General features: G+C 38.2%; 3 protein-coding genes across 4 annotated transcripts in view; 1 reads left to right on the top strand and 2 right to left on the bottom strand.

Moving 5' to 3' along the window:
* Window positions 1–2,564: 2,564 nt before the first annotated feature.
* On the bottom strand, window positions 2,565–17,841 carry LOC139131823 (uncharacterized). Its single transcript, XM_070698107.1, has 4 exons — window positions 17,705–17,841; window positions 10,045–12,735; window positions 7,456–7,547; window positions 2,565–5,887 (listed from the first exon to the last, which is right to left on the bottom strand). The coding sequence occupies exons 2-4, from the start codon at window positions 12,496–12,498 to the stop codon at window positions 5,587–5,589; spliced, it is 2,847 nt and encodes a 948-aa protein (XP_070554208.1). The 5' UTR covers window positions 12,499–12,735; window positions 17,705–17,841; the 3' UTR covers window positions 2,565–5,586.
* Window positions 17,842–22,140: 4,299 nt separating this feature from the next.
* Window positions 22,141–52,902, top strand: LOC139131809 (organic cation transporter protein-like). Of its 2 annotated transcripts, none has more exons than XM_070698089.1 (11): window positions 22,141–22,225; window positions 37,741–38,078; window positions 38,761–38,991; window positions 39,605–39,801; window positions 41,442–41,584; window positions 45,527–45,782; window positions 46,435–46,569; window positions 51,306–51,391; window positions 51,794–51,902; window positions 52,304–52,376; window positions 52,626–52,902. In XM_070698089.1, the coding sequence occupies exons 2-11, from the start codon at window positions 37,752–37,754 to the stop codon at window positions 52,821–52,823; spliced, it is 1,755 nt and encodes a 584-aa protein (XP_070554190.1). In that variant the 5' UTR covers window positions 22,141–22,225; window positions 37,741–37,751; the 3' UTR covers window positions 52,824–52,902. The 2 variants fall into 2 exon arrangements, with proteins under 2 accessions (XP_070554190.1, XP_070554199.1); XM_070698098.1 differs by lacking the exon at window positions 22,141–22,225 and adding an exon at window positions 28,073–28,164.
* A 1,197-nt stretch (window positions 52,903–54,099) lies between these two features.
* The window catches only part of LOC139143244 (patched domain-containing protein 3-like), a 5,709-nt gene continuing 5,446 nt past the window's right edge, over window positions 54,100–54,362 (bottom strand). The window contains exon 3 of the mRNA XM_070713396.1: window positions 54,100–54,362. Within this exon, the coding sequence (XP_070569497.1) occupies window positions 54,100–54,362 (263 nt within the window).

Genomic DNA, 54,362 nt, shown 5'->3' with positions numbered 1-54,362 from the left:
ATATGGAATCGATAAAGCAGGCATGTGGAATCAGTTGCTGTATTATTATGTAAGGTTAAAAAATTGGAACTGTTTTACTTTGAAGTTTGATCTTTTCCAACCTTGTTCTAAATATGTAACAGAACCATACACTGGACGATACCACTAGAGAATTCAAAATACAAGCACAAGTTTAGTTAGGTGACAACCCCCTGCCGTGGAATTGAATAACCCTTTTGTGAGCATTGTACCAGATATGAATCATTGATGTGTGTACACGTACACAAAGCCAGCGATGACTTGCGTTCACATTCCACCGGAAGCTAATGCATTTACAAAGAAGTTTAATGTTTAAAAAAAACCATTTGTGAGGCGTATTCAACCTTAATCTACCAATTTATATCCGTTCACAATCATTGTAACAGCTGCTAAATCAGCCACAACATCATATTTGTGTTGCCAGTAAGATTGACAAGTCTATTCCAGAGTTTTTATGGCTTTAACATGTCAACCGCAATTGAAACAAGAATGTACATGACAAAATATCCCCTTTTTCTGTCATTTACAGTCCTCTAAAGCGAGAGAAAAAATATGATCAACGGGCCCAATTGTCAAAGACTTAGGGTCCAAAAATATATGTACAATGGGCCCAGTTGTACAAGATTTGATCCAAATAAATATCTTTTCAACAGACCCAGTTGTCCCAGATTTCACAAATTCTGTTTTTCCCCCAGTTCTTTAAACATAACATACTGCTCATGGTGAACACTGCATGAACACAAAAACTCATATATGCCACATATTCTTGTGGGAAAACCAAAACAAAAGGAGCCACATGTGAAAATCTATTTGTTACATGTCCCTACCCCCCCCCCCCCCCCCCCCCCCCCCCCCCCCCGGTACTCAATGTAAGGAAAAAAATTCAGTACAAAAGGCATTTTGCACGTTAACTTTAAAAAACAAAGAAAAAAATTATAAGAAAAAAATTAACAACCTTCCAACCTAAGTTTGAAACAATCTTGCCCACTGCACAGAATTTTTTTTCTTCTCTGAACCTGAAAATTTCTGAATTCTTTGAGACAGTTATGGTCAGGAATGACTTTGCATCAACTCTGTACCAGTAGATGTGTAAAATGTTTGTTGTATGAAAGAAACCTCACAAATTGGTGGCAAGTCAGTGTGTCCATGGCAAGTCAATGTAGCTTAGAACACACACACGTAGTTTGCACACCCATGTATACATGCTTGAAATCTTGTAATCCATGAAGACAAAAATTCTTTCACAAGAAGCTACACTGTAAAGTAATTGTTGTTAATGGACGTAATATTCTTCATCACTTTCAAGATAAGATAAAAGCTAATCTGAATCTGTGCACCCATCATCTATTCATAGCTCAGTAGACATTTGTTGTAGAGCATTTTTTTCTATCTTTCTGGAGGGTGCAGTATGTTAGCAGTGTGTTATTGGTATGTTTTGACAGATTCACTCAACCATTTTGGAAAAAAATGTTGCAACGATTTCATGAACTCCACAGATCTTTTGATGTCATAGTGAAAAAAAATAATTCAAATGTGAATGTGTATGCACTGTATAAGCCTCCGACTTCAACAGTTTGGTGAATCAACTGTGGTCAATAATATTGGGGCAGACCTTATTCAGCACATGGGCAATAACAATTTTTTAACCTTTGCTCCCACGGCTAGGAGCGCCCTCGTACAACACAGCTTGTAAGAGCACTGGGTGAAAATTTGAAAGCTAGATCAAAGTCTTTTGATAATTAATTGTTTCAGTTTTAATTGCTTTTGCAGATTTGTAAATTTGATGTTTTGTTTATATGTACATACTGACCTATAAATAATAAAATTGTCATCTGGTTTTTAACATCCACAAGCCTGTATCTTTGTGTGAGAAAATACATTTCTTTTCAGCTCCACACACTGTAATCTTGTTCTTTCAGTAAGCTTTTCACCACACCCGTAAGTCTGAGAACGGGAAGGTAATTTTTACCAGTATTCCATTTGTATGGTCAGTCACCTGAACTGTGCAACCAAATAGGAAAGAGAGGAAGTAACTTGCAAAAAAAAAGACGATGTATTCATTTTGAATACACAATCTACACTGCTTGGTGACCCTATAGGTTAACAGTAGGGTCAAAAGGTCCATGGTTCTATGATCATGGGAACAATAGTCGATGAAAAACAAGCCATTTAGTATATTGAACTGCAAGTCATGTACACACCACACATACATGTAGTGTTACAATACAGAATCCCACAGAATGTTGTATTTAACTGACTGAGACTCTGCCTGTATTTGTGATTTTTCTTCGCTTCTGCTATGGACCTTTCTGGAATGTAGGGGTCATGTATCGGTATCTGTGATTTTGCTAATAATGAATAGGCGAATTTGGTGTGTGGGGACTTCAAACAAACCAATGTCTGATTTATTCATTTCATTTTTTGGGGCACGCAGACCTCGAATCGATCGATTTTTCTCACTCCTGGGGGCAGGTGTCTGCTGCAGTGTTGATACCCAATCTTGATGGTCTTTGTAAGTTGGACATTGAAGCACAGCAACCATGGTATTTTAAACTCAATGTAGTCAGCCTTTTATTGAAATGTCAACACTGATACACTTTCAAATCAACTCTGTACAGCTGTATGCTAATTACATAATTCATAACTCGTAATTTTAAAATCAAGGTGGTATTGGTGAGATTTGCGCCATTCTGATCCTACTTCAATTCTTGAAATATTTTACATTTACAAAAATAACCATGGATCAAAAGTACTCTTAAAAGAACATGAATGTGTCAACATGAAAATTGGATGACTTGGGTTTTGGAAAATAACATTCTAAAATTCTATAATACTGCTGGGCACAGCTTGCCCCCACCCCAATTTATTTTAACATACATGCTATAAATCAAATTTCCAACAGTTCATGTACATAGATTGTATACTTGTAAGTATACACCTGTAACTGAAAGAAGTGCTTGATCTGATGCATATTAACCTTGAGACTGAAAACATTCTTGATCAAGCGACGGCTTGGGAAATATTTGTAGCTGAAAATCTTGGAATCGGTGGCTAATACATGTAGGTAAATTTATAGCAGGTCTTGCTGTTTTGAAGTATGGGGCTAACACTGTTATAGCTGTACGTGTAGGTATGGTCACACTGAAGTCATGGCATATACCGGTATGTTGAAGAATGACTATTTACAAAGCAAAAAGCTACTTCAAAAACCTTTGAATGAGTGTATGATATCGTCAGTGTAACTGTGAGTTTGTGTGACCTGTTCACCCGATTTCAGTGCAAACAGATCCACGCACACAATTGGTATACATGGGGCCCAGGCTAGACCATAGTTGTCAAAGGGTTAAGAATTTCTACTACATATTTTCGGCATCAGCGCTGCATACCAATTCACACAATGTGTAATCACTTTCTGTCAGCACAACAAACTTTCTCACGTCAGTCAGAACAAAGGTACTCAAATATACCTGAAATGTTACAGCTAATGATACACAATAAGGGATTTGTATGAAATCTAATTGGCTATCAAGTGTCCTCATGCACTAAAGTAGAAACTGAAAGACTTATGGCATGCTATAATTCTGACACACCCTGACTTAAAGGGACAAAGTCGCCCATTTTTCATGAATTTTGTTTGATACAAGATGCTACTTATATTGTTTGACATGTTGAAAGATACTGAATGAATGGGTGACCATGCATATATTCGACCCCAGCTTTAGACCCGATACATGAAACCATCGCGAAAATGAATGGTCATGACCATTTATTCATTTTCCCACTTGTTTCATTTCATTTGTCTAAAACCTGGGTCGAATATATGCATGGTCACCAATTCATCACCCTTTAACTCTAGATTGTTCTCATCATCTCAGCATTAGGGCTTGACCAAATTCCATTGTTTCCCTGTGCAGTCTTAGACTGCTATATACAAGAAAATGGGATGTAAGGATGAAAATATTTTCATCACAGAGAGAGAGAGCTAGTACAGGCTAAATGTAAACAGCTAATTTAAGAAAAATTATATACACACCATCTTTCTTGACAAAATGAAAATAAAATATTTAAGGTACCACAGTTGTTTACATGCTCATCTATCTAACAATCAGCAAATACAAGCTATCCCCTGTGGTATGTCTGAACAAAAATTAATTTGATGACAACACTTTGAGGAGCATTTACCGGTGAAATGTTTAAAGCACAATAGGGCATCTCAGTTTGCAAATACGTATGTTTATGGGAATTGGGTATACTGCCGGTATGCCAACAGTTACTCAAAAGACTTTGCAGTATATATACTTGTGGCAGGTGCAAGACGAGGGTTATACTTCCTCAATTTTGGTATCTGTGAGTATACAGGTAGGCATCCAACACTAGTGAAATTGTAAACAGACTGGCTGAAATTATGAAGATTCAAAGGAAAAGCTATTTTAAAATCCCATCTCATACAATCACCATGAATAAACTGCTTCCCAAAGAGCTAATACAGGGAGCTATTAACGTTTTGATGATTTTTCACTATACTGTTACTTTAAGGTTGTATGCGCCTCGAAAGTGAAAGACTTAAAACTTTAGCTCAAACTTTCCTCAAGGAATCTTGGAACAATTCTCTTTCAAAATCAAGAATAAAAATCAGGGGTCACAATGCAAACTTTGGTACTAGAGAAACAAATTACCCAAGATTTACAGGTTTTGAAATTCAAAATGGCTGCCACCCCTGTATTAACCCTATGGAAAAAAATAAAATTTTGGATTTACCAAGTACTAAGACAGAAAAAAAAATTCTTACAACAAGTGCTTTAAAATATACCCCACAGGTGGTAGATCTGAAAAGTATTGGAAAAGTGAAAGAGTCAAAATATCTGTCCCAGAGGCGCATTCTACCTTAAGTTCTATATCAATCGCAAGTTCTTGTCCTAGGGCCCAAAGAATGTTGAAACAACTACCGTATTTAGCTCATCAACACAACATCTGCATGTACAAAATGCAAGGTTATCGTTGTTTGACCAGAATTCACCTGTAAACAATATTAATGCAGTCTACACATGTACAGACACAGATGAACACTGCATATCTCAACATGTAGTGTACCGGTAGAACAAGAAACTGTCATTAATATGACTATTAACAACAAAATCAGTGAAAAAAGTCATTAAACGTGTTTGAGCTTTTCACACAACTGGTTTACCTGTTGCCACGTCATAACTACCACACAGTGCTAATGATGTCATTATAAATGCTGTCACAAGTATCCCTACGCTAATGATGCCATCAGTGACACCGTAGAAAGTACATGTACCCATTGTATTAGTGATGTCATCAGTGATGCTGTCACAAGTACCCCATCTTAATGATGTCATCAGTGACATTGTCTCAAATACCAGTATACTAGTGATGTCATCAATGATGCTGTTTCAAGTACCCCTACCCTAATGATGTCATCAGTGATGTTGTCACAAGTACCACTTACAGATGATGTCATTGATGATACTTGTTAAAAGTCACTTGTCTCAATATTAGCACACATGTACGCTTGATTTGTGTTTTTTCCCTATCCTTTCAAAGTTTCTAAATGAGAAATGACCGGGCATCATCATTGGCAGAAGTACAGCTGATATCGCTGTCCTTCACTCTTCTGATGTTGAAAGTAATTTCAACTATCGGCAGTGGAGCACCCAGCTTTGGTGCTGTGCTTCTGTTGGTCAGCCTCCGCAGGAGGCGATCCTCTTTGTCCATGTCACAAGGCCAATCCAGTATGCAGGTCTTCAGAAAGGAAGGCACGCAGGATGTATCACATCCTGGTGACAGTACCGGAATGAACCTCCCCCTCCGCAAGTGGAAGTCTGTCTCCATCTGACAGTAGAACCAACTGTGTGATGAGAAGAAAGATCATGATTGGCACGCTAAGTCAAGCAAATGTTTAAAAGAAAACTTGCCCGCCTTTCCTGTGTTATAACTATCCCACCGGTACATTCTACCTAAACCCTTTCACCCCCAGTTCCCTGTATACAGGTCCAACTTTACCATAGAAAACAATTGATTTGGGACAAACCATGGTGGTGAAAGGGTTAACTTTATCAATGAATTAATCCTTAGAGGGCCCATTTTTTAACTATAAGAAAGATCCTCTCAGAAAATGGTTTTTGCATGGTCAATTGAGCTTAAAGCAAATGTTCAAGACAAGATGGGCATATGAAGGCATCCTATTAAATATGGTGCCAGTACTGGTGTCAGGCGTCATTTCACACACACTGTTCCTGTAACATATACATGTACATTCTCTGGTGTTTGAATGGACAAAACACTGCAGAGTTGATGTATCTGACCATAAACATTCTTTCAGAGTATGACAGAGCTAAGTTCAATCTGTGAAGTAAACATTTAGAAACTTTTTAATGTAAAAAGTACAAGTTTTACATGACCTCAATTCAGGCTTGTGGTGACCAATGGTGTACTCACATTGCCATAAATATCAGACATGTGCAAACAAAAACAAAATCATATCAAATACAGTTTATTTGAACTTCTTTTGTTTGTGTTAGGTAAAGGGAGACTTTGCATCCACAAGTGCACTAAATCATTGGGTTTACGATATTCCTCATTTAATTCAATCTGTTCACAGCAACTCTCTGTGAACAGTTCAACACTCACCATTGAGACTATGGGTTTGTGTCAAAACTACGGTGGGAACAGGCCAGCAAATATCAAAATCCCCCGACTCTGATCTCACAAAAGTTCATACATAAATTTGACCCTACGCTGTAAAGCTACAATCAATCACAATATATCTGTCAAATTTTTGACATGAGCAATAAACACATACCAGCTTTGCAAGGCTAGAACAAAGAACTTTACTGAATTCACCTAGTTTTATGACTGAAAGTCTAATATCGGTATGTGCATTTTGTGGTATCTTTATGAAAACCTTTATAATAAATGTAAATCAATATGTTCTATAATATATATATATATATATATATATATATATATATATATATATATATATATATATATATATATATATATATATATATATATATATATATATATATATATATATATATATATATATATATAAGAGAATTTTTACCCCTTTTAAAGAGAAAATTACTACATATATACATGTGCAATTGGCAATGGCTGGTTTCATTTCAGTGGCTGTAAAACCTTCAACATTTCATATGTGCATGACGAATTCAAATGACCATTACAGTACCTTAAATTTCAATATATTACCTCAGCAATGAGTTATGTTGAAGGTAAAGTTAAAATATAATGTTTGCTTCAGATTTTTTTTGCACTTCCAAACTCTGATTAAGGGGCTGGGGTTGGTCCAAGTCGAAATGCAATGGGTTTAATGTGCTATGCTCTCGTTTTATTATTCACCATCATCCCCCCTGAAAACCCCCCCCCCCAAAAAAAAAAGTGCTTTCCTACCTTGTGCTCAGACAAGTTGCTTCCAACTCATACTCTTTACACTGAGCTTCTTGGCAGTAGTCCCTTGAACACAGAACGATGATGTATGAACTCTGTATCAACGACAAAAAGTTATCGTGATTAGGACACAGCCTTTCAAGTTTACAGTGTTTTTCCACCACAGTCTCTTTACATGATGAGATAATTTATTTTTTAGCTCACAAGATCAAACTGTTGACACAATGGTAACACAAGAGGATGGTTAAAATGCAGAGGTGATACTGATGAGTGGCAAGAGGAGGTCACCTTTCAGAACTTTTCACATACATGTATGTAATCCTATAGATACATTGACATTGTTTGTCATACAGATACACTGACACTTCTGTCACACTAAGTTGGTACACTGTCAAGATTATTTCAGGAGGGTGTGAAGACCAAAAAAGGGTTGATCCATCTATCTGTTTGTTTGACGTTCCAAAATTCCAAGAAGTGCCATTGCAGAACAGTTTATTAAAGCTCTTGGTAAAAGAAACATTTTTACCACCTTACTTTTTCAAAAGTTGAAAATTTTATTTTTTCGCCATTGACTTAACACAGGGATAGCAGCCATTTTGAATTTCAAATAAATCTTGGGTAATTTATTTTCTCTGGTAGAAAAATTTGCACAGCGACCAATTTCTGTTGTTGATTTTGAAAGAGAATTGTTGAAAGATTCCTTGAGGAAAGTTTGAGCAAATTTAGTTTAAGTCTTTCACTTTCGAAGCACATAACACCTTAAATGCAGACAACACCACTAAAATAACCTGTTGATAGTCTACATTAAACAACTGCCTGTCGAACTAGAGAGAAATTAGTTGAGCAAAATTTCATTTGACGCTGTTTGCTCACTCATTTTACTCTCTTGTGCAGATAAATTTTTCATGAGTTTTTTTTTTCTAAAGGAATTTTCCATGTGTGGGAAAAATATCCGACGTGTTGAATATTTTGTACAATGGCACAAACAGAAAAAAATTGCTTGCACATGAAAGTAAAAAATGGCTGATATTATCACACCAGAAATATTATAACACTTCTACCGATACAATGTACCTACTGCCTAAATAGGAAGTGAAAGATATGTAATCAATGATGAAGGGGGTCATTTAATTATTTCTCCTCACATTCTCTGTGAACAGTCAACAATATCACCATTGATAACGATCTGTTTGGGCCAAACCATGGAAGTCAAAGGTTAAAAAAAATGTTGTGTGTTAGCAGAAGTCATCAGTTGGCACGTACCATGCAGGTTTTGTGTCTACAAAAAATATGATTGAACCTATTGACCATTAGCAGTTTCTACAGAGACTTGGGGTAATAATCAGTTTTGACAACTGGAACAGCAAAAGATCGTTTACTTTTGGTGAAATGTCAGACACACCATAAGAGAGTTTGTGTCTGAAGATAGAGAGATGATGGATGCATATATGCAAATTGAGATCTCTCATTCTTACTCAATGTTTTGATGTTTTCACTGTAAACTCAAAATTACCATAATGATTGACTTGGATTAAATTTTTCAGCTCTTTACTCTCCACAGTACTATAAAGAGATTATATGTTTGTAGAGGTTGGCCAGATTAAACAGTGAAGCTGCTTATTTGCATTGCAGAAAACATCTTTTTGAAATTTGAGTTCAACTTTTCTAAAACAAAATAATGATAATTGCTTATGAGGGATTCACATCATGAATGTGGAGAAGAAACAACCAACATCACATGCCCTTTAATCCTTTCCCTGCCAGACAGTATCACTTCCCCATCGGTCAACTCAGTGAAAAGCAGTATTGAGCCAAAACCATACGTACGGCATTTCCACCCATTTGGCTTGGTCTGTTCCCAAACAACTTTAGTCCATGAAAATCATGTTAATAGTATCTGGGATTTCTGGGGCGTTCAAATTTTTTGTTAAAATGCATCAAATGGGACAGACTGTGCTTCACTAGTTTTAATGAACTTGACCTGATGGTGAAATATGAACTTGGTAAGAAAAGGGTGAAGATAGTTCATGCCTGAGCGCCAATGTCATTTTTTGTCGCATTTATAAAATACACTCAATATTTCTCAAAGTTTTGCAAAAATTTTGATAGAAAACTGTAGCCAATAAAATATAATGTCCATTTGGTCAAAAATTATCAAAACATTTTATAAAATTTGTAAAAATTGGTAAAATGTGCCAGTAAAATTTTGGTGGGAAAAATTACAGCACTCAAAGGGTTAAACTTTTGCTCAAACTTTCCTAAAGCAAAATTTTAACTATTCTTTTTCAAAATCAGGAATAAAAATCAGGGGTCACCCTGCAAAACTTGGTATAAGAGAAACAAATTACCCAATATTTAACAACATCTTAAAATTAAAAATGGCCAACACCCCTTTGTTATTTCTATTGGGAAAAACACAATTCCTAATTTCACAAAACAAAGCCAATGAAAACTATCCAAAAATGAGCCCCAACAAGTGGTAGGTAAAAAAGAATATTATAAAAGTTGAAATAGTCTGAATATCACCGAGGTGCAATCTACCTTAAGACAATAGACTAACAGCATCATAGTTTTTTCTGAACTTGAACTTACCGAGTTATAAATACTGCTCCTCCATCCGTAATTGTCTTTGGTAAATTTATTAAACTCCTTCTCCTTATAGCAGTCTTTTGTGAGGTCAAGATTAACCTCAAAATTGTTCCTCCTCAGTATGTCTGCAAGCTGCCTGGCATATTCCTTCTGTGACAGTGCATATGTGATGAATATGCGGACAGGTTCAGATGAATTCTTCTGATACAGAATAGTCCTGCTTCTTGGCCTAGATCCAAATTCAGGAATTGATGAACTTACTCTTCTCTCCACAACCGGAAAGGGCACTGAAGAGTCCCGATCACACGCAACCACTACCTCAATACTCGGACACTTGCGGGCCATTTCACTGACACTAGAAGAAGCTGTAGACGCTGCATCCACTTTCCGTTTTCCTTTGTTTTGCTTGACTTTACTGTAGGCTTCACATTTGCTTCGTTTTCTTGGGAGAATCTTCTTAAACATATCACCCACTTTCTGCCATGGATGTTGTTTGTGCCCCTGCTGATGCGATTCAACTGAGCTTAGTCCTTGAATATTCAAGGAATTGTTGCCAAGGTAACAGGTTTGCCGTGCAGACTGTTGTGGCATTTTTTTTCTCGAAGTTGACCTGTGTGCATCTTGACCTGTTTGCACTACTTTTACTCCCTGATGTTCATCCATGAGAGGTCTCGTTGCCTCATGGTGTGGTGGACGTTCAATGTCACGCAAACTTTCAGCATCATCATCTGAAGATTGGCACCTTGAACTGTTATTGTAACTTGACTTGTCACTTGTTACGGATGAAGACTCCAAACCTGATGACCTACCAGTATGATACTCTTTGATCGAAGGTTCTGTGATTGGCGTCTGCTGCCCATGGCTTTGTTCTTCTGCAATAGCTGACCACTGACCTACTCTCATTGTTTCACCATACTGATCAACATTGTCAGACATCTTTGGGGTTTCATCTGAGATGGCCGGATGCGATTGAATCCCATGCAAACTGAGATTGTCTGTGGAACTGCCAGTATTCGAAGTTATTATAACTTGACAATATTGAGGGGGATGCAATGTAGAACATTGGGGATTGTAACTTTCACGTGGAATGCTGTTGTTCTCAAGAAAGAAAGACTCATTGTCCTGTGAATCGGTCAAACTAGGATTCACAAAGAATTCTTTCAGATCAGGATTCTGCGTATCATGGAAAAAAGTTTGCATTTCATGCCTTTCATCTTGCAGCCTCTGCTGAGGAAAGTCTTGCGGCAATTCTTCTTGTCTGTCACCGCTGGAGTGTCTCAGAGGCCCCATTTCAATGTCTGTGGAGCTGAATCCCAGAGATGAATCAGATGGTGACCTTTCAGAATCAGTCATACATGTAGCTTTGTCCAGCATATGAAACTGCTGATGGTGATGCTGTATTGCTTGTCCTGGCTGGGGATGGTGGTGGTGCTGTATATCTCCTTGTGATCTGTCAGCATGGTGTGGTTGATGTGGAGCATTTGGCATACTACCGGTACACTGAGAATTAAAAGTCCTATTATACAATGTCTCAGCTTGTCCATGTAAAGATGAGTCACTATGGGCATTGCAAAAATCATGTTGTCTACACTGTTCAAGTAAATATTGACTTTGTCCTGCAGCTGGAGTTGGACCTTGGCTCTCAGGTTTATCCTCCTTTGCTCCGTCTCGTCGATATTCTCTGTCCTGTTGCTGCTGGTAAAAGCGCCTTTGTTGTAGGCACACAAATTGATGGCCAGGTTGGCAAAAATTCAAACCTTGTGGCAACACTTCCTGTATTTCACTGCTGCAGTGTCCCAGAGGCAACATTTCAATGTCTGTGGAGCTTGATCTCAGAGATGGATCCAAGGGCGACTTTTCTGAATCAGTCATAACCCTGTTCAGCACATGAAACTGCTGATGATGCTGTCTTGCTTGTCCTGGGTGGGGATGGTGGTGGGACTGTTTATCGCCTTGTGATCTGTCAGCATGGTGTGGTTGATGTGGAGCATTTGGCATCCTATATTGAGAGTGAGATTGTCTATATGCGGCTGAGTCATTATTGGCCTTGTAAAAGTCACATTGTCTACGCTGTTCAAGTAAATAAGGAAGAAGAGACAGTTTTTTATCACAGAGCAAACTTTGACTTTGTCCTGGATTCACACCATGATATCGATCATCCCTTGGTCTTTCCAGTTGATTTTCTCCCGGATGTTGTCGCTGTTGAAATTGCCATTGAGGTGAACACACAGGTTGAAGGTGAGGTTGCCAACCATCAGCACCTGCTGGCATTTCAGCCATTTGGTCAGATTGTGGCATTGACATCCACTCTACAATATCGAAGGGCCGCGCACCATTTGAGTGGACATCATCTTCACAAGGTACTGCATGTGATGGCGCAGTGTGATAACCACTGCTCATAGTGCCTGTATTATTATCGGCAGCAGCACCTGGTATATTGCCATGTGCAAAATCCATCTGCTGGATTTCTTGGTGTGGTGCAGGCTCATGTAGTGGCCGCTATGATCTTGCACTCTGCCTGGACCATCTTCACTTCCCTCTGCCCCTTCTCTGTAATCATCTACCAATACAATTGCACTATCCCGACTGTGCACAGAAATTATATCTGGCGCAATGTCATAGTCGAAAGGACCCTTTCTCCAGCCATCTTACCTCTCTCGTTGCAAAGTAGATTCTTGTCTTGTATGTCTGAAACTGCAGAAAAAAACCACGCATTTTAGAACTTAAAACAAAAAATAAAATTCACTTTTCTCTTGTCAGGACATGACATTTCACATTTCCCCTAAACCCTGTCAAAGAAATACTACAGCCATAAGACCTGACGCATTCATTTGGCTGTGATGTACATGTATACTGTGCACATAACACTCTCTAACCCTCTACCGGTATAACCCTCTCTATACCCCTTGTTCCCAGTGCACCAGCCCCTTTCCACCAAACACCTCATCCTTTATCCTGTCAAGTTTGAATGTCACTCACTATCACTTCAATTTGGTTGAAACTGTGAATCACAAGATGTCCCATATGTTGCATTATCACAAAAAAAGCACGCATTTGAAGAGCCCTGAAAACAGAGATACAAGTATGGTTTCCATGTGAACTTGTGTAACAATATGATTTCCAAAAATCAAATGACTTCCAACCTGATCCAAAAATTCAAGATTGGTTCTGCACATACTGCTATGATACATGTATATACGGTACTGTCTACAAAAGAGAGCATACCATGTACCGGCATATGTATGCATCATACTTCATAAAGATACAAAAAGTTGATAAATTCCAAGCTGTTCATGATTTCAACAACGCTGTAACTACCAGCTGTTAATAGCACGTTTGGCTGTTTAGCCTAGAACTATCAAGTAGCTAGTAGTATAAGTATGTACATATTTAGCTATCTAGTACAACTACTAGCTGGTAGTATGTATATGTTTAGCTGTTTTGTACAACTACTAGCTGGTAGTATGTACATGTTTAGCTGTTGTGTACAACTACTAGCTGGTAGTATGTACATGTTTAGCTGTTTGAGTACAACTACTACCTGGTGGTATGTGCATGTTTGGCTGTTTTGTACAACTACTAGCTGGTAGTATGTACATGTTTAGCTGTTTTGTACAACTACTAGCTGGTAGTATGTACATGTTTAGCTGTTTTGTACAACTACTAGCTGGTGGTATGTACATGTTTGGCTGTTTAGTACAACTACTAGCTGGTGGTATGTACATGTTTGGCTGTTCAGTACAACTACTAAACTGATAGTATGTACATGTTTAGCTGTTTAGTACAACTACTTGCCAGTAGTATGTACATGTTTGGCTGTTCAGTACAACTACTGGTACTAGCTGGTGGTATGTACATGTTTGCTGTTTAGTACAACTACTAGCTGGTAGTATGTACATGTTTGGCTGTTTAGTACAACTACTAGCTGGTAGTATGTACATGTTTAGCTGTTTTGTACAACTACTAGCTGGTAGTATGTACATGTTTGGCTGTTCAGTACAACTACTAGCTGGTAGTATGTACATGTTTGGCTGTTCAGTACAACTACTAGCTGGTAGTATGTACATGTTTGGCTGTTCAGTACAACTACTAAACTGGTAGTATGTACATGTTTAGCTGTTTAGTACAACTACTCGCCAGTAGTATGTACATGTTTGGCTGTTCAGTACAACTACTGGTACTAGCTGGTGGTATGTACATGTTTGGCTGTTTAGTACAACTACTAGCTGGTAGTATGTACATGTTTGGCTGTTTAGTACAACTACTAGCTGGTAGTATGTACATGTTTGGCTGTTCAGTACAACTACTAGCTGGTAGTACATGTATGTACATGTTTGGCTGTTCAGTACAACTACTAGCTGGTAGTATGTACATGTTTAGCTGTTTTGTACAACTACTAGCTGGTAGTATGTACATGTTTAGCTGTTTTGTACAACTACTAGCCGGTAGTATGTACGGTACATGTTTGGCTGTTGCTATATCATAAAGGCAATAATCAATCACTTGACAACTTTATAATTTGCTACTAAATTTTGCTAAAAACAACATAGATCTCGCTCTGAGATATGTAAGCGGCAACACAAAAATATTTGTCACCCTATATTTGACAACTATATATGGAAATTCAATTGCCTTCATTTCACAAATTTAATTTAACCTGACCTCTTTTCTGGTGTTAACTCCAACAGTATACAAATGTAATGCTTTTACAAAAATACATCAGTGAACACCATTTTTCCAATAATTTTCACAAGGAAAGCACATCTTAGATCTTAACAACTAAATTTAAGAGTAGTAACACAAATATGGCCGTAGCAGAATGTACACATTAAGCGCCTGAATTTAATCAACCAAATCCATCACCAAGGATTTAAATAGTGACATTTTCAAAGACAACATGGCTTAGTATATATAATAACAGGAATCCAAAACATACAGTACCTTCAAAGATTGGAAGGTATTTATTTGGTAAGTAAAGTGCATAAAGATACAGCTTATGGGGCTTTAACATTGAAATTGCACTTTTTCATGATTTAACATGTCACATAAATACAATGTGTTCCTATTTGTCATGATTTAGTTTCAGTCTCTGGTTCAACATTGCAATGAATAATCAGAGAGCAATGCCAATAGTTTATCTCATATACCACAAAGGTGTGGTACTACAAAAACCCTTCAAGTGATCTGTATATGGGTCAAGGGTCGTTGTGAAAGGCAACCTATACAAAGTCAAAATGCAAACACTACACACAGAATCGGAAGAAGTGACCTTTCACCTGGTACAGTAAATTTTCTGTGCACCTAAAACTTTTCCATTGCTAGTCACCGGAAGACATTACTGTTAGGTAACAGACCTTTTATTCACAAATAGTCTGGAACTTTTGACAAAGTTGTGAGTGTACATGTATCTGTTTGATGAAGTAACTTGAATTTCAAGAAAAAATACATTATTAGTGACCTTGAACATTTCTTATGCATTTAGCCTATCAGGACTGCCAGAATATTATTTTTGACATGTGTACCATTTTTGACAGATAATCTTTGTGTTTCTATGCCATTCATCAACACTGTCAATAGACGGGTGATGCCATTCCTAAATTGACAAGCCCTGACCTTTGACCCTTGAATGACACAATATCCTGTTATTCTTATGTTAATATTAAAGAGTCTCTTTGTGTGTAATTTTGATACTATTGTTACACTGATCAATCAATCAAACAAATTGATGAAAAACATTTAAAACACACTAAAATCAACAAGCCATGTTTAATTTTCTCAGAGGCATGGTTGAGTTGGTGTATGGTACATGGGCAAATAAATGGGTCTTTTAATTTCTGCACAGATCTGTTCACGCTGGATGCTCGTTGAATATCAAATGGTTTAAAAATACAGGAATTCAAAAGTTGTGGAACCACAAATGAGAGAGCTCTGATGAGGGCACTGTTTAAAATGTGGTCATGAAAACATTGCCTTTATAACTTTGATATTGTCATCACTCCAAAATGCCAATGGACCATTGGGTTGACCACCTCCTTCCAAAATCTAATGGTCACATTTGTAACATTACACTATTGTGTAGGTTTCTTTTTCATTTAGATTCCTTGTAAACCACAGTCCCAGGGGGACCTCAGAGGGGTCCTGTGTAAAACTACATTTAAAATAATTACTGTGTTGACATTCAATTTGCTGCCAAAGCTACCAGTACATCTGTCCAGTACAGAGAGTGTGAGATCTCAACAGGCCAGTAATTTCACCCCATTGATAAATTTTCTACTTTATTGTTTTTTAAGGTAGTATGTACCTCGAAAGTGAAAGACTTAAACTTTTGCTCAAACTTTACTTAATGAATCTTTCAACCATTCTTTTTCAAAATAAAAAATAAAAATCGGGCGTCAGTGTGCAAATTTGGTACTAGAGAATCAAATAACCAAAGATTTATGGATATTTAAAATTCAAAATGGCCGCATTTCCTATGTTAACTCGTATGGAGAAAAATAAAATTTTCTAATTTCCAAAAGCTAAGCTAGTGAAAGTTTTCTTACACCAAGAGCTTTCAAATGAAGCCCAACAAGTAGTATTTCAGAAGACAAATGTAAAAATTTGAGAGTCTGAATATCATATGTGTCCCCGAGGAACGTTCTACCTGTCAGCTCACTACTTTCATATTCCACTCCCGCAAAGCACGTTGAGGGACACAGTATTCAGCCTCTACACTGCTTTGTTATTATTGACAAGTGAGTACTGGTCCACACTCAAATTCAAATGTGAACAATGACAATGCATTTTACACGAACAAACACTGTCTTGACAAGCTAAATAGTTGGTGCAGGTGTATCAGTATGCCTTGACGAGTAGAACATGAAATCGCAACTGACATACAAAACAAATCCGCACAGAGATCATAATAGGTGACAGCTAATGGCCCTTTAACTTTGTATGTGCCTCAAAACGGCAACGTTAAACGTTTGCTCAAACTTTTATCGAGAAAACTTAAATAATTGCCTTTTAAATCAAGAATTAAAACCAGGAGTCATCATGAAAATCGCAGAGTCGACCACAAGTGCTTACGCCTTACGGGCTGGGTAGTCAGTCAGCTCCCATGGTCAGCTTGAACAATCGATCGCGCACTCGGTGCTCTGCAGTCTCATAATAGAACGTAGGTGTCCGGTTTTAGAGAGCTAAATGCAGAGCAGGGCACCGGGATCGATTGATCGAGCAGACGATCGATCGATCAGCTAGACTCTGCCTAACCCACGAGCGCCTGTGCCGTCGACACCCTTTCAATATCAACCTCATTAACTCAAATCACCACACACGTCTTCTTTTTACAAACACCTGCTTTACGCGAAGCGTAGAAAGTACTGTTGTTATGCTGACAATGTTATTTGGATGGTAATATAACACAGTAACTTTTAATGTGGTAATGAAACCGCAGTTACATGGCTGTCATCGACACTGACGCATTGTGGTTTAAAACTGCGCAGCAATACATGCACAGGTACAATGTATGTGTACATTGCGAACGAAGGGTTAGCCCTACCTCAGTATCTCACACTTCTCAGTAAGTGTTAATCAAATGTCAAAAGGGACAACGACTACTTGTTGCATATATATATAATGAGTATGGGATACGATTCTAATCGATCTCGGGCTCCGTACTTACCGAATGCTGTGGAAATATATCAATTAACTGATCAGTGAAGAATTGGTGCAAAAACACGAAAAACTCCCGTATTTTCCATCATGGCGTCGGAGCAGAACGGTGCGTCCAGGCTGGTAATTTATTCACGCTGTGCTGGGCTGGTTAACGTTGGTCTGGATATTCGGGGATTCCCCTGTCACGCCCTCATCGGTGAAAAAAATAGTGGAGTGCATACTTGTTCGCTAACGTATGCAAGGGTATGTCCCTCAACACAGTGTACAATATAGCTGTCCAAGCTGATACGTGTTTCTCAAATAGTTTATGTAAGTTGTTTTGAAAAGTACCGTAGCCAGCTGTATTAGCCTCATTTTTAGTGCTATAAAGGGACTGGTCAGTTTCTTCATTCGGGCAGGGTGTGTGTGTGGATGGGGGGGGGGGGTGTGTCCCTGTTTTTGACTTTCGTGATATGGGGTGGGGTTATCATCATGTTTTTTGAAATGCTCGATTACGGGAGCCCGAGTGTCTTTGAACTACACACTTGCACCCTACAGGCCACGAATTACATTATTCAGTGCAATTTTCGACGCGGACTCAGATTTTACACTGGTTATTCTCCCGAAGGAGTTGTCTTAAGGAGCTGTGAATATATTACTAGAAACGCGGGTTCAAGTCCTACCTGGGTGATTTTTCTCATTGGTTTATACAGATAGATAGATAGATAGATAGATAGATAGATAGATAGATAGATAGATAGATAGATAGATAGATAGATAGATAGATAGATAGATAGATAGATAGATAGATAGATAGATAGATAGATAGATAGATAGATAGATAGATAGATAGGCTATAGGCCTATCAGAGATATCCGGATGTTTGCAAATTGAAAGTATATTTTGCAAAGCATCATACCAGCCACAAATTTCATCATTAACTTACAGTTTTCGGGGGGGGGGGGTCACCCTGTTTTCGAAAGTTGAAATAGTTGGGTCACCCACGTTTTGATGTCCGCAAGAAATTGTCCACCGCCCCCCTCCCTCCCACCAGGCCGAAGAAGAAACTGACCAGTCCCTTAGCTTATCTATTTGTAATCCTTTTCCCGTCGGTCGTATTACAACGATCATGAATTACCACTGGTGATCAGTAAATTCAAATTCCCATAACTTGCGGTCTATGAGGACATACGGCAACTGAATAATTTGAGTTTTAAATCATATGATGACCAAACAAATCTAAATCACATGAGTTTGCAAAATAAATATTTAAATAAGCAATCACTGCAAAATATAATTATAATTATAATTAAACTGCTGTGTACAAAATTAAGAATCAAAGAGAACAGTAGATTAGGAGTAAAACCGAAGCAGTCCAGTGTTATATTCCGTTTCATATCGCTTTGTTCTACACCTAGAATTCACTTTATAATCAAAGCATGTCGGGTATTGCTGAACTGAGGGACATTATATACACTATAGTGTTTTAGTCTGTGGCAAGACTTTTGAAGAGTAGTCTAGATTAGATGTAAATTTTTCATAAATTATAAGAAGCCTTATGTCAACTGTTTCAGTGTGTAGGGATGAAGATTCATTTTGTTTGCTTTGAATTTAGTTTCACTGGTATACGTAAAGTCAAAATCATTGTTTAAACAGCTGGCCATTCTTCGCTCACCGTAAAGCCATACTCACCTCTAGTCATGCAGGCCCATTTCAAAAATCAGATTAGCGGGAGACTAGAACTCCGTAAAGATCCATTATTAGTCCAACGTAACCATGCAGCTAATTTCAAATGCATCGACAGAAAATGAATGTTTGGAAGTCTACCAAAAAGTCGCGAGTCTGAGCATTTGGCTTCACTGGACATTTCATAAAGAAAGCAATGTGAATGAGGGCGACGGTAGAATCATCGATCACGAACTCCTTGCAGCTGCCGCCAATTGGTAAATTTCATCAATTTCGCAAAATCATCACAAAACACGTTTTGAAGGTTGATATGCCGATTTTACTTATATGGCCTAAAATTTAGAGGGGAAAGTAGAGCTGTTCGTAACTGCCCTCCCACTGGCATTCACAGAAAATGTGCCCTCCCATGGAATTTTGTTGCCCACCGTGACTTCCCTCCAATATCTATGGTCTGCCCGCTCCCCACTCCCCACAACAATTCTAGCTCCCCACTGCCCTCTCCCCACTACGGGGCAAAATGCCTTCTTATCACTCCTGAAATTCCCCACTGCTCACTAGCTGCCCACCAGGCAACCCAGATCAACGCAAAACCGTGCGAGCAGCTAGCAAGTATACCTTGGCACATTGTTCTCCTCTAAGTTAGGCGCTTAATCTCCCCTCAAGTTCTATCAACCACGGCTTTCCCTCCCTATACGTATTTTCCGGTACCCACTGTCAAAATTTTTCTCCCCACCCACTAAAAAAAGAAATCTCTTCCCCGCCCACAGTAAATATCGAATTTATTCTCCCCGCTCGCTTATTAGTTTTGAAATTTGCCCGCCCGATGAAAAACTGCGGACGAACACCTTTATGCACGGACAGCTTAGTTAAGTTGGCGGCACCTGTCCTTGGAATCAGTGGCATGAAATAGGTAAGAGGGGCTTACAATTCATTTAACATTTTGAACTCCTTTTCTCGTCTTTAACGAGGCTGTAATTATCCGTAATGATAAAGTAAGCTTACGAGCTTGCTTTCGCTCACTCCTACACGGGATGGGGGTAGCGAGAGAGGTAATGAATTTTCATGCCTTGAGTAACTACTCTTTTTATAATGGCTTACAATGCTTAATGAGCGCAGGTACGTAGCTAATAATTCGAAGGCAATTCAAGTGAATTACATGGTCGGTACTCTTTGAATTTTAGGATTATTGGATAGGTGTCTTTTTAGAATTGTTATCGTTGAGAACAATCTGTATGGTTATGTTATTGAAGAGCCAGGTACTGCGATAGTTGTGTGGTAATTTTTCTAAAAGTACGTGCCGGGCAGACAACCGCATTTCTTTGCCAATTTTTAATGATAAAGCACGCGATCTCATGGTTAAAACGTCATCCTTTTCTAATTGGACTACTAGTCAACACTCAACGATCTGTTCTGCAATCTTATTCGTTTGCGTTTGCGTTCATATGCACTTTTCCTCGTTTAACCCTAACAGCAAAATATTTTCATACGATGGTCCTAAATAATATTTCCCAAAACTGAATAACTGACCCCCCCCCGAACAAGATCGCTGAACTCTCTCTCTCTCTCTCTCTCTCTCTCTCTCTCTCTCTCTCTCTCTCTCTCTCTTCTCTCTCTCTCTCTCTCTCTCTCTCTCTCTCTCTCTCTCTCTCAAAGACGAAGAAGAAGAAGAATACACTGTTGATGGAATCACATAGATAAGAAATTGCACAGATTAGATTCATTTACAATGAATTTTGAATTTTTCTATGACAAATTTCGTGTTTTCTGATAATATTGACAGCAAAACACAGTTATTTCAACGGGTTCCTATTTTGCCGATACAACTTTGGCAAACTTCAAAAACTTGTATTTTTTCATTATATCTTTATACGCAAGTTTCACAAAACAGTGTCAGACAAAACAAATTAAAGGTCGTAATTTTAATTTTTTACCTTCTTCAGTTTTTGTATATATATATATATATATATATATATATATATATATATATATATATATATATATATATATATATATATATATATATATATATATATACAGTAAATCTTCGCTCTAACGACCATGCTTGGCGACAGAGAAAACGTTCGTTAAACTGAGGTGTTCGTTCAAATGAGGGAATTCGAATCCAGACTAGCCTTTTCGGGGGACACATTAATTGTACGTACGTTATAACCGATAATTCGTACTACTGGTAGTCGTTAGAGCGAGAGATTACTGTTATTTGAAGTAATATGATGAAGTTTAATTTCAACAATACATTGTCGGTCAGAGTTCATGATCAAACAACTGCACAGCCCAGAGCGATAATTTAGGGTTTATTACTGTGTAAAAACTGTTTATGTTATTGATAAGTTTATAATTATTAACATTGTTGATAAATATATGATATCTCTGTCATTATGCTGTGCACAGTCTCTCTAAAATAATTATTTACAGAAGGACTGCAAAGGCAATACTGTGATATCGCAAGTTACTGCGCAGTTATACAACTATGGGCCCTTGCTACAACCGCCCGGCCGTTGGCGATACTTAGTAAACGTAAGCATGGAATAATGACAGAAATATCATATTTTTATCAATGATTTACAAAACTTTAACTTTATTGATAACGTAAACAAATTCTACACATTTGTTAACTTTATTGATAACGTCAACAAATTCTACACATTTGTTATGAAAGTAATGCCTTCTGGCCCCGTGCAACTGCGTGTTTGATTCGTACGTTGTGAGCATTACTGCTCTGTCTTACTGTTAATTATTAACCCAAATCGATTTGATTTCTTATCAGCTCATGTCGTATTTCTAATGAGATGTTTTTGAACCTGTACTCGCCATGAAGGAAACCAAAAAATCCGGACTTTGAGGGGTAAGTTTCGATTTTTCACTTGATGTCCTAATCTCTTATTATATTCTGAATGAGTCGATTTGCACTTACACAGTCCGATCTTATATATATCAAATGCAACTTAACGCATCTTATATAGTTACTTAAGCACGTGCAGCAATGTCCCCGCGCGCTGGTAAACATAACAGACTAGTAAACAGACTTTCTCAGTGTTTCCCTCGTATTTGTCGTAGGGTCGGATGACTCGGCTCGGTTTTTGGCTAGAATTGCAAATGAACTAAATACATTCCAAAATGGCATTCATTCACTACTCTGCGCTACAGTCCATGCATGCATTGTGTTTTTGTATCTGTGGCTAGTCCGATACACATGCACCATGCATATCAAACCAATCATGCATCATATCTTAATTCGTTTAAAGTTAGAGGTCATACTATTCCGTGTGTGAGGCTTTTGTGACGGGGACAACGCAGTGTGCAAATTAATCAATTTTAAAATAAGCAGCTTCGATCTGAGAGGATAGGGACGTACAGGTAAGAAATTTAACGAGGGCCTGTTTTTCAAGCTCAACTTTTTTGCACTCGGATGCATCACTATTTACAGTCCCCTGTGTTATTTACTGACGGGGTCGTAATGCAGACAACCTGTTGATGTAGTTCACATACTGCAGCTCGCGAGTAATTACTGCGTTACGCTCGGTAATTTCACATGGTGTAAAGGAGTTTTATTTCCGAAATTGATCCCGCAATTGTAGTTTGAAAAATCGTTATCGCCGAACATTTGTGGAACCGTACATTTGACATATATGAACTCTGAAAACCCACGTGTTGGAATCGAAGTCTGTGCCAGCAGCCAATCGGCTCTCAGGCTAAGAGATCAACACCGAACCGTAGACAGTGCATGTGCAGTCAACTTGAAAACATATGACTCATACCGCGAATTCAAGATGGTGTTCAAGTTTTTGTGTCTCGATAAGCCTGATGGAATTGTAAAGTGAAAAAGGAAGAATGGTGAGATGAGGTATGTGCAATCCATATCCAAGGGAAAGGCAACTGATCGATGTATATAGGTATTTCGGATAAAGGCAACCCAAGTGTCGACGTATAGCTGTAGTGTGGAAGCTGCAGTTACTAAACATGTTTGAATTCCACTAGACGAGCATATCTGTGTCACGTGACCGCCATCTGTCTGAGGCAATGAATTCAAGGTCAACAAACAAGATATCTGTCAGAGATTGTAATAGTCAGAAAAGTGAAAAAAAGGGAAATAATTCTAGACATAAACAGTGTTTAAGCAACCTTTGACAACTCAGTTTTCATATTAATTTGTGCACATCACTTAACTGTACTACCACTGTTTTGGCGCGAAAAGGAGCGTCGGCTAATGTATACAAAGTAAATAAATAACCAGAAGTGGGCCGAGTTGACGAGTATATTATTAGACCACAGTCCCACCACTGTGATTAGATACTGACTGAAAGTTCGTCGCTCTGGGTAGCGTAGCCTCCTCGAGCGACGGATCTTTAAGTCTATCAGACTGAGTGAACAATTTACTCGGCAGTACGATGCCACCACAGAGCTGTTCATTGGGTTTTAATCATATAAAAATACGACTTACTATTCGTCGCAGAGTAGTGACCACTTTGACCTGCTGTATATGGCGAATAGGCAATACATTGGTACGAAGGCTGCATTCACAAATTCTGATGGGGAATGGACTACGATTGAAAACTTTATTCGTTTTAGACCCTTCTTAAAATCTTCAAAAGCATTTCAAATGCCCCTAGGGCATATACATCATCACAATATTCAAATCCCGAATATTATATGGCCAAACGTTTAACTATTTTTGATCTTCGTATCAATCAAAGTGTCTTGTTGCAATTCCAAATATGTTGAAATATTCAACATTTTAAGTCAAGTGTTACGATAACACTGTTGCATTACTCTGATTGCGTCAACAAGCTTAAAACATTCAATATGATTCAAAAACAGTACAGGAAAATGATGTCGACACACAGAATATAATTGTTGACAAAAATAGCTACTGATCATTCGCATCTCAGTTACTCTCTATGGACAATTACATGTTCTTCCTGAAGAGCAATCTGCTCACAAACAATGCTGAAATGCCAATGTATTCACATTGTTGAATACAGCCTTAATAGATGTTTGTTTTCATCGGTAGTTTGTGAAAGGGATGGTAGCTGCAATTTTGTTGATATTTTCATATATTTTTGTGTCCTCAATGTTTTACTCCCTAAACCAAGTATTTGGATTGTCAACAGTTTGTATTATATACAGTCAGTACTAACCTGGCCTGCAATTCAATCGTAAAAATTACAATATACGGCTTAATTGTGTTGATATTGGAAGTAAAGTGGATTCTTGGTGTTTAATACATGCTACAGGGAATAGAACAAGAAACTCTGGTTTATACATTGAACAAAAGTATGTAAAATGTAAACAATTACAACACCTGTCTCCTGTTACAAAGTCTACGTGTTGTGTTTCCAATGGAAATTCCATTGCATTCATACTATTTAGATTTTTTCAGAATAAAAGTCATTTAAAGCTATAAAATGATTTCAGAATATGTTTAATCACTATCAATGTTTTTTTTTTTCATTGAGTTACCTAGCAATTTGTGGAATCTGAAAAAAATAGAATTCAAAAAACAGGGAAAAATATTTTCAGATCCCTATACCCAGTGCAAGCCTTTCAAACCCCCTCTACTTGGCCTAAAACTTTCAAATTCCCTCTGAATTTCTCAAGCCTTTCCCACCCCCAGTATTTGCGAATGCAACTTGAGCCTGTCCAATTACATTCAGTGTAACAGCCGGTGGAATGTAGAGATGACCTCGTAAGGACACTGCGTGGGCGGGAGAAGTTAACTGTTTTCTTGCAAGTTGGGACTCTCAATTCCGACTGAATATTTCATGAGAATGTCCTTCTGGACAAAGGTTTATGTCGTGGCTCGTTATTGCCTCCTTTAGGACAAATGTGGTTCCAACTTTTTTCCCACAGATTGCACATATTGTTTACGATCTAAGGTCAAAATGTCATCCAGTGGTCATGACGTGGACACAGTGGAATTATCAACATTTTCAATTTAGCTTGAGTCACAATAAATTGGACTAAGTTTTGTCGAAATTTTTGTCCGTTCAAAACTAATTACTTGCTATTTATACAAATGGCATATATCCCCATTGGATTAGAATACTTTAGATTTGTTTAAATTAAAACGTATTCTGAAGTTTGCATAACGTAACCTTTCTACTGACCTCTGTTTATTCGCAGTTAAAGAAATAGTTGAATACTATACCAGCAAAGGGGGTTCCGATTATCGTTTGTTTTCTCGATGCATCGAAAGCATTCGATCCAGTGAATCACTTCAAATTAATGCAGAAGCTTATTGATAGGAATGCCCCTCTTTAAATAGTAAGATTTCCTTCTTATTTGGTATAAAAACCCACTTGTTTTGTGTTCGATGGGGAAATTCAATGTCTGATTGGTTCTCTGTAAGTAATGGTGTAAGGCAAGGAGGGGTGCTCTCTCCATACCTTTTTAACATTTACATTGTTGATCTAATTCAGAAGCTTTGTGACACTAGCTAAGGGTTTACAGTATCTCCTCCATGAATGTGAAGATTACGGTAAAGAAAATGACATGATTCCCCCCAAAACGGAATGTATTGTTTTTAATGGAAGAAAAATGACCGTTTCTCGTACTCTTGTATATACTCAACGGTAACAGGGTAAAATTTGCCATTCAGCACTAACTAAGGGTTTACAGTATATCCTTCCATGTATGTGAAGATTACGCTAAAGAAAATGACATAATCTAGAATTCAAAGAAAAGCGAAATGAACAGTTTTTAATGGCAGAAAAATTACCCTTTATCGAACTCGTGTAATACAACATTAACAGGATAAAATTTGTTATTCAGCACACTCACTTGGGGCATATTATTACTAGTGATAAGGCTGATGATGTTGATATTGAACGACAAAGACGTACTTTCTGTGTTAGAGCCAATATGTTATTGAGACAATGAAAACACTGTTCTATTGATGTCAAGAAAGTGTTTTCTGCTTACTGTAGGAAAATTTATTGCTGCCATTTGTGGTTTAACTACAAATCAAAGGTTTTTGAACAAACTAAAAAGTTATGTACAACAATGTTTAGAGGAGGCTCCTAGGTGTATCTTCTGGTAGCAGTGCTTCAAATACGTTTGTGGCTAACAATATTGTGTCTCTCCGGGAAGTTATCTGACATAGCATTCACAATTGTAAATGCAGAATCGGTAGAAATTCAAACGCATTGATTTCTGCAATATGTAACTCAGACCGGAATTGCAATAGTAAGATTTTCCGTTTCTTGAGGAAGCAGCTGTACACAATTTAAATTTCGTTCGCAAATGATTGCGTAATCGGATCCAAAATGGCCGCATGACGCCGGTTTTGTTTTCTGTATTTGATGTCCATCCACAGGGGCTCCAGGATCAATCCAAAGGGGCTCATGGATCCTTTGATACAGATATCGCAGACATGTCTGAGCCAACTCTTTTCAAACTTGGTACAAGGATAATACACCATGACATTCATATGCACGTCCATTTAATTTGGTTTGGCATGCATAATTAGTGCTAATTTGCATAATTAGTGTTTAGAGCTCTGTTTCTGGTGCGCCTGGGCCAAGTTTAATGAAACTTTGTACAGGTGTTGGTCATACAGAGTTCGAGTAGCAAACAATGACATATGTCAGTATTGTGTTAATTGATTACTAATTTGCATGTTTTGATGATTTTTTTTTGTAATTAGGGTGATATGTCTCCCAATACTGCAACAAATTTAACATGGTACAAATCTTCAGCAAACAGTCCTACTATAGTGTACTATACAAATACATTTAGCAGTACCGTATTAATTAATTGCTAATTTGCATGTTAAATGAACTTTCCTACTGTACTAATACAGCATTAAATTTCATGAAACGTGGTACAGATGTTGATCTGTCAGTACTGTAATACTGTGTGAAGACATTACGAAGTATCATATCAATAAAATGCTAATTTGCATATTTGATGAAATTTCATAATTAGTGTGATATGCCTAAAATGCTGCATCAAATTTGATAAAACTTTGTAAAGATGTTAATCTTCCAGTAATGTAATGGCGTGCAAAGATATGAAGCAGTAGCATGTCAATTAAATGCTGATTTGCATATTTCACGAATTTTCGTAATTAGTCTATATCAAGAAATGGCTCATCAAATTTCATTAAAATCGGTAGAAATATTGAGCTTACATTGCGTTAACAATGAATAAAGATTTTATCAGCGTCATTTTAACAAATTTTCATTTTATATATTTAAGTGGCGTTCCAAATTAGCGTGATATGTCCAGAAATACTGCATCAAATTTGATGAAACTTGGTACATAATTTGATCCCACTCAGCTGTAATACAATTCAGTGACACTTAGCGTTATTAAATTAATTGCTAATGCGAATACATATTGAAGTTTTATTTTTAGGGTGAATGTCCAAAAGCACTGCATCAAATTATATGAAATGTGGTACAGGTGATAATTTGTCAGTGTAATAATAAGATGAAAACATGTGTGGCAACATCCTGTCGATTAATTACAACTGGACTTATTTAATGAGCTTTTGTAATTAGGGTGGGGCCCACATTGGTTATACGTTTTCACCATTGAACTCATTCTCGGCCATAAAGTCCCATCTGTATTGCAGCCCTAATTAATGAACATGACACTATCCTCGCCCTCGGAGGACTTGTAATCAAAATACCAATCAACTAGGGGGGACTGTGTCATCAATTATGACTTGCTTTGTCGAGTGTCCGTAAAATTGGTCATCGTTTACACGAGACCGGATTGTTTAAAGCTTGCATCTACTCATAGCAGACATTTTCTGTTCGTTGACACCTTTTCGTCAAGGTAGGTTGGACAATTTCACACGGGAGTCATTTTGCACTTTTGCATTCAGAGGCCAGTACTGTGCATTCTATGCATTTTTCGACCATTTTATGGTGAACATCGGGCAGTGCATGGACCATTGTATACCGTGTTTTTTTTGTGGGTCGTTTTTCTTTCAAAACTAAATCGTCACCACGGAGTTTTGTTTGGTTTTGGTTTTCTTCGGTTGCATTGGTTATCAATAGCGGGGGTTTGAGGATGTTACTTGTAAGCGATTTTAAAAAATACTAGTTGGAAGAGCAACTGCAAGCGTACTTCGTCGCGTTCCGTTATGATGATCGTGAACGTCGTGTATTTTGATATCTATATCTAATTTTTAATGAGCCAAAATTTCTTCACTGAAACACCCAACTCCGCAGTTTTTGCGGAGTCTAACATGAGGAAGTTAATATTTGACAAGAAACGGTTCTCTCATGGAGAAGGAAAATGTTGAAAATACTTGAGACAGCACTACACTACCGATGGTTGTTTTTGTCGTAAAGCAGTTTTTCGAACATTATCCTCAAATAGATAAAAGGAGGGCAAGCCAACCCTGAGAAAGATCAAGCTCGTTCTCGAGATACAAATTTTAGATCAATGACTGAAACTCTTGACTGAATTATCATTAATTGCCGCGGCCAGTTCTCATTCTGGTCGTCGAAATGCACTCGTCGAATTGCTATAAAGACGGCGTACGCCATTATTTTAACAATATCTTACGAAAATCACATCAACTTTATGAATGCTTCGCCATCACGTCAGCCATTAGTTCAAAGGTTAATCAAATATTTTGATTATTGAATTGTCATAGATAAATTGATCTAAACCCAACTTTTTATCTCAGAATTCCAATGCCTGGATGATGCATCATCACCGCAAAACAATGGGTTTCTGCCAAAGTCTGCCCTCAGAGATTATTATAGACAGAAGGTCTCCGCAGGCGGTTGTTATCACAACTGGAAGTAGTGATATAGAGGTGGTTTCAAACCGGTGTTTGATGTCGTCCATTTCCGTAAACGACAAAAAGTCAAAAACTGCTGAACAGACTGCGTTGATATTTGATGCTGATACGTAGACTGGTTCAAGGTTCCAATTCGGAAAAATGGAGCCAAACGGAGCAGCGGTTATATAGTTTTTGGAAATTTCTAAACCCCCTTTTTTACTAATTGATTTTAGGGGTCTTTCATATATGTAGTTTGGAATGTACACCAATCCTGCATTGTGAACTGTTTTATGAGTTGTGGAACAGAAATGAGGTTTTGATGAATGTTAGAAATATGCAGGATGGCTGATTCGAAGTATAAGAGATTTCTATGCTCTTTTGGGCATCAAAAGCATTAAAAAAAAACATATTTCATAGTTTAGATTCTCACTTTTGAGATGACCCTAGGCATTTGTTAAGTAAACATCCTTGAGTCAATATACAGACTTTGACATTCCAGAGATTAAGTATCCACAACCTCACATGTTACAGTCTTTCACTACAATGGTACGGCCCAAACCCATTGTTATCAATGGAGAGTGTGGACCTGTCTACAGGAAATTGGGGTGAACAGGTTAGACAATGACGTTACAAGTTGTAGGTTAGTTATCAAGGTAGCACCAGCATAGAGTCCTGAGCATCTGTCCATGTGTTCTCACAGCAAATTACAGGGAAAAAAATTATTTGAGAAGTTTCTCTCCTTTCAATAGAAGTACATAACAATTTAAACCTGTCATGGATGGATTGCTCTCAAATGATCTGAAACACAGTTATTGCCCATTAGCAACAAATCTACAGCAAGATTTATGTAAAGTTCATGAACTTACACAAGGTATTAGACAAAAGATGACCATGACTTTGCTACTTTTCAACATTTATTTCAATCAGATTTACCCAGCTTAGTGTATAATTTTGTAATCTTAATTACTGTCAACTTAGCTTACTAACTTATTCTAACCTCATTATTCTTACACTAGTGTTATACCTTATAACCACAAAATTTCAAGAGATGCATATATGATTGTCACTTAACAAACAATTTACAAATATGTCTTCTGCTTTTTCTCCATATACATATACATGTCTCTTTTCTCATAAAAATGAGCTTAACATCGCAATGTGAAAAATAGTCTTTCACCTATATGTTGCTCATTGACTTCGTGGTCTGTCTAATTCACAGTGAGTGTGTACGGCGCGCCAAATGTTTCAAAAATATTATCGTCATAGAGTAAAAATAAACTGTCAAATTTTCTTTCTAAAAATTTAAGTCTTAAACGTGTATGAATAATAAAGAAAAAAGTTCTTTCGTCCATATCATTGCATTTTATTAATGTACCTTTTCATAAAAGAGCATTCATTTGAAAATACGTGTCATTAAATATTTGAATGTGCCTGTACAGATAAAGATGACGTGCAACCGTCTTTCTCGATTGAAATAAAAATTCGATGGAATTACGGAAGAAAATAAACGAGAAAAGTATTATTGCAAAAAAGGGCAGAATGTTATGTAATGCTTAATTGTAAAATATTCTTTAAACCGTAATGAGAAGATAAACTTTTCAAAAATTTGGAAATACCACACTCCCATACTTATTGATGTACACATACACGTGTATTTGATATAAAGGTGCAATGAATGCTGATTATAAGGGGAAAAAGAAAAAAAATCAAGCACACACACAAAAAATATTGAAATGATTAAAAACAAAACCACAAATAGTACTTGCACTACTACCAAAAAACAAAACGAACCACCATCAGGTCTGACTAAAAAAAGAAAGAGAATCACAATTGAAAAGTCGACCGAGATCGCGCCGGCGTTGAGGCTGTAAAGAAACCAAAACGAGGTCAGCTTGGGAAAAAAACCAAAGCGAGGTTACAAAAAAAAAGAGGTTACCAAAAAAAAAAAAAAAAAAAAAAAAACCTCAGTAGAAAAAAAAGAGGCCCGTTCGAGAAAAGAAAACAGAGTGGGACACCCCGCAGAAAAAGCCCAGCATGAAAATTGAATAATTGTCAACGTCATGATTGTTACAGTTTAATGCCAGAGGGTTTTGGATCATCACACTCGGATGTTGGACATGATATTTGGGGTATTTCTGCGGTAACTCTCAGCTTCTAGTCTTCAATATCATCTCATGGACGTCCAAGTTATCGACACGTCCCATTCTACTCGTGGTGGTTCGTCGGCTGCCAGCGGTCCCCTCGCTCCAATGTACACTCGAGGTGGTAAGCCAGCGGCCGGCGGTCCCGTCGTTAGTACAGTAGGCCTACACGCCGGCAACCAGCGATCCCCTCGCTGTAAAGTGAAGGGCCGCCTCTCCCAAACCATAGACAGTCTGTGCCCAAACCCCAACAAAACGATGGCTTGCCGCTAGCCCACGGTTACGTGTGGTTCGATACACAGCGGCCGCCGTGTGGGTATGCATAGTAAAATTGCATACCACGCAGCACTCTGCGGCCTATAGTTCTGCATGGCAGGGCTGTGTGTTACTGGCATGACACGGCCTCCCGTATAACGCCGGTAACACGTACACAGCCCTGCCATGCAAAGCCAGCAGCGGCCGCTATGTATCGAGCCACACACGTATCCCGTGGGTTTAGCCTCTATACGGAGTGTGGCAAAGGCAAAAATACTCGGGCTGAAACACTCCGTTTAAATTCGAGGCAACGTTTTCACTAGTAGTAGTAGTACCTGTAGAACGCGAACGCGCCCGACTTGACAAACACTGATCAAGCAGCCGCTATTTCTCTGTACACTGTAGCTCAACACAACCAGCAAAGGGAGTGGTAGGGCTACGGAACCGCAGCAAGGCCGGGCTGTGAGTTACCGGACACGGCCAGGCCGTATAACACCGGCGTTATACGGCCAGGACGTATAACGCCGGTAACTCACAGCCCTGCCCTGCCGCCCAGAGCTATGCATAGGCTACTGCACAAATATCGTAGCTCCATATATTGGACTGTGTGGATATAAAGATTTCTGCAATGGGGATCGACATGTCGTGTATGTGCCGGTCTAGCCCTGCGAGTATAGTGAGAGTGTCTGGCGTTGCGAAGGCGGTCACTCTCGCCATACTCGTAGTCGTAAGGTGTGTACAGTTGCGTCGCTCGTCTTCAACACGGAAAACGATGGACGTTCTCTCAACATGCGGCAGATTTCTTCAAAACTATTCATTTTATCATGATTTGGGTGATCTTTGAGGATAGACGAGGAATTAGCAAACAACGAGGTGGTTTATTATCATGGTATTTGAACCCGATGTATCGAACCATACTTATAAAACTGCGTAGAAATCATGTAGGCCAAACGGCGATGACAGTGCGGCTCGGTGGAAGGCCTGCAGTGTGCTCCCTGCCATACCGCGCCTAAGGCATCGATTTGTTCGCAGTGTTGCTATGAAGGGTCATGGGTGTACGTCTCGCTCGTGATCTGACCTGTGGACTGCCTGAAATTGGCTCAGTTAACTTGACTCTCTGGAACTATTCACTGTTAACTTGACGTTCTTTAGGTGATATTGCCCACTTCATTTCATCAAGCGTATGGTTTCAAGTAGAGCAGGGCCCAGCCAAACAGAGCTAGGTTTCAAGATGTCACGTTATCACTGAAATGCTCAATTAATATTTCGTCAAACATTGGAGTATGTGGTGATCGGATTCCCCGCTGTTGGGGATTCATCGATCGAAGGAAACGTGAACCATGAGTTTTTTGAATAAAATAATTGTAATTTCGGGCTTTTTTTTCTGTGGCGAGTGCTCGTTTTTTCTTCTTTTTTTCCTTTTTTTTTGCTGTGGCGAGTCCTCATTTATTTTTTCTTTCCACAGGTCCACGCGTTTTTTTTGTATCCCTGTTCATGGCATTTTTTATTTTTTTCGTTTTTATTTTATTTTATTTTATTTTTGTAGATGAGATCCACTTTTGTCTAGAGCCATCACTGCCGATTTTTTTCACCGATTTTCTCTCTTTACTGTCAAAGCAGCTGGTGATTCATATTATATTTTTGATTATCTATAATACGTTTATTATGAGACGTAGTGCTTTTAATTTTCTTAAGTACATAAATAATTTATGCATGCATGGCTTTTTTGTCTGATTCTTTTACAATTATTTTCTGTATGTGCTCACGTTTTTATTTTTGTACTATTTTTCCGAGTGGTAGTAGTGATTTTTAGTGATTTTCTTGTGAATTTTGTGGACGTATCACTGTATAACATATTTTTCTTTTTTCTTTTTGTAAAATCAGCACTCATTGCACCTTTTTCGCGAACTATTATAAGTGTATGTATTTCGATAAGTATGGATGTATGACTTTTTCAAATCGTTGAAAATTGTTTATCCCTAATTACGCTTAAAAGATTTTTTCTCAAGTTAAAATGAAGTATTAAATGACATTTCTGTCTTTTGTTTTTTAATTATACTTTTCTTACTTTTTCCTTCCTAATGAGACCGAATTTTTATTTCAATTGAGAAAGACAGTTTATTTTTGCACTGAATCGATAAATATTTTGTAACATTTGGCGCGCCGTAGAGTGTGGTTGTGATAAATGCCGATAATACTAGGCGGTCATTATGTCCAAGCGCCATTGGCGGTATTTTTAACATAATGACCATAGGTCATTATCACATCTGGAAGTTGTGATATAGGGTTAGCTTCAACCGGTGTTTGACAGTGTCCATTTTCCGTAAACGACAAAAAGTCAAAAACCGCTGAACAGACTGCATTGATATTTGGTACAGATATTCAGACTGGTTCCAAGGTTCCGATTCCGAAAAATGGAGCCAAACGGAGCAGCGGTTAGATAGGTTTGGGAAATTTCTAACCCCCCTTTAACTAATTGATTTTAGGGGTCTTTCATATATGTAGTTTTGGAATGTACACCAATCCTGCATTGTGGACTATTTAATGAGTTGTGGAACAGAAATGAGGTTTTGATGAATGTTAGAAATATGCAGGATGGCTGATTCAAAGTATCAGAGATTTCATGCGCTTTTGGTAATAAAATTGATAAAAAACAACATATTTAATGTTTTAGATTTCTCACATTTGTTAGGACCCTTAACATTACAGACTTGATGACATAACTAGCTGCTGGACCTGTTTACTGGCGCATTGATTTAAAGACAAAGATCGTTTTATTTTGTGATAAGGACGTGTGATTTCGTAAAACATAGTCTATTAGCCTGGAAATGTGATTTTTGCGAATATTGCTTACCCCACTGACAAACAGTGTGGTTTGAAAATGGCTGGAATTCGCTACTCGGGACTTTGTTTTGTGTGTGCATTTACTGACAAACTCCAAACCCGCAGCACCTACCCATTCAGTATTTCATGTACAGGTGTACCCAGAGATAGAGTAGTTTCACAATGTGCCAGTTGTGATCAAGTGCCATTGGCGCTATTTTATTCAAACAGGCAGTACAGACGAGGACAGAACGGACGATTCAACAGCATTTGTCCCCTCAGATGTCTGTCTGTGTGTCTCTCTGTCTATCTGACTGTTCATTAGATATCTCTGGAACGGCTGATGCCATCGAAATGTAGAACTCCTGTTGTCGGTGTTCTATTGATTGGAGTGGTCGAACCATGGCAAATTGTTCACTCAGTAATGAAAGCAATTTTCTGTAGGGCACCTAAAGTTGTGTTTTCCAGTTTAACATGTATCCTCATATTATATGATCACACGTGACCGTCCGATCTGTTGCATTTTTGCCATTATTTTAAATGTTACTCAAACATGTCACAGTCGATTTGTTTATGATATGATTCCCTGAACTGTACCAGTGTAACATTAGTGCCGTCTCAACGGAGGTTGCTGCTCCATAGAATGATGTGATCAGAGTTTAGAAAGTCAGCTTGGCGTATTATGAATAAGATTCTGTGATGTAATTTCAGATGGTTCTGTAAACTGTAAGTCACAGTATCGTTTTAGGGTTGGCGAATGCGTTTGAGCACTTCAATTGTATCACCAAAATTTATAATTAACGCCTTCTATCCTGACGAGAAACAGTTGAATTTGTGAAAGACATTTTATAAACTATGATAACTTCTAAGCATGGGTTACAGATTATACCGGTAGTTCAATATCAACTCAACATCAACAATGTATACTTCAAAATCACAGGAAAGAATTCAATTCTACATTGAAGAAATTATAATCTATAACTTCCAGAATATCCTGGCTGTTCACTGGAATGTCTATGGAGACAGAAAAAAAACATAAGACACGTTTATTTCCCGAATGCCATAGAGAGCGTTGCTTACTCGGAAAGTCAGGTTGTAATTGTGTGTTTTAAAAAGAAGAAATACTCCAGTCGACACAACAAAGTTCTGTAATCGTTAAAATAAGCATAGACACTCATTAAAAAATGATTTCAAGTTTCTGTATTATAATAAACGCGATGATCGTTGGCACACTCCATCATGTCAGTGACTACACCTTGCGCTGGAAAAATGGAACTCTAATCTTGGAAACGTTACCTTGAAGGAATACGTGAACAGTTCTAGAAATCATAAATGATATCGGTCTTGGAATAAAATGGCCTTGCACTATTTTGACCGGACAGAGCATGCACATTTTTCTGCTCCCCGTATTTTTCTCTATCAAATCAAGGGGTCTTTTTAGAATCTGCTGGTCTTTTGCACCTTCTCCCTGGGATCTAATTATGAGTCTGTAAAACTATGAGCAAGGATGTTTTCACCGGAGGGGAGCAGTGAAAATGGGGTAAACCACAGTTAAACGGCAGATGTACGTCAATGGAGGACAGCAGAAGTTAAGCATCAATACGAGCACGATATTTCGTGTCTACATTTGCGGGTTTTCTCTAAGGCTTGGGTTCTATATGTTGGCCCTATGTTTACGCGCAGTTACTCAAAATGCAATACTTTTATTGGTTTTTATTTTATTACAGGACTATATATATATTTAACTTATAAAGTCATGCAAGTTGTATATTGACCCCATTGACCTATATAATCAGTTCAACCTGCCGTTGACAAGCATTGACAGAAGACAAATTCTGCGAACCCTCAAAGCGTCAAATGCTTATAAGTAGAAAAATTAGGCCGTTGTGGATGAAGTCCACATTTCGCGTGTTTACCCAGGCTCCTTTTTTTAGTTAATAAGTAAGATCATGATCAAATCAAATAGATTTCTCTGATGCCCTATTTTTGGTAGATATTTTGTAATAGCGGCCAAAGTGTCTCCAAGTGTCTCTCTGCCTGTCTGTCTGTCTGCTCGTCTACTGGTCTGCGATCTGAAAAACATATGATTGTATCTGACAGACACATGTATTTTGAAATGATTATTTGGTTAGATTCGGTGTCTTTAATTGCATAATTATGAGGCCGTTGCCATGATAATGAAAAATTTTAGAAAAGATCTAATTTTGTATACCACCGTCTTTTCACAGCGTGTGTGTCTAATTCGCAGCTTAAAAAAACAACTCGCTATCTACTGATTCACTCAGGTCATTTCTTTAATTTCTGATGACTTTAGTTTTTTTCATTTACCAGAAATGATACCACCATGGTCGTTGCCTGTAACACGTGTACGAACATGGTGAAAGCAAACTTGAGTTGTGTTGGTTTATGTAACAGGCTTTGTTCATGAACAGTAGTATATAGTCAACGTTTCACGTGTTACAATTTAGGCAATTGTGTATCATCTCCCGGACCTTTATGGATGAAAGCAAACTTTGTACAACATAATGTACAAAGCGAAGCAAAGTTTGCTTGTTTACATTATTGCTATCATTTTATAGTTTGGCAATGCCAGGGAATTTTTAGATGTAGAAAACATCTGGGGCCACAATACTTGATAATCGGATAAATCATCAGTAATAATCTGGGGCATGCCGTCGCAAAATCTACTGGTATTGACAAAGCGGAAATACATTGTGCAGTGATTAGTTCCCGCGGACGCAGTCTGGCGGGACTTAAAAGATTGGGTCCAGTCCACCCGTCCGTCCGTCAGTAGCCGTTTCTCTGTCACCCCTGAGCCGATTTGGGTCCAGTCCACCCGTCTGTCCGCCGGCAGCCGTTTCCCTGTCATCCTTGAGCCGATTTTTTTTCCAAACTCTGTGCAAGGATAAAGTACTGTGGCATACATATGCACATCAATTTATTTGGCGATACGATCCAATATGGCCGCCAGGCCGCTCAACTATCCCTGAACCGATTTCATTCAATGTTGGCACACAGATAAACTACTATCATGGCATATATATGCATGCCAAGTTATTTCTTGATACGATCCAATATGGCCGCGACTTTTTCATATTTTCGAACCATAACTCAACTATCCCTCTGAACAGATTTCGTTCAAACTTGGCACACGGGCATTGTATTGTAGTGTGCATGTGCATGTCAATTAGTAGTGCGAGCGGGGACTGTTTCATCAGTGATGACTTGTATTCTGACGCAGAGAATAGCTCACAAAGCAGTATATCAATCTTGTTGTTGGGACTGTCATACAGCTGTAAAATTATAACTTTGTTAGATGGCTGCTTGTCAGCAAACTGATGAAAGTTTCTGAACTTGACTTTTGCGCCTTACTTTTGTACTTGTGCCATCATATAGGAATTACAACCATGGAGTTAGATGAAGCACTGGCTCTGCTCGGTGACTATGGTTTGTACCAGAACTTGATCTTCTGGCTCGTTTCCATTCCTGGAGCTTTCTTCGGTGCATGGCACATTATGGCCATCGTCTTCTTGGCTACCTGGCCTGACACTCACCACTGTGTCGTCCCCGAGGGATCCTACATCAACGAAACCATACCAGTGACTGACTGGGATGATAACGGCGAGCCGATCTACGATGACTGCTACATGTACGTAAACTCCTCCGTTGATAATACTACCACAGGCTGTACTGAGGGTTGGTACTACGAATCGTCGGAAACTATAGTTACCGAGGTCAGTGGTACAAGCTGATTAAAACCTTATATTGGTCTGTCATCAAGCAACCTATAGAAATCCGAAGACATTAGTAATAATCAATAGACAACTAGCAAAAATCGATATCAATACACATCTTGTGGCAAATTTTAGACAGGGCCGTAGGCTGACCACATTGCCAAGAGGGAAGATTCTAGCTTACCTAGTATTTGAGTAATTTACATAAATTTTAACAGTATGGAAAATTCGAGGGAGGAACCCCAACCGCTTTTAGGTTACGACTCTGTAAGACAACAACGTTGATAACTGCTGAGATATAATCAGGATAATATTTCATTTTTTCATATTTTTATCAAAATCAGGACAATATTTTATTTTTGCATAGTGTTATCCATGTTTTATCTACTTACAACTTGAATATCATAACCCATTCGTATGCCCCCCCCCTTCGCTTTAGGGTCATAACCCCTTTGTATTCCCCTTCCCCTTTCCCCTTTGTTTTAGGGTCACCCCTCTCCCCAAGTGAAAAAATAACGAAAATAGCAAAGTGAGTTTAGTTATTGAAGTAAACTTTTCGCTTGAAAATATAATGCTCTCTGAAAGATACATTGATAATTCTGCAAACTCGGAAAAGCTTTAAGTTATAAAGATGATAGATGCTTTTTGTAGGTCTGACATTTCACTTCATACTCTTCCTCAGTGGGACTTGGTGTGCGACCAAGCAGCCCTGTCACAGATTTCATCATCCATCTACATGATCGGTGTACTGGTAGGATCCTTCATAGCTGGTCACTTCGCGGACAATTTCGGCAGGAAAACGACCTTTCTGGCATGTATGTGGATACAAGGCGTTATTGGTATATTGGTGGCATTCAGTCAACACTTCGCTACGTTCTGCGTTCTGAGGTTCTTCGTCGGGTTCTTTCAGCAGGTAAGACATTGGATTCAATTTGTAGAATAACATACAAAAAGTCAGATAAAGAATTAAAGATTATATTCAAATCCGATTTCTGCCATGTTGGAATCGAATTCCCCATATATTAATGTAGTTTTTACTGAGGGATCTCATGGCACTTACACGATGCGCAATGCTTACCCAAAGCAAAGGCAATGAATGTTGAGTGTAGACGGAACATGTACATTTTTACCCGCGATTTTGTATTCTGTAGAATGAGATATAGATGATGTCCTTATCAAGATATACAAACAGTGTGACATTTATAGCCTACGCATTGCACGGGGTTCACCGTTTCTCAGCAGGGTCACAGGAAACAGCAAAGTACAGTTAAACAGTTTGACTATCATCAAGTGCCAGATTATTACTTATACTGTACCACTTTCCTATTAAATTGATTGTCGCAGTCGTACTCTTCTGAAACATATAAAATACATGTGCACACAACTAAAGTCACAGTGCACTGCATTTGATAGCTGGTGTGCAAGGAAGGAGATAGCGTGGCAAAACACACATAGCCATGACTCTTGAAAAATAGTTGAAATGTCGAGTTTAACAAAGTCTTGTCTCGGTTCATGTTTTTCTGCAGGGCGTTATGTTGTCACAGTTCATTCTAGCCACTGAGTTCTTCACGCCAAGCAAGCGAGTCTATGCAGGTTTTCTTAATTGCATGTGCTGGGCGTTGGGGATAATGATACTGTCGCCGATAGCGTATGTGTTCACGCACTGGCGTGCGTTCCAGATCGCCATTTCCGCCCCTGCACTTCTAACTTTTTACTACTACTGGTAAGTCTGGTGTTGGCTTGAGACTTGAGGTGTGCTGTGATTGGACGGCTCGTTGATTGCCATTTTTTGCTCACGTGAGCATATGTCGCAGCGATGTCTGTCTGTGTGTCTGTCTGTCTGTCTGTCTGTCTGTCTGTCTGTCTGTCTGTGGGGCTGTCTGTCTGTGGGCTCAATATCTCAAAAACGGCTCATCAGATCAGAATCAAATCTGGTACATAGATTCAGTTTGCAAATGGTAAGAACTGATTAGTTTTTGGTAGGTGTGCTTGCTTACTTTTTGCTCATTTGCATAATTAATGATTTTAGAAATAACGGATATACATTGAGAACGATTGCACGCAATTTGATGAGATTGCTACAAATGTGATCACATCAAGATATATCAGCTGTGAAGTTATTAAAGGGGTGATGTGAAAGATAATTACTAATTTGCATATTTAATGAAATTTCCTAATTAGGCGTATATATCTGAATTTACTTGATCAAAATTGACGAAACTTGGTATGCATATTGAGGATACTATGATTTAACATTATTGAAAGTCATTAAGAATGTTTACTTCATCCACATCCTAATTTGCATATTTAATGACCTTTTGAAAGTAAGGATATATATTTGAATTTACAAGACCAAAATTGATGAAACTTGCTATGTACATTAAAGATACTATGATAGAACATTATTAAATGTCATTAAGCATGTGAATTTGTTCAAATGAACACATCAGTGTCAAAAATGTGCAAATGAGGTAAGAAAAAGTGAAATCCTGCAAATGTGCAGGAGGCATGCCAGTGAGAAACAGGCAAACTCCACTGATCTTGACTCATTTCCTGTCATTGTTTATGAACTGTTACATATTAACAGACCAGCTGCAACCATAGACAGTAGATGGGGAAGACCGTTTATACTAAACTAAGAGGGGCTTGTTTCTGCTATGCATGTTGCTAAAGTTGACCTCCAGTACCTAAAGTTAGACCTTAATTACTTTTGTCATTCTTGTTTTTCTGGTTTAAATATTTCTTGTTGTTTTTCTGGTTGTACTGTGCAGAAATCATTGCCATAACATCAACGTAGAATTTTCCTCCACTGAACAGATAGAAACACCATTTATTGTTGATCATTGGTAACCCATACTCGTATATACCAATTCTGATCAAATTTGAGCGACACCGTATAATTGCGGTATTTTTTATTTTGTGTATGGTCTCACATTTTGACTGATGGGATCTGAGAGTTGCCGATGCTACACATGTGTAAATGACACAAGGCGTAGAGGTCGATTCAACGTGAAAATTAGAACCCACACTGGCGATCGGCTTCATTAAATGGGGAGTATATGTAATACAAACTGGATAAGCGTTTAGCAATTGATCGGGTCGGAGGAGTGAATTCAGATCGATGGGGTTACATTTGTCGACTAGATTGCATGATAGCCTCAAACTTGTTGCATTAATAATTGTTGAAAATTTGTCAAGCAAGCATCATTCTTGCTAACAGTAAGTAACACGACTAGATGGAATGAAATTGCAAGTACTGATATTTCTCTTGTCTTTTTATGAAACTTTAAAAAACACACATGCAATTATTACCTGAAAAGTGGAGATTATAATATTCCCCATCTTTTTCAAATTTTATGGCAGGGTGATACCTGAGTCGCTGCGTTGGTTGATCTCAAAGGGAAGAGTGAAAGATGCGGAAATTATTTTGTACAAAGCTGCAAAAGTCAACAAAGTTACACTACCCGATAATGTGTTGACAGTGGAAGCCAAGAGTGACGATGGTGGTGAGTAAAATAATTCTATACGTGAATGGTGACGTCACTCCTTCAGTGGGGTTTTGTGTCAAGAAATACGAACTCTCCTTGACATTTAGCACCAACTTAAGCACTATAACAAAGAGATAATACTAAATACCACACCACTGTGCAGCACACAAAGTCTTTTTGAGAGTAGAGTGCGCCCTAACGACAAATATTCGGACTCTCAAACTTTTACAATATTTTCTTTTGTTCCATCCCTTGTGGGGGCTCATCTTGGGATAACCCAGGGATGGCGGCCATTTTGAATTTCAAATATCGGTAAATATCGACTATTTTGATTTTCGAGTGCCAAATCTTGCTGGGTGACGCCTCGATTTTTATACCTTGGTTTTGAAAGAGAATAGCTGAAAGTTTTCTTTAGGAAAGTTTGAAAAATTTTAAGTCCTTTATTTTCGAGGCGCGATAATTACGCTAAGCGCTATTTTTATCTTTCTGTTCTCTGTTCTCCTGTTTGTGTAGTCCAAAGTATGTTTTGTCAATCGCTGTCTACGTATCTTCCATGAAGTCGACGATATATATTAACCCTTTGAGCGCTGTAATTTTTCCCGCCAAAAACTTTTGGTGCAACATTTTACCAATTTTATGAATTTTTTATGTAATTTTTTTCATAGTTTTGGACCGAATGGACATCACATTACACTGGCTACAGATTTTTAGCAAAATTGTAGCAAAAATTTGGAAAAAATTGACTGGTGTACATATGATAAATGCGTCAAAAGTTTACTTAAACATTGCGCTTTGAATTCACTGATACGTCCTACAGACGACCACGATGTTCCCTCTTTCATTGAAGTCTCAATATTTGTGACTTTTCATGCGATCTTTATCTATACATGTATATTGAATTTCTCAAAATACTGTTATACCACGTAGTTGTACTTATTGACACATAGGTGTTTACTGGTAATACACTTGTGAAAGTATATATCTGTCGCCTTAAACAGTATTATATAGGTAACACCTTTGGTGCACTCCAGAATATGGCCGCCTTTACAGCTTCATGTGAAGTCTGGACATCGTATGGCCAACTCAGTGAATTTATAAAAAGCTACTCAGTTGTAAAATTTGAATCATACATATTGGAACAATAAAAAGGTCCCTAAGGTATAGCTTATCGTGTGCACGAAATAGCTTAATCATCTCCATGAAACGGTTGCCCATGTGCATGTGGATTATTAATGAATAAATTAATGCAATATAGACACAGATACTAGGACTTTAATGAATAAATACATAGCGACACATATACTGGGGCTTTAAATGACGGGTGACAATACTTTGATGAAAGCGACTTGCATTTTACAGGCGAAAATAACCATAGTTATTTGTTTTTCATGTTGTATTTCGGCATTCCATCTTTTAAGCCAATCTTTATCATGTAGAATTCTTTGAACCAATAAATACCAGCATCACTATAACTCGATAGGTCAAAGTTTGTGTGACATATGTCACTCTTGTTTATCAACAAGCTGAATAGAAATCTCCATAATCAGTTTTGCAATCTCTACGTGCTGCATCCACTTGATGATATGGCCATTGTCAGTCAGCATACTATACTTTGCCGCTCCAAGCTGTTTACTGCTACAGTAATAAGTTCCTGGGACACCGCCTGCCGGGTTGATTGACGCGATCATAACGTTTGATCATGGCAGGTTACCGACGGTTACTCAAATCAGCAAAACTCTCCATCGTTCTGTTCATCACCTTTACATGACCTGGTCTGACTGGAAATGACCTAACCCTGGCGCGACCTTTCAGAACATCTATCGAAATTTGTTAGGGGCTACGTCAAAAGTTCAATGTAGGATAAAAAACTTAATTCCCATAGTTTCCCCCACCCACCCCCCCCCCCCTAGAAACTTAATTGACTTATATTGAACCTGTTGCCAGGCTCTTTCTATGTAAAGCAAAGCTAAGGATCAGTCAATTTAATGGTGAAATAAAGTAATGCATCGTTAAAGCCCCACTAGCTGTAACTCTTGAAATGTGTTGACCTCAAATTATCTACCTATTCTCTCCTTTCTGAAATCTACCCTCTGAAGAGATATGAACTTTTACTGCATTAGGAAACCATTCCTTTCAGAAACGTTTGACATGTAAATTAAAATTTTTAAGGTCATTTTGATTTCCCGCCATTTTCAAAAATTGGTAATATTAAAAAGGAATCAGAACATACAATGTCATAGTTGAAAACATTCAGCCCGCTATGCATTACAATTTTGACTACTCTGTGCAGTTTATATGAAGATTTCAGTGCAGATGTGCATAGTATCAAGGGTTTTAGCTTTTCTGCATGGGGCTGTGATTTAATGTTTGGGCGAACATTTAATCGCACTGTAATCTTTATCTTGTTCAAAATTGCATATATAGCCCCGGCAGGTAATTAATAATAAGTGTTTACACAGACCTAAATGACTACATTGTCACCAACTTATTTTAGTTTGAAAGTAAAATTATAATGCTAAAAGATACAGCTAGTGGGGCTTAAGATTGGGAACACACTTTGTGTTTCATCCAATGTAAATACGGTACAACATACTAACAACAAACTTGAAGTTTATCAATGAATGAACAAGAACAACAACAATAAGTCCAGGTTCTCCTACCAGAGGCATAAAAACTATCTCAACTGTCCTGGTGGTTGTAACAACTCAGTTCACACTGCTCCATTCAGGCGGACTACATGTGCACCAGAAATGTAGCAAAATACAATTATAAATTCCGAGTGCAACCATAGACAGTAGAGAAACTACCGTCTATGGTGCCACAGAAGACAACAGCCTGCATTGTTTACACTAACCAGGCCAGATGCAGCTCTGCACCGTGTTAAAACAACTCCCTCCGCTGGCTTCAACACGAAAGTGTGCATTTCTGCTCTATTTTTTCAAAATATTCATTCCCCTGGCAATTTTTACCTTAAATCGATTTGTAGGATAGAAACTTTTTTAGGTCAAACCCCCCCCACCCCCAAACTAAAAGAATTAAGTTTTTTATCCTTCATTGAACTTTTGACGTTGCCCCTTACATGGTTTGTTTAAGCATCAGAATCGGTGGATCATTTGAGTATGAGGTCAGTGAACCGTCCAACAGGCACTATCTAGATGTTTGTGTACAGGAAAGACCGTGCCAAATGATAAGGAGACCGCATTTACAAACAATGGTTTGGGGATGCAGGGGCGGAGCTGACAACTATTGAACATGAGAATTATTGACTTTTGAGAAGAGCTTGAAAAAATAGGCTTGATGTAGGAGAAAATGGGGCGACTTTCACATTTCATTTCCTTCGAATAACGAAACCATTTATAATTGATAATAATGATTATTAGATGGTCCAAATTCCTTAAGTTGTTGCTTAAAACCACAGATATATGGAGGTCCCCATTTAGTGAATATTTTCCTTTAGATTTTTGTTTCAAATATTTGTTGACTATTTTTTTCTGGCATGGAAGTAGTAATAAACGCCTGGTACAGCAGAACATTTGATCACGTCATTCCATGAGTTACTGATACTAAAAAAAATTAAAGAAATGTTCATCGTGAAAGTGTATTCATGGATTTCTTTAATCTTTGTTTCTATATGATTTTCACGTGTACCATGTCACAAGCTTGACCAAGATACTGGAGGGAATTTGACTGTCTCCTGAAGTTCAAGAGGAATTGGTGTAGATCTGAGTAAAATATTGATTAATTTAGTCCTTCCTTCCATGAAGCGTTGCTTATCTACCGGAAGTGATTTTGTGAACGTATTTATTTTTCTTAGGAATCTAACATTTGCTGATTTTTCCTGTGGAGTAAATATGTACGCCAATATTTTATCACATTTCATTTGCACGATTCATAACTGAAGGCCGAAAACAGTTATACTGGTTTCCAAAGCTAATTTACATATGCATGTCTTCCAATCAGAGCAGGATGACATACATCAGAACTCAAAGGAAAACGGCACGGTGCATTCTGACAGCGCCCTCAGGGACAATGCTGTCCCTTCGTCCCACGGCACACCCAACGACACACAGCACACTGACTTGAACAACGATGCAAGTGCAGAATCCACGGTCAAGGTCTTGTCAGTCGAGAATGAAGGGGACCCGTCGTACAACTACTTGGATTTACTGAAAACAGGACGAATGGCCCTATATACAACAGTCATGTCGTTTGCATGGTACGTTATTGTTTAAATTTTCCGAAAAGATGTAGCCCATTGAAATGCTGTCTGTTATTGGCTCGTCTCTTTGTTACTGTTCCATATCACCAATCAGTGAGCGCGCAAGCTCGATAATCTATAGAATGATCATTATAAACTTGGAATATGTGCATATATGTCGAGTCTCCTAATATCAGGTTTACTTTTAAGGAACAAGTTGAATATCATTCACTACTATATTGCTATGGTCCATTTGCCAACTACATACAGGCCCTTTTAAATGCCCTTCGTTATCGAGTATAATCCTGTTCATCCATTTACATCGCTGTCAGACTTTAAACAACATCTAATGCTAGCAGTGGCAGTCCGTTCTGCCCTACCCTTACATCACCATGGTTTGGTCCAAACCTATTGTTATCAGTGGCAAATGCGGACCTGTTCACATGGAATTGGTGTGAACAGGCTGAAGTAAGTTGCTTTAATTGGTAGTAATTCTTCAAGACACAGATGAAGGTAGGATGTCAGGGAACTATCAGTCCAGAGCAGACCAGAAATTATTATATCGCTTATCATGGTTCATGAATACCAAACTCCTGAAAACAGCTAGTTCATCACTTTCTAAGTGACATCACTATTAATTATTTTTGTCCCTTTTGAACAAATGCAATAGGTTTGTGAGTAGTTTGGTATATTATGGTCTATCTTACAACACAAGTAACTTCCAGGGAAGTGTACACGCTTTGTTTTTCCTGACTGGCTGCGTTGAAATCCCCGCCTACGCGTTGAGCATGCTGTTCATCGTCTGGTAGGTATAATAATTCTAACAGACTATAGCCAAGTGCCCCGTCACTTTTGAAATATTGATGACTAAAGGATGAATAAATGGGCAAATAACAGTAAAAGAACGATAATCTCCTCAAATAACGAGACTTTCTCAGCAACAGTATCCCGTTTTCACAGAACGCCATCCGTTTCAGACTTTTGCATGACATTCCCCGTCCCTGTATCACCCCTATTTGTAACGATCAACCCTATTTGTAACAAAACTTAATTTTCAAAAAAACTTTGCCGCATTTGTTGAAATATTAATAAAATATGCATATTTGTATGTTTGGGGGCAATTTTCTTTTTTTTTTCCTTGTCAAAACTCATTTTTACGAAACTGCTTTTGTTACAAATTGGGTTGATTGTTACAAATAGGGGTGACATGTCAACCCTATTTGTAACAATCAACCCTATTTGTAACAAAACCTAATTTTCAAAAAAACTTGGCCGTATTTGATGAAATCTTGATGAAATATACATATTATATGTTTGGGGCAATATCCTTTTTTCCTTGTCGAAACTCATTTTTTCCCGAAAATGCTCATTAAATTTTGTTGTGCAAGTTCCTAGGGATAAGAGGCGTACTCGTAAGATATAATCAAGTCGTGGAGATACATGCCAAAAGTTTGTTTCGGGGCAATTTTCACTAATTTCGGTAAAAAAATTAGAAGGAATCTTGTTTTCTGACCGAAATCTTACTAAACCTATATTCGGTTAACTTTTGTTACAAATTGGGTTGATTGTTACAAATAGGGGTGACGTGTCAACCCTATTTGTAACAATCAACCCTATTTGTAACACGATTTAACCAATTTGTAACAAAACCTAATTTTCAAAAAAACTTGGCCGTATTTGATGAAATCTTGATGAAATATACATATTAGTATGTTTTGGGGCAATTTTCTTTGTTTTCCTTGTTGAAACTCATTTTTTCCGAAAATGCTCGTTAGATTAAATTTCGTTGTGCAGGTTCCCAGGGATAAGAGGCCTACTCGTAAGATATAACCAGTCGTGCAGATACATGCCAAAAGTTTGTTTCAGGGCAATTTTCACCAATTTCGGTCAAAAATGTTGAGGAATCTTGTTTTCTGACCGAAATCTTACTAAACCTATATGGGTTTAACTTTTGTTACAAATTGGGTTGATTGTTACAAAAAGGGTTGATTGTTACAAATAGGGTTGACACGTCACCCCTATTTGTAACAATCAACCCACTTTGGTAACAAAAGTTAACCCCATATAGGTTTAGTAAGATGTCGGTTAGAAAACAAGATTCCTTAACATTTTTGACCAAATTGGGGAAAATTGCCCCAAAACAAACTTTTGGCATGTATCTCCACGACATGATTGTATCTTACGAGTAGGCCTCCGAGTCTTATCCCTAGGAACCTGCACAACGAAATTTAATCTAACGAGCATTTTCGGAAAAAATGAGTTTCGACAAGGAAAAAAAGAAAATTACCCCAAACATATAAATATGTATATTTCATCAAGATTTCATCAAATACGGCCAAGTTTTTAGCTCATATTTGGTTTTATATATAAATACCAAAAAGAGCTTATATGATGAGTCTGAGTGGCGTCTGTGTCTGTATATTTGTGGGTATGTGCGGATGTATGTCCGTCACACGCAAAGGCTCCCATAGCGCCAAAGCTACCGTCTCAGTATTTGGTGTACAGGTAGATGTAGGGGTTGAGATGTGAATTTGTTCAAATGAACACGTCAGTGTCAAAAATGTGCAAATTAGGTAAGAAAAAGCGAAATTCTGAAACAGGCTTGAAACAGGCTTACTCCACTGACTTGAGTCATTTCCTGTCATTGTTTATGAACTGTTACATATTAACAGACCTGCTCAAACCATAGACAGTAGAGGGGAGGAAGAACGTCTATGGTCAAACTAAGGGGGGCTAGCTGGCTTTCTGCTATGCATGTTGCTAAAGTTGACCTCAGTACCTAAAGTTTCGAACCTTAAAGGGTGAGTCCTGCCACATTTTGAGACTTTTTCGTTTGACTTTGGGCATATACTCTAGTTCTGGTTGTCAATGAAATTGGTATTAATAAAACAAACATTTACACACAAACTGAAGCTTATTTGAGCGGTTTTTAGACGGTTGTATTATGTTATTTCGACGAAAACACGGGAAAAGTTGCACTTTTCGATTTCAATCATGGCGACATTTTCCGGAAATTGCCGAGCTCGCCCCGTTTTGGCGTAAGTAGCTGTGACGTCACTAATAGAACGGGTGGTGGTGACTTCGTGCATTGACTATGGAGATAGTGATAATTTCATGAGTGAAAGCAGTGCAACTGAGAATGTCATCGTCACAGAAGATATGACAAAGCTGTTCAGAATTTACAGGCCTGCAAATTTTAACAGTCGGAACCTTAACTTAAACGAGAACAAGAGCGGAACTCTTGTTGACCGTCGCGTCAGTGACAAGCCCACCGTGACCACAGTCAAACACACCAGTGCACTACCGTACACACAACCGCAAGCTACCAAAATATAAATATAAGTCTGGAGTTGCCATCCCACCTTATTATTACTTCTCAACACAAATTGCCTCGTTCAAAATCTGTATATAAAAATTTGAATTACGCCATGACGCTCGTAGATAAATGTAGTAGAGATCAAGTTGAAAATTGTCCACCGTTCATAACACACATCTTTCCTATCAACAGCTGGAAGTGGAACAGGTCGAGGGTCATGTTAGCATAAACACCAAAGGTAGTATTCTCGCCGCAAAATCTTCAGTTTGGCGTTATAAAACCTCACATGAACATTGGCACTTTTAAAAATATGTGACCGTAAAGACATGTCTAGCCAAATTCTCGGGAAGAGATAAATTAAAATTGACATGATGTAAATATCGGGCACACTGGCACCCGAGGCCGGGCGGCTCAGCTGGCCATTTCTGTGACGGAGTGATCAGCTACGCTTCCGCAGGTTTTTTTCTTGATTAAGTGTCAGCGATATAAAGCACAACGTTCATTGTTTCATGACTGCGAAATTCTCAAAGAAGCTAAAATATTTTAGGGGAGACTTAGTCGAGCAGAAGGGAACAGATGACGACAACACGACTGCTTCGTCAACAGTATAAACTTCTTTGCTACACGTTGTGTCACTGTTACTGGCAGCGCCGTGCTGTATTATACACAACCTATCGTTCAGTCTCGCAAAGAGTCAGTCAATCAATACGTAAATTTTTTAGGAATATAAAATTAGATATCTCCTAACGTTACTAATTATAGAGTCACACATGCATGAGATCTAGTACTTGTATTCATTTATTTATTTACAATCACTTTCGTAAAGCAGCTGAATCGGCGATCAGTCTTGGGGATGTAAACACGGCCATACTTCTCCGCGGCCCCCGCATCCTTGACATGTTTTGGGCAACCTGTCGCAGTCTTGCTGTTCTCGCTCTTGTCCACAGTTGATGATGATACACGCGAACGCTTTCTGGTGACAATGGTCGTACTGGTACGGCATTGCGATTACATAATCGATGTAGTAACTCCAGGAATTAAAGTCTATCTTACCGTACATCTGGCTTCCGAACCGTGTTTATTCGACGCGAAGTCACGGCACTCGAAAATGTGCACCGCAGAAAACGCTTGTCTGAATGCCTCTTTTCCGACCCTTTCTTGTAATTTTGGCAAATGCGGCTAATACGGCATCCTACAATGCAATAAACTGACAATGGCTGCGGTTACTTCAGCCACCAAAGGCGTAACTTCTCACCATGTTGAAGCCACAGCGGTAAGCATTCGCTATGGCCGAGGTGAACACACTCACTCGTACGTTCCATTAGTTACGTCATTTCCGGTGGCAATGCCCGCGAATTCCGAAACGACCCGAATGGCAGCTAACTTCAAAGTCGCACAACATATTGCATTTTTATAATATTTAACCGCGTCGTTTCATTGGGGTGATGCATTTATTTGATAAAGTAGGGGTGGCAAAATCATATAGCATGGCTCATTTTAAGCAAAATTAACTTTGAATTTATGCGGACATACACTTTAATTACTTTTGTCATTCTTGTTTTTCTGGTTTAAATATTTCTTGTTGTTTTTCTGGTTGTACTGTGCAGAAATCATTGTCATAACATCAACGTAGAATTTTCCTGCACTGAACAGATAGAAACAACATTTATTGTTGATCTTTGGTACCCGTACTGGTATATACCTATTCTGATCTAATTTGAGCGACACCGTATATTGCGGTATTTTTTTGAACATTAGGTTTTGTTACAAATTGGGTTGATTGTTACAAATAGGGTTGACATGTCACCCCTATTTGTAACAATCAACCCAATTTGTAACAAAAGCAGTTTCGTAAAATGAGTGTTTTTATTAATATTTCAACAAATACGGCAAAGTTTTTTTGAAAATTAAGTTTTGTTACAAATAGGGTTGATTGTTACAAATAGGAGTGATACAGTCCCGCCCGTGACATTTTCGGAACGACAGCCATGTTTTGAACAACTTTCACGTGTAGAACTGGAAATTTCAATTCGCTTGCAATTTTTACATATTAATCTTTACTCTGTTTGATCGCTACTATTTAGGTAAAACTTTGACGACTTGAAGCGAAAGTAAGTCTTTGTATTAGTAGAGTTTACGTGTTTGTATGACATCATCAGACCTATAGGATCCCGCAGACCAATATTATTGCATTTTTTAAATGATATTGGTCCGATTCATTACAGGTGGGGAAGACGATGGCCAACCTGTATCTTTCTACTCCTCAGTGGTGTATCGTGTGGCAGTGCCATATTCATTCCAGACGGCGACGGTGCGTTACCATACTCATCGAAATAAACCAATTTTGGCGCACGTCTGCAGTCCTCAAAAGCATACAGTAGACCATTAGATGGAACCCACGTGATAAAAGATACGCAAAGGCGGTTTTAACGTCATAAGTACAAGCGTAGATAATAAATTCCAATTCATGAATGACTTGCCTCTTATCTGTAAAGAAACAGTTCTCACTGGAACTGGAACTCAAAACTAGCGACTCACTACCTACAGTGGTCGTGACATGTACATTTCCATACGTTTGTTTTCACGTAGTTTAATTTTAGGAAATTGTCACTGGAGGGGCGTTACTTGCGTTCGAATACATTTTATCTATATGATATCACTTATTTTGTCCAGTGCTTTTATGTCATTAAAAATTCGTCAATTTGAATTCCAGATCTCTTTGTTTTGAGGATCATAATTCTGTTAATTGGGAAGTTCGGCGTCACAGGAGCCTTCGGTACAATTTACGTGTGGTCCCCTGAACTGTACCCGACACTGCTCAGGTATGTCTGTTACAGCTGTAAGGCTAGCCTCTCTAGACTGGCGAAAACGTGCAAAGCAGCCCAGGACCCTCGACTACACGCATGTGTTTCATACCTACCGGGTGTGCCATCGACACCCAGTGACGGCATTTAGATGCTTAAGTGACTCTTCCAATATAAGTTTTAAAACGATCAGTTTTCAATGTTGCCTATTAAGATCACGCTAAGCACTGCTTTTACAAAGTAAGATATTTCATAATTTGAGATTTTAAGAGGACGTCTAAGTTATGTAGGCCTATGTGTTTGCACTTGTTTTGACCTTTGACATCATGCGTTCATGGAATTACTGATAAATCCACGAATTCATTTTCGTCATACATATTATTGCACATTTATTCTAACGAATCTGTCTTTCTTTACAGAAATATGGGACTGGCTGTATTTGCCTTCTTTGCCAGCCTTGGTGGTATTTTAGCGCCCCTAACGGTGTATGCGGTAAGTAGTGAAATCACGTACACGGTACATTAATCATATGCTTTATTTCTCAATTTTGTCATTCGTAATGGAAAAGTCAAGAAGAAAAAATTAAAAGACTTCAAGGATATAAGAAGCAAATGCGTTGCTAAGAAATTTACGGAACCAAAGAGATATATAAATTTAGATGATAATGTTGATAAATGTAATCTTATCACTTGCGTTTCGACTCTTTTCATAGCTATGTTCTCACCTCTCATACATTTCCAGACTTTCTACAGCGTTACTGTTCCAATGGTCGTATTTGGGATTCTTTCCTTGGTGTCTGGATTTTGCGTTCTGTTGCTGCCGGAAACCAAAGATAAAATAATGCCTCGAACATTGGCTCAAGCTGAACAGCTCGGAATGTCGTCAAAGGAGGCAGGAAAACTCGACGCGACAGCTCAAACCGAAAATGAAGCACCGTAACACTGATACAAAAAAATTTGTTACATGTAACAAATTATTCCCAGAATACTCTGAATAAAGTCTTACCTCTGCCAAGTAACGACATGTTCCTGTTCTTCATTATTTTCATATTCAGAAAACCATAGATTCTCTGACGAAGCTAATCACCGTCTATGGTGAATCTCTAAGACCTAATGGCATTACTTCCGAATTCAGTACAGCTTCTTCTGAATAGGTTTAAGCGCAATCCATAAACTCTACAATTTTACGTTAATGGGCTGGAGGGGGGTTTCTACATTTTTGGCTAAATTTAATAATTGTGTCAAAATTGCACATTTTTTACCAAGCATGTCAGTGTGGAATCCAAAGTTATCCTTGAAAAGAGAGATCAAAAATCGATATTTTAGAAACATTGCCTTGGTCAACAGTCTACATGAGGAGATGGAGGAAAATAGAGGTACGTTACTTCCTATAGTAGCGACCCCACTCCCAGTTTGGCATAGTGTTATGTCGACGGTACAACGGTCGGTACCGTGACGGTTTTTAAACTTGTTTTTGTCAAGGAGACAATTCTTGTTTTCCGTGAGAGCATTTTTCATTAACTACTGAAAACTCTTTATTCAATGCGTTTTAGTTCAGGTCAAAATGATTACTCGTGGCACCCTCTTCTCAAACAGTTGCTAATGTGTCCGGAATTGTCGTACAGCCCAAAATCTCCCCAACCAATGACTTGAATTTTAAATGCACTTAACTTCCCCTAGTGCCAAAAATAGTAAAATGTTGCACTAGAATTTCGTTGGGAAAGACTACAATACTCTAAGGGCTAATCTACTCATCTAGCCAACATATCATCATGTGATATATTTAAAAACAAAAGCACTGAAAACTAAAACATGAAGTTGTAAGTATTTCTGACAAAGAAAGAAGTATCAAGTAATTTGGTTGAAGTCCGCGTTTTGAGCTTAAACACGTTCTTAATAAATCAACACGACAACGAAGACAACAAATCGTGGGTTTTGTTAAGATGCGATCAACCATTTGAAAATGGATAACGAGAGTGATTCATTCAGTCGACGTGTTTAAATTACATCTATGATTTAGCGTGTCAAGATATTGCCATTTTACCATGACACTGTAACAGAAGTACGATTTTTCTTGCTGACGAAACTGTCCAACGGTCTTGGCAGCACAGTGCATCACTTCGATAATTAGGAATTCGATACATCTGTAGGATACGAACTTAGGTTTCAGGTTGTCGTGGGCTATCGAAATGTTTAAAAAATATTACACCTTGCATTTACACTTGTTTCGTGATTGGAGTCAGAACCACGGAATTAGATGAAGCACTGGTCTGTTCGGTGACTATTGTTTGTACCAGAACTTGATCTTCTGGCTCGTGTCCATTCCTGGAGCTTTCTTCGGAGCATGGCACATTATGGCCATCGTCTTCTTGGCTACCTGGCCTGACACTCACCACTGTGTTGTCCCCCAGGGATCCTACATCAACGAAACCATCCCAGTGGCTGACTAGGATGATAACGGCGAGCCGATATACGATAA

The sequence above is a fragment of the Ptychodera flava genome, chromosome 1 (assembly GCF_041260155.1).
Source record: "Ptychodera flava strain L36383 chromosome 1, AS_Pfla_20210202, whole genome shotgun sequence".
Lineage (NCBI taxonomy): Eukaryota > Metazoa > Hemichordata > Enteropneusta > Ptychoderidae > Ptychodera > Ptychodera flava.
This window is presented reverse-complemented; position numbering and strand designations above follow the sequence as displayed.

Bases quoted from the DNA above. Each gene is read 5' to 3' on its own strand.
- LOC139131809 (XM_070698089.1), top strand. From the start codon at position 37,752: ATGGAGTTAGATGAAGCACTGGCTCTGCTCGGTGACTATGGTTTGTAC. The intron at 41,585-45,526 runs GTGAGTAAAATA...TCTTCCAATCAG, and splicing joins AGCCAAGAGTGACGATGGTG to AGCAGGATGACATACATCAG. The intron at 51,903-52,303 runs GTATGTCTGTTA...CTTTCTTTACAG, and splicing joins CTGTACCCGACACTGCTCAG to AAATATGGGACTGGCTGTAT.
- LOC139131823 (XM_070698107.1), bottom strand. From the start codon at position 12,498: ATGGATTTTGCACATGGCAATATACCAGGTGCTGCTGCCGATAATAAT. The intron at 7,548-10,044 runs GTAAGTTCAAGT...TCGTTGATACAG, and splicing joins GGAGCAGTATTTATAACTCG to AGTTCATACATCATCGTTCT. The intron at 5,888-7,455 runs GTAGGAAAGCAC...CTCATCACACAG, and splicing joins GCAACTTGTCTGAGCACAAG to TTGGTTCTACTGTCAGATGG.